This window comes from Herpailurus yagouaroundi, unplaced genomic scaffold (assembly GCF_014898765.1).
Source record: "Herpailurus yagouaroundi ecotype Mexico unplaced genomic scaffold, PumYag 28, whole genome shotgun sequence".
Lineage (NCBI taxonomy): Eukaryota > Metazoa > Chordata > Mammalia > Carnivora > Felidae > Herpailurus > Herpailurus yagouaroundi.
In genome coordinates, this window is record NW_024412376.1 from 136,032,996 (window position 1) to 136,105,084 (window position 72,089).

The window sequence follows — 72,089 nt, forward strand, 5'->3', positions numbered from 1 at the left end:
ATGGCCAACTAATCTTTGACAAAGCAGGAAAGAATACCCAATGGAATAAAGACAGTCTCTTCAGCAAGTGGTTTTGAGAAAACTGGACAGTGACATGCAGAAGAATAAACCTGGACCACTTTCTTACACCATACACAAAAATAAACTCAAAATGGATGAAAGACCTCAATGTAAGACAGGAAGCCATCAAAATTCTCGAGGAGAAATCAGGCAAAAACCTCTTTGACCTTGGCCGCAGCAACTTCTTACTCAATATGTCTCCAGAGGCAAGGAAAACCAAAGCAAAAATGAACTATAGGGACCTCGTCAAAATAAAAAGCTGCTGCACAGCAAAGGAAACAACCAGCAAAACTAAAAGGAAACCAATAGAATGGGAGAAGATATTTGCAAGCTACATATCAGATAAAGAATTAGTATCCAAAATCTATAAAGAACTTATCAAACTCAAAACCCGAAAACCAAATAATTCAGTGAAGAAATGGGCAAAAGACATGAATAGACACTTCTCCAAAGAAGACATCCAGATGGCTGACAGACACATGAAAAAACGTTCCACATCACCCATCATCAGGGAAACACAAATCAAAGCCACAATGAGATACCACCTTACACCTGTCAGAATGGCAAACATTAACAACTCAGGCAACAACAGATGTTGGCAAAGATGCAAAGAAAGAGGATCTCTTTTGCACTGCTAGTGGGAATGCAAACTGGTGCAGCCACTCTGGAAAACAGTAAGGAGGTTCCTAAAAAAATTAAAAATAGAACTACCCTATAACCCAGCAATTGCCCTACTAGGCATTTATCCAAGGGATAGAGAGGTATGCTGTTTCGAAGGGGCACATGCACCCCAATGTTTATAGCATCACTATTGACAATAGCCAAAGTATGGAAAGACCCCAAATGTCCATCGATGGATGAATGGATAAAGAAGAAGTGGTATATATACAATGGAGTATTACTTGGCAATCAAAAAGAATGAAATCTTGCCATTTGCAACTATGTGAATGGAACTACAGGGTACTATGCTAAGTGAAATTAGAGAAAGACAAATATACAACTTCACTCCTATGAGGACTTTAAGATACAAAACAGATTAACGTAAGGGAAGGGAAGCAAAAATAATACAAATACAGGGAGGGGCACAAAAAAGATAAGAGTCTCTTAAATATGGACAACAAACAGAGGGTTACTGGAGGGGTTGTGGGAGGGGGGATGAGCTAAATGTGAAAAGGGCATTAAGGAATCTACTCCTGAGCTCACTGTTAACTATATGCTTACTTGGATGTAAATTAAAAAAATAAATTAAGAAAAATTCAAAAAAGAAAGAAAGAAAGAAAGAAAAGAAAGAAAAGAAAGAAAGAAAGAAAGAAAGAAAGAAAGAAAGAAAGAAAGAAAGAAAGAAAGAAAGAAAGAAAAGAAAAAGTTAGGGGCACCTGGGTGGCTCACTTGGTTAAGCGTCCAACTTCAGCTCAGGTCACGATCTCATGGTTTGTGAGTTTGAGCCCCGCGTCAGGCTCTGCGTTGACAGCTCAGAGCCTGGAGCCTGCTTTGGATTCTGTGTCTTCCTCTCGCTCACTCTGCCTCTACCCCGCTTGTGCATGCTCTCTCCTTCTCTCTCTTTCTGTCTCCCTCAAGAATAAGTAATCATTAAAGAAAAGAAAAGAAAAAGTTAAATAATCAAAAGTTAGTGCAACCTATATTTATTTCTAAGAAACTATCATTTTAAATTGGATTACCTACAAGAAACTGCCACTTAATTCTTAAATTTTAGTGATTTCTGGTATTTAAAATGCAAATATTTAATGAGGTAGCTTATGTAGCAATTTCAGTTATAAAACATTTTAGTGAATAAATTTTGATAGTCAAAAAAGGCAAGATATTTTGACTCTTTAATTTTAACCCATGCCATTGAATCTTGGAGGATTTGACCTAGGGGATATTTGGAACTTGTCATTAGCCATTGTTCTGCTAACACTTTAAGCAGTAGGCAATATGATCAAAAGTATTTCTAAAATTTAGAATCAAATATAATGGTAGAATCATGGACAATAAAAGATTCCTGAAATATGAGTTTATATCATAGTCCTCATAATTTGCTAAATCAGAGATGACACACTGGTGGTGTGGTTTAATTTCACTTTTAAAGAAAATTGATAAAGGAATTAAACTAAACTAACTTAGTGGTGTAATATCAAGTAAATGTTTTCTTGATCAATTTCTTCTCCATTAGTAAAATTATGGTTGGAATGTTTGTTTTCATAAGTAAAAATTAGGGAACCAAAACAGGGTCAAATGAGGCATAGAAAGTCCACTATAACTTAGTGACACCCATAAGATGGGAAAGAATTAAGGGATAGGATTACTCACCCCTTTCCATCAGCATCTTTACTGAAGGTACTGCTGGACATATAACACAATTATGTCTCAGTCCAGGAATCTGTGCAGGCAATGACTCTTATCAATTTCTTTCTTCCTTAGAATGATCCTTGATGCTGTTCATAAAAATAAGTCTAATGTTTGAAGTTTTAGACCCATTTTGACTGTTCTTAGATTCAGTTTCTAAGGTCTCTTAACCCATGATTCCCATCTGCCCATCAAATCTTCATACCCAATCAGAAGATGAGACAGTTAATTTATACTCACAATATATCCAGAGCATGACTTTGTTCCCTGCCTCCTACTCTTCCACTCACCCATTGTTCCATAAAATCCTAGGTTGTGTGGGTAAGAACACATGAGATGAGTGGAAACAGATGGGGTGATGGGGGTACAAGAGGGAGTGAGAAGGGAAAAAATGATTGGGGATATCCCTACTATTTTTTCAAACCAGAAAACAAGAACAATGGAGGAAAAGTATTTGTTTGCACATATCCTTTTATTTATTTGTTTATTTATTTATTTATTTATTTATAATTCTTTTTTTTTTTTTTTTTACATTTATTTAATTTTGAGAGACAGAGCACAAGCGGGGTAGGGGCAGAGAGAGAAGGAGACAGAGAATGCAAAGCAGGATCCAGGCTCTGAGCTGTCAGCACAGAGCCCGACACGGGGCTCGAACTTCCAAACCGTGAAATCTTGACCTGAGCTGAAGTCGGATGCCTAACCGACTGAGCCACCAGGCGCTCCGCACATATTCTTTAGTCAACTTGATTTTCCCCTACTCTTCATTTATATTCTAAAACAAAGTATTTTATTTCACTGGGATTATCATAATGAAAGATCATTTTTGAAATGGGAACTGACAATGTGGATTCTGTAACTATTATCACATGTTTACAGGCATGATGATAATGAGTCACATTCCACCACTTTATACAAAGTAGTATAAAGTAGAACTGAAACTTTGGTTTATCCTTACATTTATCCTTACATTTGTACTGTTTACTGTCTGATAAACACACTGTTTTCTGAACATTAGAATCCAATTCAGTGCCTGGCACTTACAATGGGTCAACAATCATTTAAGTAAGTGAATGAATGGGCATGACGGACCTTCATCATTTTATTTTTGGTGTGTATATTGTGGGTTTATATTTATGCACACACATTGGCAAAAATGGGAAAACACCTTCAAATCTAGGTGAGAACAAGATCTTTGCTTCTTGAGATCATTTCTTTATCTTTCTTGTTTAGAAGATAGTTTGAAAGTGTCTATCAGACAGTAGTCTTCTTAATGGAAAGTGACTCAAAATGAAAACGTCTCAGTTCAAGGCCTCTTTTTTTTTACAATCGATCTTAGCCAAAAGCCTGAGAAGCAATCAAGCCCTCTTTTTTTTTTTTTTTTTTTTTTTTTTTAGTCTTACACAAAAGGAAGTGAGTATGAAGTTGCTTGCATAAACTTAAAGAACTGCAGAGATGAAACCCAAAGCAGGAAGAAACATGCCACCAATGTACTGGAGGGGAACACACTGTGTCATGTGAATAGACATGACAAAAACAGCCTTCTTTAAATTACTTTTGGCAATTGTGATCGCATTCATTTTAATCTTGCCAGAACATTTTAAGACACCAAAAGGTGAGTACATAATTATAATTTATCTTTTCTTTTTCTAATTAAAAAAAAATTATGATAGCTAACGGTTACAAGGAAAGATCCTCTCTTTGGATACACGCTGCCTGGGCTGAAGCTCTATGTCTGAAAAGTTAAGAAAATGAGATTGTAATTTTAGTTGACTTATATAGCACAGTAACCTTATTTGCAGTACTTAATTAGTGTGGCATACCGTAGTGAAATAAAAAATGAAAAGAAATATTTAAAATGTGTAGTCTAGATTTTAAACATTGAGTTTACATTCATCTCACATGATTTTGCTCTTTGAAGTAGTTTCCTTCAAAACAGTTTTAAGTATGCTTTTACACTCTAGACTTATTTCACAAAGCGAGTCATATTTGTTATGTTAAAGGTGTTTGATTTCCCTCTACCACAGCTATTTCACACAAATAACTCACTGTTGCTTTTTGAAAAATAAGAGAATTTAAAATAAGATGGGTGCAAATTTCAGCAGGTGTGTGCGTATGTATATTTGTAACTAGAGAAAAAATGGAACAAAATGTCCTCTGCGGATATTTCAGGGATTTGTGATATTATTGTTGGAACCTAGGATAAGAAAATAAATAAATGTAAATTTGAACTATTTTTATATGTCAGTAAAAGATTTAAAAAATATATAAATGTGCGTTCGGAAAATAGTTGTGCTCGCTAGCATTTAATAATAAGAAAAAGTAAAAAGAAAACACTATATTCTATCATTAAAGTTATATGAATTTGCTTAAAATCAGGGAAAAGCTTATATTTGATGACATTCTGCCATGATTACTATTGCATGTACATGATACTAAGTGGCCAGATAACAATATTTTTGCTAAACAAACACTATGTGCAATTTTGTGAATGATTGAATTTTTCAAAATTTTCTTGGTTTTCTGGCATTATGTTGCTCAGACTAAACAATCATAACATATATTTTTAATTCTTGATTCCACTTAGTGAAAATATAGAGAATAGTTAGAATTGGAATGGAGATAACTTATTTCAACTTTTAAGCCTTTTAAATAGTAAGCTGATTTGATAGTTATCTAAGGTAGGCCATGAAGATGGACCTCACATCTCCAAAAAATCAGGTTCATCTAACGAAAACCAAGTAATCAGCCTCAAAAAAGATTTCATAAACTCTTTGCTAACTGTTGGTTACTGTATTATGAGAACTGGTGATTGCCAGAGCATGTGAAAAGCTTTTCTTTCTTGGGCAGATGTCTTGACAGTAATCAACCATTAATGATTTTTGTGTTTTTACTTTCACAACTAATTACAATCAGCTCTCACTACTACCTATATTGCCTCTGCAAACTTAAAATAGCCACTTCGCTTTTCCTGGTCCAAGAACAGCACAGATATTTCCTTGGACTCTTTAGGGGGATGGATTTATTTGGGAATTTTATTTCAAAGGGACCTTCCTTGGGGCCAACAAACAAAAATGTTTGAAAACCGTCATCTTATCCTGATGTCATTTCGTGGTAGGAGGGGTTTTGCACACAGCTACCATAAATGAAAGGTTGATGATTGAGTAAAATATTTTACACATGCAATAGTGCACGTTTTATATTTTATAATGGTTTATGGATCACCAGGAACAAGGTCACATAGCTTCATTTTATCTAGCCTAATACAGATTCAACTAAAGGCAAATGATTATTTCATTTTTTTTCAGTAATTTTTAAATCACAGTTATAGTTGCCTTATGAAATGAGTTGACATGTCAACTGGCATATTTCATAAAATAAAATATCTGGTAAAAATTTTTAGATGCTCATGAAGTGCTAAAATTAACCTTGAGATTCTCCTGTATAGTCCTACTCTTCTTATCAGTTACTTGTGGGTTTTTCCCCCATTTTTTTCTTACATCCTATTCACTTTAATTTCTAAGATAAATATTATAAAATGATTTTTACTTATAAATTATTCACTGATACCACGTCGTTAACACATCAAATGAATTCAGAAGGAATCTTAATGAGGAATAATGTATTCATGAGGTTTAATAGATTTGATTTCAAAATAATAAACCCTCTGAAGGCCTAAGTTAAAAATAGAGAACTGTGTTTGATCATTTTTCATCAAGAATGTGTCTGAGTCTCTGAATAATCATTACTCAGAATATTCAATTATCATAATTACACAGTATAAGCTATCTAGTCTAACTTTATTGAAGAGGAACTTCTTCAATGGTGTTTTGGACTTTTAATGAGTTTGCATTGAGCATGCACTGGCAAGAGAAACTGTTTTAATACTTCCAGTTTATTTGAAAGACAGCTTATACTAAGATACAGTAGTTAATGTAATGATTTGCTACACTTACATTGCATGTAGATAGTGGAGATAGAAAAGGAATGGATATATTTTGATTCAGAGATGCTTGCAATTAAGAGAGCCTGGGTTGCCGCAAACAGGAGACTTCACCAACCAACTTTTATTGGACTTACAGTGTTTAAGAGAGAGAGACCTGCTTAACCCATATCAATCTCAGTGATCTTTTATTTATTTATTCCTCCGGTCATGAACAGTGCCTACCTGTGCTGGCTTCTGCAGCACATATACTGAAATTGGAATGAATAGTGTCTACCTGTACCAGGAACCCGGGGCTACAAAAACAACAGGCAACTCTTCCTTCAAGGAGTTTTCAGTTAGCGGGAGGCCTGACTGGTAAATAATTAAATACAATACTGTAATTACTGAAATAGCAATGTAAAAAGGTACAATGGAAACATAAAAGTTGCTTCCAGCCCTGTCTGGGGAGGCTGTTCCTTCCATTTTTGTTGCAAAGAGATAACTGTCAGAGCTCTAATGATCAGCTAATATTTCTCCTTACCTGCTTGCAGAAGCACTCTCTAAGAGAAGCAATTATTTTCAAATAAAATGTACTCATATAAATATCTCAGAAGTTCTTGAAGCCAGAAACTGTAGTCATACAAATGTCTTACTGATAATTCACGGCAATGCAAGACAGGAATAGCAGAGATAACAACACCTCAAACCTAATTTTATTTATAGCTATTTGACTTCCTCGCTTACTTGTAAGAGCCAAACTGACATAAACTATGTTTACCAGCTTTCATTTCCCGTGGCATTTCACACTTTCTGATGGAAATGGTAGTACAATGGACCGTGAACTGCAAGAAAACAGTGGACAAAGGAACTTAACTTACAAAGTATACAAAGTATAGGATAAACCCTGAAGTATTCAACCCTATGTACACATTACTTATGTCTATATTATAAAGAATAGTGTTATCAAGAGTAACCGCAACTAATTTGCCTGAAAGTATTCTTAGTTCTTAAAAATGGGCACTTAATTTTTCTCTCATCAACTGGCTCATTAAAAAGTTAATCAAGAAGCCCCAATAAGGTCTGGGGTATAGACTAACAACTATTAAAAACATTCTTTTTAATGTAATAAATACTTACACATGCAGGTACTATACCAAGCTCTTTTACAAGTAATAACTCATTCTGACACATTAAATACTTCATCTCATTTGTGGCAAAGCATCATTCTCAAGAGAGACTATTCTGAAAATATTCAGAAAGAAGGAATAAAACTAGATGGGTAGATTTACTTTATTGTAACATTTTATTTCTTATGGAATTTTCTGAATCTTTATGGAATGCAAATGGCTACTGATCGACACAATATGTTTACAAATATATTGTAGACATTAGATGCTGGCAAAAAAACAAAAAAATAGACACTGCTAAATAAAATGCTTTCCACTGCTTTGGCAGAATGGGTTTTATTCTGTTAGATTATATACAGCAACCCTTGCTTGGGATGCTTTCTCATTGCATTGGTAGATGCCCTTTCTGTACACCTTTTTTGTTCTTATAGAAAAACAACTTTCTTTAAAATAATAATGCGGTAATATATCTTACCCTGATACTGTTGTTTCTTTTCTCCATAGCACTCATACCCTATATAACTTGCTTATTGTGTGTACTTTTTGCTGTCTGATTTCTCCAAATAGAGCATAAGCTTGATGAAAATGAGGTTTTTGTCTGTTTAGGTCATATTTTAAGCACTTAGGACAGTACCTGCCACATTAAGAGGCACTCACCAAGTATTTGTTGATGGAGTGAATTTTCTGACTCATACTGTAAAGGAAATAAAAGTGAAACATTCTTAAAGGAAGCATTTCTTATCTGATCATCATAACCACCTTTTGATTTAGGCAGATCAGGCACTATTATCCTCCTCTTGTATTTTTGAAGCAAAATTTTACTTCCCACCTAGAACTTTTAGGTTGTGCAATGTATGAAATTTATTTCACAGAATCTTTCACTTAAAAGATATGTGTCTGGGGCGCCTGGGTGGCGCAGTCGGTTAAGCGTCCGACTTCAGCCAGGTCACGATCTCGCGGTCCGTGAGTTCGAGCCCCGCGTCAGGCTCTGGGCTGATGGCTCAGAGCCTGGAGCCTGTTTCCGATTCTGTGTCTCCCTCTCTCTCTGACCCTCCCCCATTCATGCTCTGTCTCTCTCTGTCCCAAAAATAAATAAACGTTGAAAAAAAAAATTAAAAAAAAAAAAAAAAGATATGTGTCTGTTTACCCTAGGTTATTTTCCTACCATTTTTTTTCCCATGGAGAGTTTCATAATGTGCATTTACTTCCCTATTTTGACAAGTAAAGTCAGCAATCTTTCTTATCTCCCACTGTTCCACATACTGTTACCATAAATTAAAAGTAACCCCAAACTTTGCCCCTTTTCCCCAAGAAATATTTTAAATTGTCTTTCCCAAATGTTCTATGAATAAATCCATATCCTGTCTAGACGCCCCTGTTCCTTACCTGGCTAACACCCATCAATGTATCATTCATTTGCAACATGATGTATTTTTACCCTTTCCAACTCAATATTACTAGAGAAGCCTCAATTACTGAACCCAAAATGGAAATGTAATTATTTGAACTTTTGCTATTGAAATTGATACTCTTTGAGTCTATACCAGTTGTTAAAGAGGCAGACCTGTAACCGAAGGAAAAAAAAAGTATGTTAACTAATATCTCTGTAATTAGGCAGCTAAGCCATTAGCTTTTTTTCTCTCCTGGAAGCTAATATTTTTTTTAAGTTTATTTATTTATTTTGAGAGAGAGAGAGCGAACGGGGGAAGTTTAGAGAGAGAGGAAGAGAGAGAATCCCAAGCAGGCTCTGCACTGTCAGCAGGAGCCTGATGTCTGGCCTTGAACTCAGAACTGTGAGATTATGATCTGAGCTTAAATCAAGAGTGGGACATTTAACCAACTGAACCACCCAGGCACACTAGCTAATATTTTTAAATTGCTGAATTATGATACAGAATATCCAATAATGATTAAAGCTATTTAAAATTTTTAAATGTTTGTTTATTTGTTTGTTTGTTTGTTTGTTTGTTTATTTAGAGATAGAGTGTGTGTGTGGGGGGAGGGCAGAGAGAGATGGAAACACAGAATCCAAAGAAGGCTCCAGACTCTGAGCTGTCAGCACGGAGCCCGACAGCGATCATGACCTGAGCTGAAGTCGGACGCCTGAGCCACCCAGGCAGCCCTGATTAAAACTATTTAGAAACAATTGGAGGTGTTTTGTTTAGTTTGGCTATTTTTTTTAAAGCACAATTTACATACAGTAAAATACAAAGATCTTAAGTGTTTGGTTTTATAAATTTTGACAATTGTATGTGACTATGTAACTACAACCCCATACAAAATACAGATTTCCATCACTCCCAGAAGTATTCCTTTTGCTCATTTCTGTCAAATTTTCTCCTATTCCCAAGGCAACTTTCTGACCTGTGTCACCATAGTTTAGTTTTATCCCTTCTTATACTTTATATAGACGGAATCATCACACAGTATCTATTTTTGATCTAGCTTCTTTAGCTTAGCATAATGTTTTTGAGATTCACCCATGTTATTAAGTGCATCACTAGCTCTTTTCTATTTATTGCTAAATAGTCCATTATACAAATATATTGCATTTGTCCCTTATGCCACTGGGTTGTTTCCAGTTATAAATGTGCTGCTATGAACATTTTTGTACAACTCTTTCTATCAGGTAACTAGTAGTAAAATAGCTCAATATATTTAATTTGATAAGAAACTGCCAAATGCATCTCCAAAGTGGTTGTACTAGCTATGTTTCTGGTGGTAAAAATTGCTTATTTTCTTCAGTTTGTATTTCATATACTGAACCAATAACACTTAGAATATGTATTGTCTGAAAGAATCCATGCTTCTTCCAAAGTTCCTTGACAACTCGTTAACAGAGAAATAGCCTAGGTATTGGGAAAATATGACTTGACGTAGAGTAGTTTCTGGAGCTGCTCTTGTCTGTCAAACAATGAAGATTTTACTGTACATTCTCACTTATTTTTGAAGGTCAACAGAGAGTTGAGACTTCTTTTCTTGCATTCAACCTTGAAAAATACTCTTGGCACAAAATATCTAAAAATGTGAGATAAAACATTAAATACTAAAACATTAAGAACAACAACAAAATATATAGTTGAACTACTAACAAAATAAGAAAACTCCTCAAAGGTGGAAATGATTATAAATTATGAATCCAGACTGGTAAGCAAGAGTAAACAGATTGGTCACCTGAGTGGCCTAGAGTCTGTTTCATGGGTCATACATGGTAGACAGAAGCCAGAGCTTAAGACTGGGACCCCAAAGGTGACGTGCTCTGTGAAGGAGTAAGGAATAATCTAGGGAAAACTTGTCTGGCTATGAGGAGATTTGTCTGCCTTTACCTAGGCCCTGGAGAGAGTAAGGAAAAAATTTCCCTTGAGAGTTTGTGAACACAAGTTGGCCATAGCTTGGATATTAATGATCATTGCCTATAAGATGTGAAAGGCCAAATCCAAGAATTAAGTCTTGTCTTTGTTTTTTTTTTTTCTTGTATAAATTTGACATGTGACATTGTTCCCTAGTACTTTGTTGAGGCTTTTTACATCTGTGTTCATCAGAGATATTGGCCTGTAGTACTTTTGTGTGTGTGTGTGTGTGTGTGTGTGTGTGTGTGTGTGTGGTGTCTCTATCTGGTTTTGGTATCAAGGTAATGCTGGATTCAGGATGAATTTGGATGTTTTCCTTCCATTTCTATTTTTTGGAATACTTTGAGAAGAATAGATATTAACTCTCCTTTAAAATTTTTTTTAATGTTTATTTACTTTTTTGAGAGAGAGAGAAAGAGAGAGAGAGAGAGGACAGAGAGAGAAAGAGGGAGACACAGAATCTGAAGCAGGCTCCAGCCTCTGAGCTCTCAGCCCAGAGCCTGACACAGGGCTTGAACCCACAGACTGTGAGATCATGGCCTGAGCTGAAATTGGATGCTTAACTGACTAAGCCACCCAGGCACTCCTATTAACTCTTCTTTAAATATTTGGTGGAATTTGCTTGTGAAGCCATCTTGTCCTGATCCAACTTTTTTTTTGTTGTTGGGAGTTTTTTGATTACTGATTCAATTTCTTGGCTATTCACATTTTCTATTTCTTCCTATTTCAGTTTTGGTACTTTATATGTTTGTATGAATTTATCCATTTCTTCCAGGTTGTCCAATTGGTTGGCCTATAGTTTTTCACAATATTCTCTTATAATTGTATTTCTGTGGTATTGGTTGTTATTTCTCCTCTTTCATTTATGACTTTATTTATTTGGGTCCTTTCTCTTTTCTTTTTGATAAGTCTGGCTTGAGGTTTATCAATTTTATTAATTTTTCCAAGAATCAGCCCCTGGTTTCACTGATCTGTTCTACTGTTTTTCTAGTTTCTACACCATTTATTTCTGCCTTAATCTTTATTACTTCCTTCCTTCTTCTGGTTTTGGGTTTTGTTTGTTGTTCTTTTTCTAGCTCCTTTAGGTGTAGGGTTAGGTTGTTTATTTGAGGGTTTTGTTGTTGTTGTTGTTGTTGTTGTTTTTGCTTTTTGAAGTAGGCCTGTATTGGTATAAACTTTCCTCTTATAACAGCTTTTACTGCATCCCAAAGGTTTTGGATTGCTGTGTTTTCATTTTCATTTGTTTCCATGTATTTAAAAATTTCTTCTTTGGTTGACCCATGCATTGTTTAGTAGCATGTTATTTAACCTCCATGTATTTGTGGTCTTCCCAGATTTTTTCTTGTGGTTGACCTCTAGTTTCAAAGTGTTATGGTCAGAAAAGATGCATGGTATGATTTCAATCTTTTTGTATTTGTTGAGGCCTGTTTTGTGGCCCAGTATGTGACCTATTCTGGAGAATGTCCCATGTGCACTTGGAAAGAATGTGTATTCTGCTGCTTTAGGATGAAATATTCTAAATATATCTGTTAAGTCCATCTGGTCCAATGTGTCATTCAAAGCCATTGTTTCCTTGTTGATTTTATGTTTAAATGATCTGTCCATTGATGTAAGTGGGCTATTAAAGTCCCCTAGAATTATTGTATTATTATTGATTAGTTACTTTATGTTTGTTATCAACTGTTTTATATATTTGGATGCTTACATGTTGGGTGCATAAATATTTACAACTGTTAGATCTTCTTGGTGGATTGTCCCATTTATTATGATATACTCCCCTTCTTTATCTTTGTTACAGTCTTCTTTTTATTTTTTTAAAGTTTATTTATGTATTTTGAGAGAGAGAGAGAGAAAGAGAGAGAGAGAAAGAGAGAGCATGAGCATGCGAGGGGCAGATAGAGAGAGAATTCCAAGCAGGCTATCAGTACACAGCCCAATGCAGGACTCAGTCTCACAAACTGAGAGATCATGACCTGAGCCTATCTCAAGAGTCAGGCACTTAACCAGCTGAGCCACCCAGGCACCCCTCCAGTCTTTGTTTTAAAGTGTAGTTTGCCTGATGTGAGTATTGCTACTTTGGCTTTTTTTTTTTTGACACCATTTGCATGATAAATGTTTCTCCATCCTCTACTTTCAATCTGCAGGTATCTTCAGGTATCTTAAGTCTAAACTGTGTCTCTTGGGGGCAACATATAGATAGATCTTATTTTTTTTAATCCATTCTGACACCTTATGTCTTTTTGTTGGAGCATTTAGTCATTTATATTCAAAGTAATTATTTAAAAAAAAATTTTTTTTCTATGTTTTTATTTATTTTTGGGACATAGAGAGACAGAGCATGAACGGGGGAGGGGCAGAGAGAGAGGGAGACACAGAATCGGAAACAGGCTCCAGGCTCCGAGCCATCAGCCCAGAGCCTGACGCAGGGCTCGAACTCACGGACCGCGAGATCGTGACCTGGCTGAAGTCGGACGCTCAACCGACTGCGCCACCCAGGCGCCCCTCAAAGTAATTATTAATAGATATGTACGTATTGCCATTTTATTACTTGTTTTGTTGTTGTTTCTGGAAATTTTCTCTGTCCCTTTCTAGTATTTGTCACTTTTGGTCTTTTCCTCCCAAAGAGTCCCTTTTAATATTTCTTGCAGGACTGGTGTAGTGGTCATGAACTCCTTTAGTTTTTGTTTGTCTGGGAAAATCTTTATCTCTCCTTCTTTCTGAATAATAGCCTTGCTGGAGAGAGCACTCATGGCTGCAGATTTTTTTCCATTCAGCACTTGAAATATATCATGTCACTCCCTTCTGGCTTGCCAAGTTTTTGCTGAGAAGTCTCCAGTTAGCCTTATGGGTCTTCCCTTGTAAGTTAAGGACTTCTTTTGTCTGGCTGCTTTTAAGAGTCTTTCTTTATCACTATATTTTGCAAATGTAATTATGTCTTGGTGTTGCCCTGCTTTTGTTAATTTTGATTAGAGTTCTCTGTGCCTCCTGGATCTGGATGTCTGTTTCTTTCCCCAGATTAGGGAAGTTTTCAGCTATTTTCTCAAATAAATTTTCTGCTCCCCTTTCTCTCTCTTCTTCTTTTGAGACTCCTGTAATACAAATGTTATTATGGTTGATTGAGTCACTGAATTCCCTAAGTGTATTCTCATGTTCCATAATTCTTTCTCTCTTTTGTTCACCTTCATTATTTTCCATTACTTTGTCTTCTAGGTCATTAATTCATTCCTCTGCTTCCTTCAGCCTGCTCTTCATTGCATCAAGCCTGTTTCTAATCTCTTTTGCTACATTCTTTATCTCTGATTGATTCTTTCTTCACTCTTTTATCTCTGTGGTAAGGATCTCACTAATGTCTTTTATTCTTTTCTCAAGTCCAATGAGTATATTTATGATTGTTGCTTTAAATTCTCCATCAGGCATGTTACTTATATCTGTTTCACTTAGATCTCTGGCTGTGGCCTTACCTTGTTCTTTTATTTGGCATGAATTCCTCCATCTTGGTATTTTGTCTAAGTCTCTGCCTTCTTCTCTGTGTTAGAAAAGGCAGTTATGTTTCCTTCTCCTAAAAGTAGTGGCTTTATGAGGAGGTCATGTAGTGTCAAGGGCCTGGAGCTTCAGGGAGTATCTTTGGTGTATGCTGTATGTGTCCTGCTATTTTGTTTTAGCTGCTCTATCCTTCAGGTAAGTCATTTGCAGAGGCTTTCTTTGCCTGCTCTGGGCAGTGTTTGGTCCTTGGTCTGAATGTGGCAAGTATTAACTAGGTGTTCTCTGGTCTGCTTGTGAAATGAGACCTGATACCACTTCCATCAGAACTGAGACCATGCAGAAATCTCTGGTCAGATGTGGTGTGGGCAGAGGTTTCTGCTGGTCTTCTAGGGGAGGGGACCCACAATGCAGGGACTGAGGCAAGCTTGACTGAGAAGAGTAGTCTAGTCTGAACTCAGGGGACTTGGTGTAAGCAAGTTAGGTAGCCAGTGTCAGTGCTATGCTGCCTCCTGCAAGTGGCTCTGTGTTTATGCTGAGGGGTGGGGAGGGAAATGGTGACAACAAGTTACTTTGTTACCTGAGAGGCATTTCCACGAAGCTGCCTCTCAGGTATATGCTCTGAGAAGAGCAAATAATCTCCCTGCTGTGTGCCCCAGGCTCTCTTCAGATTATTGTTTCCATGCTATCTGCCCCTGGGCTGTTTGCCTGCCTTCTCTCCCTGACCCCTCTTGACTCTATCCCGGGCTAGTCCACTGACCTTTAAAACTCAAAACTTCAATGGGGCGCCTGGGTGGCACAGTCGGTTAAGCGTCCGACTTCAGCCAGGTCAGATCTCACAGTCCGCGAGTTCGAGCCTCGCGTCAGGCTCTGGGCTGATGGCTCAGAGCCTGGAGCCTGTTTTCGATTCTGTGTCTCCCTCTCTCTCTGCCCCTCCCCCGTTCATGCTCTGTCTCTCTCTGTCCCAAAAAAATAAATAAAACGTTGAAAAAAAAAAAAACAACTTAAAACTCAAAACTTCAAGCCCCACTGGTTGTAAGATCTCAAAAAATACAACCCCTCTCATTTTCTAAGCCAATGGCTATGGGAAATGTTCTCCTTGTGTATTCCCCTGTGTGCTCCTCTCTGTCTGTCTGTCTCTCTCTCTCCCTTCTCCATTACCATGGCTCCCTCCCCTCTGCAGTATCTGTGATCCATTTCTCCCCTAAACCATAGCTCCACACTTTTTACCTTCTTCAATGTGGACTCTCCTCTCCCTTTGGTTGTGGAGTTTGTTCTGTCAGTCTTCAGGTTGATTTCTGGAGTATTAGGATGATTTGATAGTTATCTAGCTGTGTTCACGGGACAAGATGAGCCTAGGATCCTGGTCCTCCAACTCTGCCACCATCTTCCCTCTCTCATTTGATGTTTTTTAGATTTCACTTATAAATGATACCATATAGTAACTGTCTTTCTTGATCTTATTTTACTTAGGATAATGTACTCAAGTCCATCAATTTTGTCACAGATGGCAGGATATTCTCCTTTTTCATAGGTGAACAATACTACATTTGTGTATATATAACACATTTTCTTTATTCATTCACCCATTGATGGGCACTTGAGTTATTCCCATATCTTGGCTATTGTGTATAATACTGTGATAATACTGTATGGGTGTGCAGATATCTCTGTGAACTCCTGTTTTCATTTCCTTTGGGTATCTACCCAGAAGAGGAACTGCTGAATGATATGATCTATTTTTAATTTTTTGAGGATCCTCCATATTGTTTTCCATAGTGGACAGACTAATTTATACTCCAGGAGTATATAAGTATTCCTTTTTTACCACACCAAGAAATTTAATTTAAAGTGATTTTGAGATAATGTGGTATTAGATACCAAGCAGAGGTAAACAGCAATCCTTTCTGGAGGAAAACTTCTTCAAATCAGATTTCAAATAATTTACCAAACAAAATTCTAAGTAACATGAGCTATTGTCAAAAATCATAAAATACATGAAGGCTTATGGGCACCTGGCTGGCTCAGTCAGAGGAGCGTGTGACTCTTGATCTCAGGATCATGAATACAGGCCCCATGTTGGATGTAGAGATTACTAAAAATAAATAAATAAACTTTAAAAACCCCACATGAACAGACAATAATCAACAGAGACAAAAATAGCAGAATCAGATCTTTAAAGAATTCAGATATTGGGGTTATCAGATATATCATATAAAGTAAATATTTAGTTTGTTTCAATAAAAAATGGTATCAAATGAGTATGAGTAAAAAACAAGACTATTAAAAATAATCAGGCAGATTTATGAATCACTATATTCTATACCTGAAACTGAAATATCATGCAGATTGGAAAAAGAATAACTTGAAAGTCTAATTATGAAATTATAATAAGATGAAGTAGAAACACAAGGAATGGAATAAATGGATCAGACACAACTGAATAATGAATTGGAATATATATCTGAAGAAATTACTGAGAACACAACACAGAGAGCCAGAGAAAGAGCAAATATGAAATAGAGATTAAGAGACATAGAGAACAAAGGGAGAAATCTCTAATGAAGCTATCAAAGGAGAGAAGAGACAGAATGGGGAAACGACTATGTTTGAAGAGATGTGGCTGAGAATTTTACAAAAGTGAAGAAAGACATACATCCTCAGATTCAGGAAAACTAACAAATCCCTACCAAAATAAATACAAAATTCTCTAGAACATGAAAAAAAAAATCAAAAATAACCAGAGATAAAGACTGATTTTCTTCAAAGGAAAATTAGGTAGCTCATTTCTTGAAAGCAACCATGAAACTCAGAGGCAGTGGAATAAGCTATGCAAAGTACTGAGGTAAAATTAATGTCAATCTGGAACTGGTGAGATGTACATTTTCAGATGAACAAAAACAGAGAGTTTGTAAACAGCAGATCTTCAGAGAAGGAATTTATAGAGAATTAACTATAGAAGAAAAGATATAATCCTAGAAGGGAGGTCAAACATGCAAGAAATGACAGGGGAAAGATCCTCAATAATTATAACCATGTGGGTTTATCTAAATAAATCTTGAAAATGTTAACTGCATACAACAAAAATAACCACTGATTTGTGTGTCAATGAAAAAACAAGATAGAACTAATATGCTGTACAAAAACAGCATCCCTTTCAGAGGCTGTAGGTGAGAATCCATTTTCTTTTCTTTTCCAGCTTCTGGAAGGTTTCTGCATGCCTTGGTTTGTGTCTTAGCTTCCATCTTCAAAGCCAGCAATGGCCTGTTGAGTCTTTGTCACGTTGTGCTATTCGGACACACTCTTTTGCCTCTCCCTTCCACATTTGTGATTATATTAGGTCCTTGGATAATCTAGGATAATTCCCCCCAACCCCTTTTTTTAAGATAAGTGCACCAGCTATCTTCATTCCATCTTCTGCCTTAATTTCTCTTTGGCATGTAATGTAACATATTCACAGGTTCTGGGCATTAGGATGTAGACATTTTTGGCAGGTTATTATTTCTGTCTATTAAAACTGAATAACAAAAGATAGGCAGACACATTTAGTAGTGTTAGGATTGGAAAAGGACACAGTAGAAATTTAAAATGTAATAAGAGATTACTATTAATAACTTTAAGTCAATAGATTTAAAATGTTAAGGACATATTTATAGAAAAATATAACTTACCCAAGCTTACTTAGGAAGAAATGGAAAACTGAAGAGTGGTACAACAATTAAAGAAATTGAACCAATGGGTTAATATTTGCTAAAAGAAACCCTAGATTTGGGTAATTTTACATGCATGTTCTGCCAAACTTTCAAGAAATAGGTTGAATAGATAAAATAATTTTATAATAAACATTTCCAGAAGATAGAAACAGGGGAGTATTTTCCAATTTATTTTTTAAGGCTAGTATATATCTTGGTACCCAAACTTAACAATGATGGAACAAAAAAGAAAAACTTACAGGCCATTCTCATTTATAAACATTGATTAAGGGGTACCTGAGTGGCTTAGTCGGTTGAGCATCTGACTTTTGATTTTGACTCAGGTCATGATCCCAGGGTCCTGGGATTGAGACTCAGTCAGGCTCTGTGCTGATCATGGAGCCTGCTTAAGATTCTCTGTCTGTCTGTCTGTCTCTCTCCCTCTGCCCTGTCCCCCATTTGCACTCTCTCTCCTAAAAAATAATATTTTAAAACAAAACATTAAGAATCTAATTGGATAGGGGCACCTGGCTGACTCAGTCAGTAGAGTATGCAACTCTTGATCTTGGGGTTGTGAGTTCAAGCCCCATATTGGGTGTAGAGATTACTAAAATTAAATCTTAAAAAAAAGAATCTAAATTTTTTTTTCAACGTTTATTTATTTTTGGGACAGAGAGAGACAGAGCATGAACGGGCAAGGGGCAGAGAGAGGGAGACACAGAATTGGAAACAGGCTCCAGGCTCTGAGCCATCAGCCCAGAGCCCGACGCGGGGCTCGAACTCACGGACCGTGAGATCGTGACCTGGTTGAAGTCGGACGCTTAACCGACTGCGCCACCCAGGCGCCCCTTAAAAAAAAGAATCTAGAGGGGAAGATGGCCACATAGAAGGGTGCTGGGCTCACCTTGTCCTGCTGACCACTTAGATTCCACCCACATCTGCTTAAATAACCCAGAAAACCACCAGAAGACTAGCAGAATGGACTCTCCAGAGCCAAGTGTATACAAGAGGCCCATGGAAGAGGGTAGGAAGGGCAGAGAGGCGGTGCACGCTACATGGACTGGTGGGAGGGAGCCGGGGCAGTGGAGGGGCAGCCTGCCTGGCAAGGCAGAGCCCCTGAGTCTGGCTTGCAAAAGTGGAGGGGCTGGACTCCGTGAGTTCTGACAGCCAGAGGGACTTAACATCTGGAATGTTAAAAGTCAACAGCTCTGCTCTCAAAGAGCGGGGAGGGCGAGAGGAATCCAGGAGGGAGAGTTGTTGAGCCTGGGAAGACAGAGCTCAGCTTGGCAGGGGAACCAAGGTGCTGTCAAGTGCCATCTCCCTTTCCCGTCCTCAGCCTAAATCCCAAAGGGAACCAGTTCCTGTCACTGAACTTGCTTGCACCACGCAAACACCCAATGCTGTGCTTCTGTGGATCCATCCCTCCGATGGGTCTGCCTCCCTCCTGGTGCCACAGGGCCCCTCTCACAGGGGACCACCAATGGCAAAGCGAGCTGAGCCTGCCCCTCCCGCCCCTGTGCACCTTGCAGATCCACCCCGGCTAATATGCCAGATCCCATCAAAGCAGCACCACAAGCCTGGCAGTGTGGAAGCAGCCCAGACAGGGGCCACACCACTCCACAGTGAGTCCTGCCCCTGGGAGAGGGGAAGATAGGGTACACACCAGTCTGACTGTGACCCCAGCGGTGGTCTGGGGACAGACATCGGGTCTGACTGTGGCCCGTCCACCAACACAAGTTACTCCAGACAGCACAGGAGAAGCGCCCTGTAGTTCAGCCCCACTCCAGGGACTATCCAAAATGACGAAACCGAAGAACTCTCCTCAAAAGGAACTCCAAGAAGTAGTGACAGCTAATGAATTGATCAAAACCAACGTAAGCAATATAACAGAACAAGAATTTAGAATAATAGTCATAAAATTAACCACTGGGCTTGAAAAAAAGTATAGAGGACAGCAGAGAATCTATTGCTACAGAGATCAAGGGACTAATAAATAGTCATCAGGAGCTAAAAAGTGCTATAAATGAGATGCAAAATAAAATGGAGGTGACCACAGCTCGGATTGAAAGGGCATAGGAGAGAATAGGTGAATTAGAAGATAAAATTATGGAAAAAGAGGAAGCTGAGAAAAAGAGAGATAAAAAATCCAGGAGTATGAGGGGAGAATTAGAGAACTAAGTGATGCAATCAAACGGAACAATACCCGTATAATAGGAAGTCCAGAAGAGGAAGAAAGAGAGAAAGGGGCTGAAGGTGTACGTGAACAAATCATAGCTGAGAACTTCCCAGATCTGGGGAAGGAAACAGGCATTGAAATCCAAGAGGCACAGAGAACTCCCTTCAGATGTAACTTGAATCAATCTTCTGCACGACATATCTTCTGAAACTGGCAAAATACAAGGATAAAGAGAAAATTCCAAAAGCAGCTAGGGATAAACACGCTCTTACTTATAAAGGGAGACCCATAAGACTAGTGGCAGACCTATCTACTGAAACTTGGCAGGCCAGAAAGCAATGGCAGGAAATCTTAAATGTGATGAACAGAAAAATATGCAGCTGAGAATCCTTTATCCAGCAAGCTTGTCATTCAGAATAGAAGGAGAGATAAAGGTTTTCCCAAACAAACAAAAACTGAAGGAATTCATCACCATTAAACTAGCCCTACAAGCGCTCCTAAGGGGGATTCTGTGAGTGAAATGTTGCAAGGACCACAAAGTACCAGAGACATCACTACAAGGATGAAACCTACAGACATTACAATGATTGTAAACCCATATCTTTCTATAATAACACTGAATGTAAATGGACTAAATGCTCCAACCAAAAGACATAGGGTATCAGAATGGATAAATAAACAAGACCCATCTATTTGCTGTCTACAAGAGACTCATTAGAGACCTGAGGACACCTTCAGATTGAAAGTGAGGAGATAGAGAACTATCTATCAGGCTACTGGAAGTCAAAAGAAAGCTGGAGTAGCCATACTTATATCAGAAAAACTAGACTTTAAATTAAGGGTGTAACAAGAGATGAAGAAGGGCATTATATAATAATTACAGGGTCTATCCATCAGGAAGAGCTAACAATTATAAATGTCTATGCACCAAATATGGGAGCCCCCAAATACATAAGCAACCTTATTGATAAGAATGTGGTAATTTCAGGGGACTTTAATACTACACTTATAGCAATGGAAAGATCATCTAGACACAGTATCAATAAAGAAACAAGAGCCCTGAATGATACATTGGATCAGATGGACTTGACAGATATATTTAGAACTCTGCATCCCAAAACAACAGAATATGCTTTCTTCTCAAGTGCACATGGAACATTCTCCGAGATAGATCATATACTGGGTCACAAAACAGCCCTTCATAAGTATGAAAGAATTGAGATCATATCATGCACACTTTCAGACCACAATGCTTTAAACTTGAAATCAACCACAGGAAAAAGTCTGGAAAACCTCCAAAAGCACGGAGGTTAAAGAACACCCTACTAAAGAATGAATGGGTCAACCAGGCAATTAGAGAAGAAATTTAAAAATATATGGAAACATATGAAAATGAAAATACAACAATCCAAACACTTTGGGATGCAGCGAAGGCAGTCCTGAGAGGAAAATACATTGCAATCCAGGCCTATCTCAAAAAACAAGAAAAATCCCAAATACAAAATCTAATAGCACACCTAAAGGAAATAGAAGCAGAACAGCAAAGACACCCCAAACCCAGCAGATAAAGAGAAATAATAAAGATCAGAGCAGAAATAAACAATATAGAATCTAAAAAACCTGTAGAGCAGATATACGAAACCAAGAGTTGGTTTTTTGAAAAAATAAACAAAATTGATAAACCTCTAGCCAGGCTTCTCAAAAAGAAAAGGGAGATGACCCAAATAGATAAAGTCATGAATGAAAATGGAATTATTACAACCAATACCTCAGAAATACAAGCAATTATCAGGGAATACTATGAAAAATTATATGCCAACAAACTGGACAACCTAGAAGAAATGGACAAATTCCTATGCATCCACACACTTCAAAAACTCAAATAGGAAGAAATAGAAAACTTGAACAGACCCATAACCAGCAAATAAATTGAATCAGTTATAAAAAATCTCCCAACAATAAGAGTCCAGGACCAGATGGCTTCCCTGGGGAATTCTACCAGACATTTAAAGCAGAGATAATACCTATCCTTCTCAAGCTGTTCCAAAAAATAGAAAGGGAAGGAAAACTTCCAGACTCATTCTATGAAGCCAGCATTACTTTGATTCCTAAACCAGACAGAGACCCAGCAAAAAAAGAGAACTACAGGCCAATATCCCTGATGAATATGGATGCACAAATTCTCAATAAGATACTCAACAGCATTTAATAAGAGGTATTCACCATGATCAAGTTGGATTCTTTCCTGGGCTGCAGGGCTTGTTCAACATTCGCAAATCAATCAATGTGATACGTCACATTAATAAAAGAAAATGTAAGAACCACATGATCCTGTCAATCGATGCGGAAAAAGCATTTGACAAAATTCAGCATCCTTTCTTAATAAAAACCCTCGAGAAAGTCGGGATAGAAGGAACATACTTAAACATCATAAAAGCTATTTATGAAAAGCCCACAGCTAGTATCATCCTCAATGGGGAAAAACTGAGAGCTTTCCCCCTGAGATCAGGAACACGACAGGGATGTCCACTCTCACCGCTGTTGTTTAACATAGTGTTGGAAGCGCTAGCATCAGCAATCAGACAACAAAAGGAAATCAAAGGCATCAAAATTGGCAAAGATGAAGTCAAGCTTTCACTTTTTGCAGATGACATGATATTATACATGGAAAACCCGACAGACTCCACCAAAAGTCTGCTAGAATTGATACACGAATTCAGCAAAGTCACAGGATACAAAATCAATGTACAGAAATCCATTGCATTCCTATACACTAATGAAGCAACAGAAAGACAAATAAAGAAACTGATCCCATTCACAATTGCACCAAGAAGGATAAAATACCTAGGAATCAACCTAACCAAAGATGTAAAGGATCCTTATGCTGAAAACTATAGAAAGTTATGAAGCAAATTGAAGAAGATAAAAAGAAATGGAAAAACATTCCATGTTCATGGATTGGAAGAATAAATATTGTTAAAATGTCAATACTACCCAAAGCTATCTACACATTCAATGCAATCCCCATCAAAATTACACCAGCATTCTTCTCGAAGCTAGAATAAACAATCCTAAAATTCGTATGGAACCACAAAAGGCCCTGAATAGCCAAAGTAATTTTGAAGAAGAAAACCAAAGTGGGAGGCATCACAATCCCAGACTTTAGCCTCTACTACAAAGCTGTCATCATCAAGACAGCATGGTATTGGCACAAAAACAGATAAATAGACCAATGGAATAGAATAGAGACTCCAGAATTGGACCCACAAATGTATGGCCAACTAATCTTTGACAAAGCAGGAAAGAACATCCAATGGAAAAAAGACAGTCTCTTTAACAAATGGTGCTGGGAGAACTGGACAACAACATGCAGAAGAACGAAACTAGACCGCTTTCTTGCACCATTCACAAAAATAAACTCAAAATGGATAAAGGAACTGAATGTGAGACAGGAAACCATCAAACCCTAGAGGAGAAAGCAGGAAAAAACCTCTCTGACTTCAGCCTCAGCAATTTCTTACTTGACACATCCCCACAGGCAAGGGAATTAAAAGCAAAAAGGAACTATTGGGACCTCATGAAGATAGAAAGCGTCTGCACTGCAAAGGAACCAATCAACAAAACTAAAAGGCAACAAACAGAATGGGAAAAGATATTTGCAAATGACATATTAGACAAAGGGTTAGTATCCAAAATCTATAAAGAGCTCCCAAACTCCATACCCAAAAAACAAATAACCCAGTGAAGAAATGGGCAGAAAACATGAATAGACACTTCTCTAAAGAAGACATCCGGATGACCAACAGGCACATGAAAAGATGCTCAATGTCACTCCTCATCAGGGAAATACAAATCAAAACCACACTCAGATACCACCTCACGCCAGTCAGTGGCTGAAATGAACAAATCAGGAGACTATAGATGCTGGTGAGGATGTGGAGAAACGGGAAGCTTCTTGCACTGTTGGTGGGAATGCAAACTGGTGCAACCACTCTGGAAAACGGTGTGGAGGTTCCTCAAAAAGTTAAAAACAGATCTACCCTATGACCCAGCAATAGAACTGCTAGGAATTTACCCAAGGGATACAGGATATCCTTGGGTATGGATATGCTGATGCATAGGGGCACTTGTACCCCAATGTTTATAGCAGCACTTTCAACAATAGCCAAATTATGGAAAGAGCCTAAATGTCCATCAACTGATGAATGGATAAAGAAATTGTGGTTTATATACACAATGGAATACTACATGGCAATGAGAAAGAATGAAATATGGCCTTTTGTAGCAATGTGGATTGAACTGGAGAGTGTTATGTTAAGTGAAATAAGTCATACAGAGAAAGACAGATACGATATGTTTTCACTCTTATGTGGATCCTGAGAAACTTAACAGAAGACCATGGGGGAGGGGAAGGGGAAAAAAAAGGTTAGAGAGGGAGGGAGTCAAAACATAAGAGACTCTTAAAAACTGAGAACAAACTGAGGGTTGATGGGGGCTGGGAAGGAGGGGAGGGTGGGTGATGGGCATTGAGGAGGGCACCTGTTGGGATGAGCACTGGGTGTTGTATGGAAACCAAGTTGACAGTAAATTTCATATTAAAAAAATAAATAAAAATAAATAAAAAATTAAAAAAAGAATCTAATTGGATAAAAATGATCAAACATGTATAAAGGTGTGTAAAATTATCAAATTAGATATACCTGGAATACAAGATGAGTTAGCATTAGCAAACCTAATAACGTAATTCACTGTATTAACAGATTAAAGAAGAAAGAACACACAATCATCTCAAAGTTCTTGAATGAGCATTAAATTATATTCAACAGCCCTTGTAATGAAAAACCATTAGCAAACTAGGAATAGAAGAGAGCTTCCTTAAACTGATCTCCAAAAATGATTATATGAAATATTATTCTCAGTGATGAAATGTAAGTATTCTTTAAGATCAAGAACAAGCAAAGATGCCCTCTCTCGACATGTCTATTCTTCATGGTACTAGGGGTCCTGGTAGTGCAATAAGAAAAGTAAAAGAAATAAAAGTTATGAGGATTGGAAATCAATAAATAAGATTGTTTTTATTTGTAGTTGGTAAGCATATCTGCATAGAAAGTCCAAAAGATTTATACAAAATAAAAGTTAATAAGGAAGTTTATAAGTGGCAAAAAATAAAATTGATGTTCAAAAGTCAATTGTATTTCCATATGCCACTAACAAACCTAAAACACACCCTTAAACGATACTGTTGGCCCTAACAACAAAAAGTAAGGAACCCAGGAGGAAATCTAACAAAAGGTATATGGGGTATAATGTAGAGAGATCATGGAAAGATGTCAAAGAAAGCCCAGATAAATGGAGAAAGGAAGGAAGAAAAAAGCGACAGGAGGAACTCAATATCTTATCTCTCTTTTCCAATGGATTTCAGGGTTCAAGTCAGAATCACAGCTAGGTTCCTCACTGATCTTAACAAGCTGATTCTAAAATTTATTGTAAAGAGCAAAGGGCCAAGAATAGCTAAGACACTTTTAAAAGAAATGAACAAGGTGAGTGGACTTTTCCTATCAGATATAAAAGCTTTTTTATGAAGCAAAAGTAATTAAGTCAGTGTAATTTGCCAAGATAGAAAAATGGATTAATGGAACAAAATTGAGATCCCAGAAACACACTCATATATCCATGGGTACTTGATATATGTCAGAGGTGTCTTTATGGGTAGCGAGGAAAAGATAGTCTACCCAATAAATGCTAATGCAATTGATTATCACATGTGGAAAAAATTAACGTGTCTTCCTACTTCACACTGTACCCAATTCCAGATAGATTAAGAACAAAAATGTAAAGGCAAAACTTTAAAACTTTTAGAAGTTCATTTTAACTTTAAGGGAAAAGGATTTCTTAAGGCACAAAGCACAAATTGTAAAGAAACGATTGATAGATTTGCTGCATTCAAATTTAGAGCTTCTTTTATCTAAAAGATCATAAAGAAAATGAATTGATAAGGCATAATCTGTGAGAAGTTATCTTGATAAAATATTTAAAGACCTTCTTAAAATTTTAAATAGAAATTTTAAAGAACTTCCAAACAGTAATAAGAAAAAGAAAAACAACCTAACAGAAAAATATGTCAAAATAGAAAAAACAAGAAAAAACACTTTGAAACATAGTGAGATTCTAGTTAATACTCACTGAATTGGCAAAACTTGAAAGGCCTTGGCCAATATGTATTGTCAATAGGCACCTTTATACATCACACAAAAGAATATAAATTGGTACAATCACTTCATATAACAATTTGGCATTTTCTTTTTTTTTTTTTTTAATTTTTTTTTTCAACGTTTATTTATTTTTGGGACAGAGAGAGACAGAGCATGAACGGGTAAGGGGCAGAGAGAGAGGGAGACACAGAATCGGAAACAGGCTCCAGGCTCTGAGCCATCAGCCCAGAGCCTGACGCGGGGCTCGAACTCACGGACCGCGAGATCGTGACCTGGCTGAAGTCGGACGCTTAACCGACTGCGCCACCCAGGCGCCCCCAATTTGGCATTTTCTAGGAACATCAAAGATACACATACTGAAAACCCAGCAATTTTACTCAGTATGTATACTAGAGAAACTTCTGTATTTTTATACTGGCAGATATGTTCATCAACGTTCATAATAGCATTATTCAAACATAAAATGTACTGAGATAAGACTTACATATAATAAAATGCTCGAATTCTAAGTGTATAGTTCGAGGTTTCACAAATGTTCACACCAATATAACTACCACCACAATCAAGACATAACACTTTCTAAAACCCCACAAAGGTCCCTCTTTCTCCTCTGCAGAAAAACCCTTCTCCCATTGTCAATATATTTTTCCATTTCCAAAGATTTCATTTAAATAGAATAATAAACTATGTAATCATTTGTATCAGGCTTCTTTCCCTTGGCATAATGTATTTGAGTTACATTGTGTACATGTTGTTGTTTGGATCAGTATTTTCTTGCTTTATGTTGCTGAATAGTATAGTCCATTATAAAGGTATGCCAGGAATTGCTTATATATTCACTAGTTGTTGGGCTTTTGGATTGTTTCCAGTTCATGGCTATTACAAATAAAAAAGCTGCCATGAAAATTCATGTATAGGTATTTTTATTTCTCTTGTGTATATTTCTAGGTGTAGATTATTGGGTCATATACGAAGTATATATTTAACATATAAAAGATGGAAATCTGTTTTCCAAAGTGGTTGCACTATTTTATGTTCCCACTGGCAATGTATGAGGGCTATAGTTCATAGCAGCATTATTCATAACAATAAAAATAGAAAGAACCCAAATGTTTACTGTCAGAAGAATAAACAACTTGTGGTATATTCATTCAAAACTATACTACAGACAATTAAATTAACTATAGCTATATGCAGCGACATGACTAAAACATATTAAACAAAAAAGGTAAGTCATAGATGAATACATACAGTATATTCCATATATATATGTGTATACACACACACACACACACACACACACACAAACACATTTCCAAAATATGTTAAATGAAACACTGTTATTTAGGAATATGTACATCTTGGAAAGACTCTAAGATAAAGCAAAGGAGTGATAAACAAAATTCATGATTGTGGTTAACCTCTTGGAAAGGAATATGTAGGGATGAGAAGGGATAGGGTGCTTCAAAGATATTGGTAATATTAATATCCTTAATCTGCATGATAGATACATGGGTGTTTGTTTATTTTTATCATTCTTCAACTGACACGACACATTTTACATATGCTTATATATGATAAAGCTTTATCATAAAAATTAAAAAAGAAAATAAAGGTAGTTGATGTTTTTATAGCCTTACTCTCTGGCTTTCTTAAAAAAAAAAAAAAAGTTTGACTTGGGCATTTGTCCTATAGTGTAATGTATTTTTTTTTAAGTTTATGTATTCATTTTGAGAGGGGGGAGACAGAGACAGAGACAGAGAGGGCAAGCATGAGTGGGGTAGGGGCAGAGAGAGAGGGAGAGAGAATTCCAAGCAGACTGTGTGCTGACATAGCGCAGAGCCTGATGCAGGGTTTGAACCCATGAACTGTGAGATCACGACCTGAACTGAAGTCAAGAGCCAGAGGCTCAACCAACTGAGCCACCCAGGTGCCCCTGTAATGTTTTTTCCTAATTCTACTTAATATTCTATATACTTATGCTGAGAGATTGCAGTCATAGTACTGGAGTAATTCTGGAATGCATTTCTACCTCTGGGAGTGAGAATTTAGATGTCTGACTGCCAGCAATATTAACGGCAGTAGTTAAATTCATATATCCTTGTTTATGGAGATGAGAAAATAGGCCACCTGATAACAAAAATGATTGAGTACAATTTAATATTTCTTAAAATTATACCAGGGAAAGATATATCTTCTATTTATTTCCTTTCCAATTGAATTATTTAAAACTAAGGTTTAAAAACCATCATAATTACCTCATAGTCAAATATAAAGGATATAGCATTAATTCTAGAAAGCCTAGCTGGTCACTTATTGGATAAGATGATTGTAATATTCACAGCAAAAATTTCTCTATCTAGATTGTATCATAGGAACACAAATTCAAGAAATGGAAAATTTTGTAAGATGAAAAATGCCAGTAAGTAAAATGGAAACATGGCAAGAGATGTTTTTTGTGTCTTTTAATAGTATAAAAAAACTATAGGTTATAGTGTTCCATCAGATTGTACATTTCTTTCTCCTTCCTGGGACATTATTATTGAAGAAAATAGTTTTAAAAATTAGTTACAATTCAATCATAACATTGTTTATAAATATATTAACAAATATGTTAACAAAATTGTGGATTTGAGTAAAATATCATCTCCCCCCCCAAAAAAACACTTTATAGCAATGCAAGTATGAAATGTGTTTATAGCTAGAAATCACATGTGAATCATTATAGAAACAATTTCAAATGTAGAGGACTGAAAACAAGCCTCTAATTTTATTAAATAAAAATATAACCATCAGTAATGAGACACGTATGGAATTATTATTAAAATACAAATTCCACAAATAAAAAATTCTTTAATACCAATCGATAGCCTGGTTTTCTTTTAATATTGAGCCAAGATGTATGACTAGTAGTAATCACTGTAAGAATTGAAGTAATTCTTTCATCATACTCCACATTATTTGAAAACCTAAAACATTTATTTTGCCCTATGTGATTATATGAGAAATGGTAAAGAAAGTCACATAAAGGGACAATTGAGTTATTTTTTCCTACTAGCAAATGACTGTCACACTAGGAATACCTGAGAGAGAGAGGTTACCTATTCCTTACATGATCATTACTGCTAAATAGGGATTCTCAGTTTTTATATAGTGAGTTTTAATTACTTATGCGAATTATTTCACAGATAATTCTACCTTAAATGAAAGTTGAATTTTTAATTTTCACTTTGGAATATAGGTTTGAATTTTAAATAATATACATCTGCACAAATTTCAAAAGTGTTTTCATATGTACTATACCACTTGATGCTACTATAACCTGATGAGGTTAGCAGGATCTAGAGGTCTTATCTCTATTTTGCTGATAACAAAACAAGACTTACAGAGATTAAGTAAATTGTCCAAGTATCTTGCCTAATGACAGATATAGCTCTAGAGTCCTTGTCTTATTTTGAATACAATGTTCTTTCTTTTATACCATCATTTCCATATCTAATGTTTGTCTTCAGGCAAAAATAAAAATTAGGACGTCACTCTGTTAAATGTCATCTTTGGAGGTTCAGATAGGTTGAATAATGGCTACCCAAAGATATCACATGCTAATGCCTGGAACTTGTGTTACCTCATAACTTCAGGATCTTGAGATGGGGAGATTATCCTGTATTACCCAGGTGGAACCTAAATTCAATCACAATTGTCCAATATAACATGTTATAAGACAGGCAGAGGGAGATGACACAGACAGAAGAGTAGAAGACAGGACAGAGGAGAAAGCAATGTGACCAGAAACACGGAGATTGGAGTGATGTGGCCACAAGCTAAGGAATGCCAATGGCCACCAAAAATTGGAAGAGGGTGGCCAGAAACAGATTCTTCCTCAGAGCCTTCAAAGGGACAGTGGTCCTGCAGACACCCAGATTTCTGACCAATAAAACGGATGTTTGAACTTCTGGTTTCTAGAGTTGCCAGAGAATAATTTCTCTTGTTTTAAACTACCGAGGTTGTAGTGATTTATTACAGCAGCCCTTAGAAACTAATACAGACTTACTGTTCAAGATTTTCATTCCCGGTTCAATTCTGTGCAATTGACTTAAACCTCTATTTTGGGACAGATGGATTTGGAGGAAGCCAAGGTTTGTTCATTAAAACTTTCCCAGAAGAGAGACGGTTAAATGTTAAGGTTTCCAAGAATGTCTCAATTTCTCTTCCCTGAAAATTAATAGGGAATGTTGACAAATTTTTAAAGGAAATATTTAAATGAAATAGATGTTGTTAATTCATGTAAAAACATTCTTGTCACTGACAAGCTGAAATATACTGTGTCTGCCTAAGAAAAACCAGGCACTTGTTATGTATTTACTTGAATGACAAAAACTCAGGATTTCATAGTAAACACATTTTTTTTTCCTTTATAGGAAATATATTGGAGCTATCATGTCTGGAAGTGTGTTTACAACCTAATTTCAACTATTCACTCCCCTCTTTAAATTTTTCTTTTGTGACTTTTCTGAAACCAATAAGAGAAACTCAGACTATTATGGGAATCTTTCTAAATCACTCCAACTTTCAAAACTTCACCAGAATTTGCCAAGGCATCACGAATGAATTTAAAATGTGCTCCTCATGTTTGGCTTGTGAGTCCAGAAAACTCATGGATTTTATTTCTCAGGAACAAACATCAAAAGGTAAAAGTAAAGAGAAAGTGATAATAAAAATTGTCAAGGATAAACCACCTTATTCTGTTAAAAAAGTAATAAACCATTCCATTTTAAATCCAATGGTATTGGAACAATCAGCAGTGTGGCTCTTGATGAGTGGCTTGCAGGGCTTTGGGACATTACTCGTTCTTGGTTTACTTTACCAAACCAAAATATCTATTCTTAAAATACATCAAAATGCCACCATAATTTATGTAATTTGATGGTTAAAATATTATTTAGCATGCTTTCTTCAAAGGTCTTGAAGTTTTAAAAATTAAAAAAATGTCTAAGTAAACCTATAGGTTCTCACAGTAGAATCGAACTTTGATTCCTCAAGGAGTCATTGAATCCTTGATACATTTGTACCTAGTCCTACCTAACATTTATCCACTGAATATGAATTGTCTTTTCACTTGTCTAACTACCCAGTGAACCTCCTGATGCTGGAGACTTTGTCTTTGTTCACTATATTTCTAGATCTTAGCAGAATGCCTAACACTAGATGCTTAATAAATATTTGTTTAAAGAATGAAAAAATAAAAGAATAACTGTATTATGTGTAATGTTTAACTGAATCTCACATCTATTTTGAGAATGAATGTATATTATTTAATTAAATCAAATCAACTTGTATCATTGAGAAATTAAATAACTCACTTGTAGTCATAAAATACACTAGTGGCCTCAGGCCCAAGCATCAGATTTATTATTTATACCTATTCAGTGAGATTGCTGCCTGTATCTCTCCATATTGGCATTTTTTCTATTCTTTCAGAATGGGAATGAGATTTCTTGGTATTGACTTTAGATGAAGTATAAAAGAGGTACCTTTTTCTGGGTTCTTATTCAAGTAGTGCTGCAACTATTGCAGGATTCTAGGTCAAATTCACCAGAAAGCAAATTGGGAAAGTACCTTTATGGTGATAGAGAACTAAGAAGTGTTTTAAGGGTTGGTCACTCATAGATGCTACTTCTCTGCCTCCTTGAAATGTCAAACAGTGCATTGATAAATTATTCCAGTTGCTATGGTTGTGTAACATTTTACCTCAAAACTCAGTGGTTTAGAACAACAGCAGTCAATTTATTATTTTTCTTTCTTTCTTTCTTTCCTTGCATTATTTCTTTTCTTTCCCTTTCTTTCTTCACCACCACCCCCCTCCATTCCTCTTCTTCTCCTCCTTCTCCTCCTCCTTCTTCTCCTTCTTCTCCTTCTTCTCTGGCTGACCAGGGATTCAAAATGGGCATAACTAGGCATTTCTCTCTTGGAGCATTATAATCTGTCCCACAAATCATCAGGGAAATGTTTGTATTTTCCTTGAGATGCCCCAATTCTATTTCAACCCAAATGTCACCTGGTTTTCACAATCTTAAAATATGTAAGCACTTTAATCATTATTTTTAGTGCAGGGAGCTTCTCATTTCTACTTTGTAGAGGAAGTAAGGGATTTAGTTTTGAGTAGTGTGTGCTTTCTTACTACGTATTACTATGTTGCAAATAACATTTTCCTAATCTCTTCCTAGTTCTTACCATGAAAGGATCAACGGAAGTGAAGGCAAATGACTTTTATTCACCTTGTCGACATTTTAACTTCACTGTAGCTCCTATAGTTGACCACTTGGAAGAACATAACATTACATGTAATCTTAAAACCCGCACCAGAACGTCAGCAATTGTGGAAGAAGATCCAAAGGAGGAAAAGTCTATGAACCATACTTGTAGGATTATGGAATACCTGAATAATTGTACACACATTTCTCTGCACCTAGAAAAGGATGTCAAAAGTATGTATTTAAGGAAGTTAGAGGGAAAGAGAATTGGACACAAACTTAAATAAAGGTTAACACATTAACTTCACTAAAAGTTAAATAGTTGAATTTTGTTGATGAAATAGTATGACTGCAAAGAATGTTAGCCCTTTTATCTGTTTATTTTTTGCTTTTCATGGGGTCTAGCAGTACCCAGAGGCTGAGGAGGCATCTGCGGGTTGTGATTTGAGGGGCACTAGAAAGACCTCAGAGTAACTTTGGACATGCCTATTAGTTGTGCTTGATGTAACACCACCACACCTAGGTATTAAAGGGTGAAATTTATTTTTAAAGGCAAACATTCATGTACATTGTGATGGGCTGTGAAAACTTTATTTTGAATTGACTTAACATGATTTCTCCTAAAGTTGAGACTGAGGACTGGATAAAATTGGATTTTTCATGCAAAGCATGGAGATAAGCAGGGTGCAGGTTAGGTACTCTGGGTCACTGGATGGCTCTGAGGGAAAGGTAGGAGTCCAAAAGATAAAACTTAGACATATCTTACTTCCCTTTTAAGCTTATTAGCTTCCTAGGTACCCTATTCTGAATTGCCAGAATTGATCCTTTCTGCTAAGCAGTGTGCCCCACTTCACCCATAAAATCTACTTTTGAGAACATTTTATGATATAACCGTTTAATAAGTGCCTACTGTATGCCAAGCAATGTGCTAACATTAGGGACACAAAAATAGATGAATGTAAAGTGGTCAAGCAAGTAAATTCAGTGTGACAGGTGCTATGGTAGAGTAAGTTGCTGTGCTTTTTGATATTTCAGATATATGGAAGCCTTTCATATTGCCTTAGAATGCTTTAAAAGCTTTAATTTTTCAGATATAATTATTTAGAAAATATTATATATATCTTAAAGCAAACACAACTATATAATACATATGCATTTTTAAAGTAAAATATAAGGCTTCAAAGGAATTTCTCTTGTGAGTTAGTCTGCAGGGCCCTACAGCCTCTGCAGTTAGTGGGTATTTCAAGATGTGTGTATAGGGTAAGAGAGAAGATCTGAACAGAGGGGTCAGTTCCCTCGGGTTCAGGAGTGAGATTGGAAGGTAGGCTTTGGAAGGAGTGCATAACAATGATGAAATCTGAAAGATAAAGAGGTTTGCATTATAAATATTAAAAACTTATATTTCTTTCAATGTATCCATCTGATTGCTTTTTATGTTTTCTAAAACACAAAGGAAAAATAAGCACTTCCATAAGTATGATTTTAAGACAATTTTTTGTGTTAATGAAAAAAATCGATAAATGCTAGTCAAAGTGAAATCATAGTTGACAACTTTTTTGTGTCCATAACTCAGCAAGATAACAGTGGTATACAAGTATGTAGTATTGTATTCTGGAAAAACTATATCCGTTTGTCACGTGTAGAAGATTTAAAATGCATTCATATTTTACTCTGCTGTGCAGAGACTAATTTGATCTCCCTTAAAAGCCCTATCTACCAGGGGGTGAAACTAAATTTAGTCCAATCTGGTAAATTTGTCTCTTCAGACTTTTTTCAGATTCCTCTCTGTTCCCCCTTGATCCTTTCCAAGATGACTGCAGGGATGGGGGGTAGGTGACAGCATGGGATGTGGGGAGACACATTCTTCTGCATTTGCACTGGGGCTTTGGTGGGTGTACAGGCAGGCTTGGCCCCAATGTGGACATTCTGCTATTGTTATATAAAGTTGGTGAATGCGTGGTTCTTTTTTCATAGCTTGATTGGTGCCCAGTGACACCTTGGCCATTGGGCCCAACGTGGCTCTTGCTGGCACCGTAAGTCTTCCATTCCAGTTACCTGCATACTTTTACTTTGCTGAGCAAGGACTGCAAGTTTGCAGCTGAAGGGCTTGGGATGATGGGGGGGGGGGGCAGTTGCTGAGGGCTACTGTTCCAGTCAACTTTTATCTTTTCTCCATTCAGTCTCTTCTCTAAATAAATGTTGGATGACAATATAATGTACATCTGCCCATGGGGGTGGCCCCTGTGAAAGGGGTACCCATATCATGAACCTGAACCCCACAAGGGCAAACATCCAAGGGTATAAACAAGTTATATATCCTGCTTACTTGAGTAAGTACTGTGTTTTGTGTGCAAAGAGGAGGGTCCACAGGGTGGCTTGGGAAGTCAGTAGACAGCTATGTCTTGGACATGATGAGGTCACCTTCTGTTATGTCACCGATTCCCAGGTCGGTTGGCCAGTGTCTTTATGGCACCAAAGGAGATGGTGCTAAACTGTTGCTGGCTGGGGGCTATCCTTCCCATGAGCCTCATTGTCATTTGAATGAACAAGCTTTTTTTCTGTAGGCTAGGGTAGCTATCTAATTAATATGTGCACCTGATCTGATCATTGCAGTGAAACTCTGTGCAGAAAGGGGAGTCTGACTATTTATCTGCTTTGGCCTCTTCTTATATGCCTCATTCCAACCCTTTCTCTTTGTCTTTCTCTTTCTTCTCCATCTTCCTTACGCTCACTGCATCTTGGTCAATTTGAGGATATAATTTTTGGCTGCTTGGCCCAGGGTCACACCTGTTAATTACAAATGGCCCTGATACTGGGACTCTGCTTTTTGTGGTTTTAGCCTAGTGATAGCAACTACCTGGCAACTACTGCCGGCATAACCTCTAAGTGAAATTGAACCTAGAATTTTGGAGCTAAATGAACCCATGGAAGCTCCCTGGTCAAATTTCTTCATTTAATACACCCACTTAATATGTCAAGGAAGAATTCAGGAGAGCAAATGACCCTGTAACAGTGATGGTTAGATATTTAGCTTTTCAGTTAAGCTGAGAATATGTACTAGAATACAACCACACCGCCATATGGCCTCTCTCTGTTGTATCATTTTATTGTATTTTTATGGCATTTTTTTTCTTTGCAGATTTCACTTGTTCCATGAAGATCACTTGGTACGTTTTAGTTCTAGTCGTTTTTATATTTTTGCTCATCCTCACTATCCACAAAATACTTGAAAGCCACAGAAGAGTGTGGAAGTGGCAGAGTAAGTATCGAGGAGTAAATCTGTTGTCTGGCACAATTCATTTAGGGTCTCATCTATAGATTTACGTTCTTGAAAAAAAATTTTTTTAAGGCTTATTTTTGAGAGAGAGAGACAGAGTTCTAGTGGGGGAGGCGCAGAGAAAGAGGGAGACACAGAATCCGAAGCAGGCTCCAGGCCCTGAGCTGGCAGCACAGAGCCCGACGTGGGGCTCGAACTCATGAACCGCGAGATCATGACCTGAGCTGAAGTCAGACTCCTAACTGACTGAGCCACACGGGTGCCCCTAGATGTACATTCCTTTTAAAGTTCAGTTTGCCATTTATTGAGCACCCACTGCGTGTCAGTGGCAGTTCTAGGTTACCCAAGGAAAAGAAGCATACGTGAGGCACAGTGTCAGCATTCAAGAAGCTTCATGTATCTTTCTCTACTCAGACAAGAGAATAGAGGGGAGGCGAAGCTAGGCAGGAGTTCAAAAGGGCTGGAGGTGGAGCAGAGGCTCAGTGGAAGTGAATGCAGAAGAGAGGTAGAAGGGTAGGGAGTGAGGATAAAGAATTTCAGAGTTGGAGGTCTTGAGCAGAGTGGCTCTAGGTGATGAGTGTGTGAGTCATTCTTTCATAAGTAGAAGGGTGTCAGTAGATTTTTGGCTGGGCAAAGCTAAAATGTGTGATTGGAAATCAGGCAATAGGGATGATATTAAAAATATTTAATTTGGGGTGCCTGGGTGGCTCATTCAGTTAAGTAGCTGATTCTTGGTTTTGGCTCAGGTCATGATGTCATGGTTGTGAGTTCAAGCCCCACATCAGGCCCTGTGCTGGGTGTGGAGCTTGCTTGGGATTCTCTCCCCTCACCCAGGGCCCCTCCCCTACCCGTTTACACACACACACACTCTCTCTCTCTCTCTCTCTCAAAAAAAAAAAATTTAGTATGACTCAGGCATCCATCTATTAGGATGGACATTGACTGTAAACTGCTCAGGTAGCCCTAATGGTGTGAACTCACACATATATCAACCCTTTGGGTGTGTACCCATGCGTATACTGGCTCTTCTACTGTGTACCTGTGCATACACTGACACTTCCGGGGTATGTCCATGCCTTTACTGGCTGAATATCACGCCTGAGCGACAGTTTATAATATGAGTAGATGGTCTCTTAAAGACAGTCTAAAATGTATCATTATGAGAAGAGGCTTTGGAGATAGGTAGACAGAATAGAATGTTAGTACTATCACTCATCAGTTATGTGACTTTGAGCAAGGTATTTACTAGATCTAAATGTCCCCTTTTTCCCCTCTGTAAAACAAGAATAATCACCATTACCCCACAGGTAAGGATTGCGTTAAAGAGGTTCTAGAAAAAGTTTATCACAGTGTCTAGTGCATAGTAGTTCTCAATAAGGGAGAGTAGTATTGGGATGGTTGGAGTATTTCCTAAGACTCTTTTTTTTAATTCTTTTAAAGTCTATTTATATATTTTGAGGGAGAGAGAGAGAGAGAGAGAGGGAGGGAGGGAGGGAGAGAATGAGTGGAGGAAGGGAAGAGAGAGAGAGAGAAAGAATCCCAGGCAGGCTTCACGTTGTCAGTGCAGAGCCCAACACTTGAACTCACAAACCGTGAGATAATGATCTGAGCCGAAACCAACAGTCAGCTGCTTAACCAAACGAGCCACCCAGGCGCCCAACACTCTTAAATTCTTTGCCAGGCAAGGCTGTGCTGGGCATCTCAGTAGGCAGAACAAATGGTTGCCCCTAGGTTGGGGTGAAGGTACCATTAACTCTTTAGGCTATGTATTTGTTGCAGGTATTTCTGAAAGCAGTTTCATATCAAGTCTTACCATTGATACTGTAGTATATAAGGCTAATATATAATAATATCATCAACATTGTGTATTTGTAGAATAACCATTTTCAGAGCATTTTCACAAGCTTTTTTTTTACTAGCTTCTCAAAGTATGTAAACATGGTATGTACTATTATTTTCATTTATAGATGAAGAAAACCCTGAGCCTCAGAGAGATTAAATGGTTTTTCCAAAGTTATACAGCTAATAAAATATCAGAATTAATACCTAGGGTTTTCCTAGTTGTTATTGTTTTTTTTTTTCTTTTTTGAGAGAGAGAGTGCACACACACATGTGGGAGGGGGCAGAGGGAAAAGGAGAAAAAGAATCTTAAGCAGGCTTCCATGCCCAGCGTGGAACCTGATGTGGGGCTTGATCTTACGATTGTGAGATCACGACCTGGGCAAAATTGAGGGTCAGAAGCTTAACCAACTGAGCCAACCAGGCACCCCAGAGGTCTTTCTGGTTTTAAAAATATTATTTTAAATGAACATGTTATTTGCAAATAGTGCATGGTTTTGAGTTTCTTGATCTGCTTTTCCATATAATTGCATATCGGGAAAGAGAGATAGTAGTAGCTAGGTAGAGAAAATGTCTAGAAAGAAACCAATAGTGGGGAGTGAAAATCTTATGAACATCTACACAAATGATAGGCTTAGTGACTTTTGAAGGCTTGTCTTACAAATCCAAGCATGTAAAGTAATGAAAAAATATCACACCATTTAGGGCATTAAATATGCATTAAAGGGGCGCCTGGGTGGCTCAGTCCAACGTCTGGCTCTGGATTTCGGCGCAGGTCATAATCTCATGGTTCCTGAGTTCAAGCCCCACGTCGGGCTCTGCACTGATGACATGGGGCCTGTTCAGGATTCTCTCTGTTTCCTTCTCTCTCTGTGCTCTCTTTCAAAATAAATAGACATTAAAAAGTCAATATGCATTAAATATTCTGTACATATCTATGTATATATAATAATGTAAGGAATAATAACATCCTATACATGACAGCTGGTGCTTTTCCTTAGAGGAGACGGCATGATGGCATTTATGGTAGTGGGGAAACCGCTTGCTTTAGAAAGAACCTGTATTTGCTCATGGAAAAGAACTTAATAAGGAAAGCTCTTAATGTCTCGTGGCTCCCGACCCTGTTGTGAATGGCCCATTTTCCTTGGTAATCCTTTGAGTCAACATGGGGAATATATATTAAGAATGTAGTTGTTTATCACTTAAATATTTAATTTCTGTTCTTGGAATAGGTCATAAATACGAACGTACATTTGTTCTCTTAAAAGGAAAGGATTCTGAGAAACTGCGAACACTGAACGTGCGGGTCATTTCAGGTGAGTTCTATGATGTGCAGACAGAGCATGGCTTTGAAAATCCCAGTGCTTCACTCTTCCACTGTAGACCCAAGATCGAATGATCTGAGCTCATTTAGATTGGCCTTGTATCTGGAAAAAAGGAGCTGTGGGCAAATGAAATCTAGTTTAATATGTCTTACTATCAGGGGACACTCATGATCAAAACTAGCTCCTTAAATAATGGAAAGTTTGCCTAATTGGCAAGAAGAAATTCATGTGAGTAGGCAGAGGAGAGAAAGCAATAAGGAATCAGCTTCAGATTTATTTTTAAATGAGACAAGATACTATTATTCCTCAGAATTGCAAGGAGTAATTGCAGAGTGGGCATGGCTTTTGCTAGGGCTTTCACTTAGCAAAGGGTGTCATTGTGTAAAGAGAACTTCTAATAGCCCCAATTAAAAAGTCCCCTGTCCTCTCCCGAGAAACAGAAATGGAATAAGGGAACCCTAATTAGAGCGGCTAAGGGAGCTGTTAGCACAGACGCTGTGGTTCGATCTCCTAATTGTGAAGCCTCCTTCTGAATTCAAGCTGTCAAGTCATATTAAAAAGAAAGAGAGGGAGAATGTGAGATGAGCAAAGTCCTCTCCTTCATCAGGGAGACGTCCTGTCCTCGACTCTTGGAAAACCACAGAATCATGAGTGATATTTCTACAGCTCCTGGCGTATTAGCCAGTGAGCCGGCTGCCTCATACTTTGTGAGAAGTCAGATAAGGGGAAGCTTCAAGTCTGGTGTATAAACGGTTTTCAAAAATGAAAGGAAACTGAACAAAGCCTCAGGCCCCCGCTGCAACTGCATTGCAGCCACATGCAGATCTGTGCCCAGCATTTTCTGGGAGCTGTGCTCCCGAGACTTTTCTTATCTACTTAGATTAGCATGTACTTGGACCCCTAGCTTGAGGGAAACTTGGAATGAATGCACCCAAAGAACTCAATTAAAAAAAAAAATGCAGACTTTCTCTTCTCGGTGTGAGCAGTAAAATACTAACCTATGGCTAATAATAAGCAGTTAGCTTAGTGATCATTTGATGCTAACCAAATGTGGGTCAGTGTGGTTTGTGTGGTCATTGACAATTTTGTTGGATTAATGAAATTAAAATCATAAGGTTGTTTCAGATGCCAAAATTCATTTTTATAGGGAGGAAATGGCATTTCCCCTGTTCTTCCTCTTAGGCGGTTCCCAGGCCTGACATTCATATACCAGGAATGTTTTAACCCAGTTCTGCGGAGCTTGTCAGGGGCCTTAGGAATCCTGGTTCTCACTCTTTTCAAGTCATAATTTTGAGCCGTGCAGTTTTGTCTGAGAAAAAGTCAATAGTCCCCCTGCCAACTCGTATAATCAGGGGAATCACAAATTTAAAGTACTAGCTAACCACAAGACTAACCTCACAAGTTGTATTTATGAGCCTTTGATTTTCATTCACCAGAGGAAACTGTCTCAGGCATCCGTTCCCTTTAATAGCTCTCATTAAAAATCCTCTAGCTTTATGACCAGGTATATAATATTAATGCTTAGAGCAAGCCAGGGGGTGAAGGCCTTTCTAAAAAAAAAAAAAATCAAGAGTCCTTTTGAGGCTTAGCATCTTAAGGGCTGGTGGGGGAGGGGAGGAGGAGAAGCAGATTCTTTGTTATTTATAATCCTTTAGCCTAAATGCAATTTTTCCTCTCCTATTATAAGTTGCTCTTTCTGAGAGAGAAATGGAAAGGAAATAATGTCTCCCTTGAGTGCCGTTTTTAAGGCCTCTCTTTGTAATGATGGATTATAGGCAGCAGTGAGAATGCAAGGAAAAGATGTGCCAGCATGGTTCTCTGGAGAAGCAGTAACATGAGTAAAAAAAAAAAAAAACAAAAAACCAGATTATTCAAAGGGAGCAGAGACTACAGTCACATTTGGCAGAGCGGCTTGCTGTCGTGAATGCCTCTCCAGTTGCTCACGTAGTACAAAGTAAGCGTTGTTACACATGTACACACAGAGATAGATAGGCTCACACCCTCAAAAGGATGAGAGAGAAACAGAGCGTACCCAGCCCCTGGCATTGCACAGTGCCCGACCCGCTCTGGAGCAAACACTGGGAGAGTAAGCATATCTCATTGCTGTAGAAAGCGATGGCACGCAGAATCAAATCCTAAGCTTTTATGTGTCTCTAATATTTTCTTCCTGGCTTTGAGAAACGGGATGGCTTAGGTTGCCTGTCGTGACATCAATCTACTTTCCATGTTATTCAGTGGATTGTTATCTTCACACAGGTGATGACTCTCTTATTCAGCTTCGGATCCTTGTCCCTGACATAATATCTGGCACGTAGTTTGTGCACAATAAAAGCTTATTAAATCACAGAAACCCTGAGGGGAAATGAGTATGAAGTAGAAAGAGCAGATGAGCAAGAAATGAATCTTGGGGTTTGGGAAAGGTGAAGACAAAGTGAGAGTGATCAGAGGGCACATAATTCTACTTCATTAAAGAACATATAACTCATTCTGCAGCATTGCTAAGGATATCAAAGAATAATGAAATACATTGACCTTCTTGAAGAAGAAATTTTGAGAACTATGCAAAAGCAACTTTGAAATGTGTCCCTAAAACAGTGTTTAAAGGGTTGATCACTGACGGGAGACCAAAGTCAGGGGCAGGAGCAGTGGCCTAGGACCTGAATCATCAGAGGCAAACAATAGCAATCAGCTTGGCTGGGTTGCCAGAAAGGAAACATATTGGAAAACCAGTAGGTAACCCCTAGAAACAACAGATGTGTTAGGCACTCAGAGGTTGCAAAATAGACAAGAGTTAAGGGAGGCAAGGCAGCCAAAAATACAGCCAAAGTCACAGTGGGAGTGGCCTGGTGAGCATGTCTCTGATTGGATCACTATCACTGAACACTCCCTCCGAGCTTCCAGAGCTACCCTTTGACCATTTCAGCTTTGTATCAAAGCCCCAAGGAGGGTTATCTGGTTGAATGAGCGCAAGCCACAGATTGGTTCCCTGGAGCCAGGAAGCAGCAATATCTGCCCTCTGGCCTCCTGCGTCTTTGAGAGCACCCCTGAGATGTCCACATGTTGGATAGCCGATAACTAAATATCTATGACACCAGGTTTCTAGGACTAGAGCTTCTACTCACTCCTGCTGCATAGGCCAGTGAGGTGGCCTATGTCATCGAAAATGGTGAAATCTTGGGGTACCTGGGTGGCTCAGTCAGCTGAGGGTCCAATCCGGCTCAGGTCATAATCTCATGGTTCGTGGGATTGAGCCCCATGTCTGATGCTGAGCTGACAGTACAGAGCCTGCTTGGGATTCTCTCCCCCTGCCAAATAAATAAATAAACATTAAAAAAAAATATGGAGGAATCTTTAAAACTTGAAATTCTTCACCTTCAAATATTCAACCCAGATCTACTGAATACCGACTAAGGGGCATGTGTTATGCTAAGCATTGATGGGACAGGGGCACAGACCAGCAGTCTCTGCTGTCACAGAGCTGACAGCACAGCTAAGGAAATTCTACCCCTTGGTGCCTTAGGAGAAGGGAAACCCGATTCAACTATAAACATTTATCAGGCAACTTTCACAGACATCATTGTATTTCATTTCACAACAATGTCGCTTTTTTTCCTGATGAGAAAAACTGAAATTAAGAGAGTTTATGTAACTGACTTACAGGCAGTTCCTAGCAGAGTGAGGGTTCAAACTCAATTTTGTCCAGCGGGCTTTCTGGCTCACCACTTACTGACTATGGTGAACTGAGGAGTTGACTCCTGCTGGGTCAAGCCACAGATCACAACTCTCCTTGCGTTTTTATATTTAACACTGGAGACCGAGATGAAACATTTTCTCTACCCTGTATAAGGTTGTAGGAGCTTGTGTGTGACAGTGTGAGTCTCCCTCAAAGTAACATTTCAGCGTTAGTGATATGTTTTTTGCAGTTAATGTGAGTGGGTTCTTAGGGACCGTGAAGGAAAGAAAATGGAATTTTACTGTGAAAGAGAGTTACTAAATGCCAAAAGTAAGCGGATGACCCAGTAATTTGTATTACCCCCAAATAAAACGAATGGCAATGTAAAATTACAATTTGCAACATGTTTATGGCCAGCATAATAAAGACTAAGCAGCTTTCGATTTCCAGCAGAAAAGAAGATAAATTTCTCGTGCCAGATGTCCAACAACCAAGCAAAGTAACATGGAAATTTAATTTTTACTTGCTTAACTGTAGCATTTACGACTCCTAAACTACAGGTTTGGGTTCATAAAACAGTAAAGGTTGCAGCCATCTGGTGGGTTACAGAATAGATCGAATGCAGAAGATGACTCTACATGCAGGAAGAATTTCTTAAGTGTGAGGAATCTATAGGCAGAATAGGATGATTTATCTATTCATCCATTGAATGCCTTTATGTGATAGCCTTTTGTGCTAGGCCTGGAAGAACTGAAGATAAAACACATGCAGATAAACATCTCCATCTTCGCACAAACTTTCCCTGCCTGAACTAGCCACTCCCTGCAGACCTCACCTCCTCCCACTGGCCCTTCCCATCTTGGCTCAGCTAACACTTCCCCAAGGAAGTCATACTGGACCTTGTAGACCAGGGCAATTCCCTATATCACACATCCTCGTAACGCCACAAATCTCGCTTTGTGGCAATGATCACTATTGTTATTTTATATATTTGTGTTATTGTTTGATTGATGTGGCTCCCATGAGCCAGTTAGCTCCCTGAGGTCAGGGACTCGACCTGATAATATTCATCACAGCATCCCCAGCTTACACTGTAGGTACCCAATACATATTTGTTAAATAAATACAACTCTACATTGGCTATGTTGAAAGAATGGCTGCAGCTGTCTTACAAAGACCTTTCAAAACCTTTTTCCCCCTAAATTATAACTTTTAAACACTTCATCAGTTTCATTCCTTGGAGTGTGAACAAACTGGCAAGTGAGACAATGGCTCAGAGTACTGGCAGCTGTCTGTTCTCTTCAGTTGTTAATTCTAGGTAATTTTGCAGTCATGTATTTTCCCTGTCATTTGATTTTCACACTGGCCAGATTTGGAACAGCTGAGTGGTTTTAGGATCACTGTTAACAATAACAGATGGAGATTTGAACACAGTAGAGAGTTGGCTCCTTGAATAATGGAAATCTATTTTAAGCTACCATAATTGGTTCTATTAGCCCTAAAAAGCAACTAGCTATCTTGGGCTTGCACAAAAGTGCCAATGTTTTTATGTGATGAAAAGGTCAGAAGGGTGCATAGCGGTGCTGAAGTTCTGCATTCCTAGGGCAATAAGAAGAAATGAGACTGGAAGGTTTTCTCAGAGCCAGATTAGAGAACTGAATAAGAATCACCAAACCATCGGAGAACTTCCGCATCCATCTTGACTACAGTGATCTGTGAAGATTAACTTGCATTCCTTCATTTCTGGAGAAGCTCCTATAGGGAAAGCAAGTACTTTGTGGATAACAGTTTAGACATTATTGCCATTGTCTCCACGGAGTCATGGCCGAATCTCCCAAAGTACAAGGAGGGGAAGGAAGCCCCGAGGTCACCATTTCCAGGGTTAGCCATCCGTAGCCCATCCCTGCTGAGCAAAATGTGGTCCTATTAAATTCCAAGCCCTCTCAAGTGGGCTTGTAAAAATATTCTGCTTTGCACTTGGTAGTGCTTTCTATTTTTCAAAGTACATCAGAATACATCGTTATTACCTCCTTTACCCTTACCTTGAGTTTCTTCCTTTTAGCGTCAAGGCAACCACACTGGCTTTGATGAAGTCACGAGGAAGTTCAGGTGTGAGTACCCACTGCCAGCTGAGGCTGCATGCCTGCTCCACCCACAAGGCAACCCAGGTGCCTCACGTTGGTGACTTTACCTGGTCCAGAGCCTTTCTTCAGGCCTGAAGGCTCAGCCTCCTGCAGTGGTGGCTCACCAAAAAAGATCCATTATGTAATCCAGCTCACAAAACAGGTTTATAAAAGGCCAACGTATTGATTCACAATGAGTATTACAACCGAGAGAAAATACGGACCCAAACACTTCCGACAGCTAACACGTGTGCCCTCTCTCCTCAGACAAAACCATGCTGGGAGTCAAATCACGGCCAAGGCTTGCTTGGTAGGTCTTAAAGCAGATTCCTTTGCCAACACAGCTTGAAAGGCCTTCTTCCCCATTTTAGGGATAGCTTGACGGCTCAGCACTTTTAACATTTAATAGGCTTTGACCTGGGAATGATTTCTGAAGATAATGCTTCTGCTGTGGTTATGAGTTGATTTTATAAGCTAACTCTCAGAGGACAATCTTATTTTCCTTATCTCCAAGTTCCTAGGAGGCACCCCAGAATTGACTTCTTGTACAGCTCGTACCCATGCACTTTCATTAAGAAAAATGAGGCAGGGGCGCCTGGGTGGCGCAGTCGGTTAAGCGTCCGACTTCAGCCAGGTCACAATCTCGCGGTCCGTGAGTTCGAGCCCCGCGTCAGGCTCTGGGCTGATGGCTTGGAGCCTGGAGCCTGTTTCCGATTCTGTGTCTCCCTCTCTCTCTGCCCCTCCCCCATTCATGCTCTGTCTCTCTCTGTCCCCAAAATAAAAAAAAAAAAAAAAAAAATGAGGCATTGGGGCGCCTGGGTGGCTCGGTCGGTTAAGCATCCGACTTCGGCTCAGGTCATGATCTCACGGTCTGTGAGTTCGAGCCCCGCGTCGGGCTCTGTGCTGACAGCTCAGAGTCTGGAGCCTGTTTCGGATTCTGTGTCTCCCTCTCTCTCTGCTCCTCCCCTGTTCATGCTCTGTCTCTATCTGTCTCAAAAATAAATAAACGTTAAAAAAAAAAAAATGAGGCACAAAGAAGTTAGATGACATTCTTTCAGTCATTCGACACATATTTTTACCTATTATGTGTCATACTGCAAGGTTGGTTCTGGGGAATATAACTGCATGAAATACAGTCTTTGCACACAAGGAGACAGACAAATAAGCAATTACAACAAAATTGGATAAATTCACTATTGGGGAAATAGAGGTCACAGAATCATAGATGGTACAGATACCTAGTCCTGTTTACTATTCCTCGTTTTGTTTTGGTTTTAGCTATTTTGTCTTTCCAATTTCATAACCAAGGATAGCTGAACCGGTAGCTTTGGAAATATGAATATAAAAAATTGATGGGACAAATTCTCTAAGCAGCGAAGAGATCGTGGCTAGGATGAGGAAGTTTTAGAGGTACCTTCGCTGTGGGAGAAGTACCTTGTCTTTGACATGAAAATCATCAGGAACAAAGACAAGAAAACACCTTGCAAGTTTCTGTTACTCAGTGGGAATCAAATATTACTTTGGAAGGATGAATTGAAGTTACAAACCAGATGTCATAGATGTAAAGCACTTCTGAAAAGTGATAGAAATCTAAAAAAAAAAAAGAAGAAGAAGAAAAAGAAAAATATCAGAGACAATGTGGACATTGTCATGGCCAGTGTGACGAGGGTTTATTCAAGAACACAAGGCATGGAGTTTTATTTTTAATCAAAGTTTCTACCACTGGAAATCCATTTTGTTCACTAGATTCAGGAAGGCCAAAACCCATTCTGAGGTTCCTGAAAAAAGTCAAAGAAATGTTTGGTTCAGACCTTTGACAAATTCATGAATAGACTTCTGTGAAGTTTTAAGGTATTCCTGACTGCTTCTGCTGCCTTAACTAGTGTTAGTGAATTAATTTTGTTTGAAATAAACTCTATTTCCCAGTGTAGAACTAGAAAAATATCCCACCCATCTTAGCTATTCTGAAGAAGGCATCAAAATGACATGTATTCTACCTTTTTGCCTTTTTATCAATTTTTCAGAAGTTTTCCTATTAGCATATAAGTTACATGTCCTTGGGTACTAGGAGAAACAGAATATAATGTACCACTAGAGAGTTATTTGCAACTAGCTATCATTTTGACAGATAATAGCATTCTGTAGTAAATTACGGTTACACCATATTATACAACATCAGCAAACCAAATGAATCAGCAAATGATGAATAGTTTGGCTTTCTAACCAAAAGAGCTCTGTTAATTTTCTTTGGTAATTAGTTAATTTAATGAATAGTTTCTTTTGATATTTTAACTTTAAAAAGAACTGTCTCCAAATCTCAACTTCTGAATAGTATCAGATGCTTTGTCAAAGCTTGTCTAAGCAATTATCTGCATGGCAAGTTCATTCTGAAGTCTTAATGTGCATCAGAATTAATTTGGATGTCTGTAAAATTTCAGGCTCCTGGACCATTTTGAAGGGAGATTGTAATTCAGTAGATTTGGGACAGAGTTCTATTAACTGCATTTTATTTAAAAAAAAAAAAAGCTGTGAGCACAGCTTTTTTTTAAGTTTATTTATTTATTTTGATGTGGGGCTCAAACTCATGACCTGACCTGAGCTGAAACCAAGAGTCAGATGCTCAACCAACTGAGCCACCCAGGTGCCCCTAGAACCTTCATTTTATTTTATTTTATTTTATTTTATTTTATTTTATTTATTTACATTTTATTTATTTTTGAGAGAGAGAGACACACACAGCACAAGTGGGGGACGGGCAGAGAGAGAGGGAGACACAAAATCTGAAGCAGGCTCCAAGTTGTCAGCACAGAGTCCGACGCGGGTCTCAAACTCACAAACCGTGAGATCATGACCTGAGCCGAAGTTGGACGCTCAACCAACTGAGCCACCGAGGTGCCCCTAGAACCTTCATTTTATTTTATTTTTTTTCAACGTTTTTTATTTATTTTTGGGACAGAGAGAGAGCATGAACGGGGGAGGGGCAGAGAGAGAGGGAGACACAGAATCGGAAACAGGCTCCAGGCTCCGAGCCATCAGCCCAGAGCCCGACGCGGGGCTCGAACTCACAGACCGCGAGATCGTGACCTGGCTGAAGTCGGACGCTTAACCGACTGCGCCACCCAGGCGCCCCTAGAACCTTCATTTTAAATCCAGGTTCTGGTGATTTTCAGGCCAAGGTTCTGTTGATCATTTTACTAATTTTCTCTTGTGTGACAAATTACCACAAATTTAGTGGCTTAAAACAACACACCTTTATTATTTCATTTTCTGTGGGTCAGAAATGTGGGCACAGCTTTGCTGGATCTCAGGGTCTCAAGGCTAAAATCAAGATGAGAGCTGGCCTGTATTGTCATCTGGAGTCTCTACTTCTAAGCTCATTTAGGTTGTTGGCAGAAGTCATTTTTTGAGGTTGTTTTTTTTGTTTGTTTGTTTGTTTTTGTTTTTTTTTGTTTTGCTTTGCTTTGCTTTGCTTTGAGGTTGTTTACTAATGGCTCTGGCTTCTTACTGGCTGTTTACCAGAAGCTGCTTCAGGAACTAGAGGCCACCTGCAGTCTTCTGCTACCTGACCCTTTCCATAGTTCAGCATGGTGGTTTTCTTCTTTAAGCCTCACAAGAGATCCTCTCTGACCTCAGGGAAGGCCCCATCTCTTTTGTAAGGGCTTTTACTTCATTAGGTCAGCCTCACCCAGAATAGTCTCCCTTTTGAATAACTCAAAATCAACTGATTTGGAATGTTAAATACACCTGCAGAAATTTCATCTTTGCCATATAATGTAATCTACATCCCATTCATGGTCCCGCCCACACTCAAGGGAAGGGGATTAAATGGGGCATTACCCCAGGGGGTGGGAATCTCAGGGACTATCTTAGAGTTCTGCCTACCACACCCACCTCTGAGAAGCACATATTTAGAAAGACAAAAATCACAGATTCAGTGTGAGACAAATGGGGATGATAGAACTAGCCCCATAGATGTGGTTGTTCTTACTGATAATAAGGTAAAAATAAAGGATGCTAACAGGGTCAAGTGCAATGGCCCTTTGAGGAAGAGAGCAAGGAAAGGAGAATTTTGTGTCTGTCTAGGTAAAGACTGGTCTCATTTTCTCACCTTTGTCCTAACCAGTCAGGAAAGCCTTGTCACTTACCTTTTAGAAGGTTAAATACTCTATAAGAAGGAATTCTAGGGACACCTGGGTGGCTCAGTTGGTTGAACATTCAGCTCTTGATTTCAGGTATGAACCCAGGGTCATGGGATTGAGCCCCTCGTTGGGCTCTGCACCGAGTGTGGAGCCTGCTTAAGATTCTCTCTCTCCCTCTGCCCCTCTCCCCTGCTCACATGCCCTCTATCTCTCAAATTATATATATATATATATATATGTGTGTGTGTGTGTGTGTGTGTATATATATATTTTTTTTTTTTTTTTTAAAGGAGGAATTCTAACTTTGGCAGTTATTTTAGCATTGCCACAGTAATGGAAAGGTCGTTAATATCTGTTGAAATGGCTTAAAAAAGGCATCTACTCCTGTCCCTTAAAGAGTAGTTACTACTTTTTAACGTCTCTAATTAAGATCAATAATTTTCTGGAAAAATTTACAAAACCTGATACCAGAAGAAATAGAAAATCTAAACAAAATAATTATCATAGAATAAATAGAAAATTTGTCAGTTATCCCTGAAAAAGTAACAGAAGGAGCAGTTCACAGGGGAATTTTTTACTGATCTCTAAAAAATAGATATTTCCAATGGTATTTAAACTGTTATTGACCAGGGGCGCCTGGGTGGCACAGTTGGTTAAGCGTCCGACTTCAGCCAGGTCACGATCTCGCGGTCCGTGAGTTCGAGCCCCGCGTCGGGCTCTGGGCTGATGGCTCGGAGCCTGGAGCCTGTTTCCGATTCTGTGTCTCCCTCTCTCTCTGCCCCTCCCCCGTTCATGCTCTGTCTCTCTCTGTCCCAAAAATAAATAAATGTTGAAAAAAAAAATTAAAAAAAAAAAAACTATTATTGACCATAGAAAAGAAGGATGCTTCCTAATTCTATTTTGAAATAAACATAGTAATATTTATTATTATTATCATTATTATTATTATTTTAAAATGTTTTTTATTTTTTATTTTTTTAGGTTTATTTCTTTTGAGAGAGAGGGAGAGACCACACATGGGAGGGGCAGAGAGAGAATGAAAGAGAGAGAATCCCAAGCAGGCTCTGCACTGCGGGGCTTGCCACAGGGCTTGAACTCATGAACTGTGAGATCATGACCTGAGCCGAAATCAAGAGTGGGACGTTTAACCAACTGAGCCATTAAGGCATCCCAACATTAGTAATATTTAAAACTAAGAAAGATTGTGTCTAAAATGAAATCAGTGGGCAATCTTATGTATTTCTGTGCAAAAATTCTTTTTTTTTAATATGAAATTTATTGTCAAATTGGTTTCCATACAACACCCAGTGCTCATCCCAACAGGTGCCCTCCTCAATGCCCATCACCCACTTTCCCCTCCCTCCCACCCCCCCACCCACCCCCAGTTTATTATCAGTTTTTAAGAATCTCTTATGATTTGCCTCCCTCCCTCTCTTTTTTTCCCCCTTCCCCTCCCCCATGGTTTTCTGTTGAGTTGCTCAGGATCCACATAAGAATGAAAACATATGGTATCTGTCTTTCTCTGTCTGACTTATTTCACTTACATAACACTCTCCAGTTCCATCCACGTTGCTACAAAAGGCCATATTTCATCCTTTCTCATTTCTGTGCAAAAATTCTAAACAAATATTAGCAAAATAATCCAGTAGCTCAGTTTTAAAAAAATATATGTATATATACATACATAAACACTTCTACTATGATAAAGAGGAGCTTAATCCAAGAATACAGGAACAGTTCGCCATTAGGAGATATCTATTAATGTCACTCATAAAATTTGTTTGGTTATCTCCATACATCCTAAAAAATGCATTTGACACACAATAATGCCCATCCTTCATAAAACTCCCCAAAATAAAATAAATAAGTACTTCCTTAACATGATAAAATATATTTGTCTCAAAAACCCAGAATCATATTTACTAGGAGAACACTAAAAGCATGCCTAGCTAAAGTCAGAAATTTTCAAGAATGTCCAATATTTTCACTTTATCTACCACCATCCTCAAAGTACTGGCCAACACAATTAGGTAAGAGACAGAAATACCTGGTTAACGAATTGGAAAGGTAAAATGATCACTTTGTGTACCTGGAAAATTTAACAGATTTCTCTTAAAAACATTCTTTAAAAATACAATTCAATAGGGATAGGGTACAAAATTAATACCAAAAAATTGATGGCATTCATATATGTAAATACAACCAGTTAGAAGATATACTGCATTTAAAACAACCATAAAAAAATAAAATAGGAATAAAATTAATATAAAGAAACATATAAGATCTTTCTAAAGTAAACCTCAGAAAAATGCTCCTGAGAGACATAAAAATGACTTGAACAACAACAAATGGTCTATTATATTCTTGAATTGGAAGATGAATATATAAAGATGCCAATTTTTCCTAAATCATAAACAAGGTCATTTTAATATCCTGATGAAAAATAGGCTGTCAGTAACAGCCAAGAAAAAATTGACATGGAATAAGAAAGAAGAGAAGTATCTGTTTCACCACGGTACTGGTACATAAGTAGAGAAAAATATCTAATGACAAATTAGAAAGTTTAGGACTTGAGTAAATGATAAAAGGGGCACATCTAATCAGTAGGAAAGAGAAGGACTACTGAATGAAGGGTGTTGTGACAACTGAATAATCATCTAGAGAAAAAAAAATGTGCTTCATCCAGAGTTCACACTACTGCTAGGGTAAATTTCAAAAGCATCAATAATTTTTAAGTAAACATGAAACCATAAAAGTAATAGGAGAAACAACAGTAGAATCCATTTATAACCACAAAGTAGTGCTTTCGATCCATGGCACAAAATTCAGTTAAAAGACTGATAAATTTGACTACAAGAATGAACACAGTAAAAACCGTTAGGGAAAAGTTATTGGCAGTTCATCACATACGATAAGCAATTTTTCCTGGTAAATAAGGAAGTTCTAATAATTAATGGAGAAAAGACCATAAACCAGTAGGCAAATGAGTAAAGGATAAAAATGGACTGTTTACAGAAAAGGAACTACAAATGGCTCTTAAATGTATGAAAAGTTGTTTGGCCTCATTCAGAATAAATTCTTTCAAAAGACTTTTTTTATTTATTTTTTTATTTTTTTATTTTGATGTCTACTATGTGCCAATAATGTTGGCCTTCTGGGTATAGGAGACACAGCAGTGAACCAAACAAAGATCTCTGTTGAGCTTACATTCAGGTGGAAATGAAAATTAAAGCTACACTGAAATACCATTTTAATCTACCAGATTGGTAAAAATCCAGAAGTTTGACATCACCCTCTGGGGCCAGAGGCAGTAGGCGCTCTGCACTCTTATACTTTACTAAGGTAAACCAAGAGGATAATGTGCTACAACTGCTGTGATACGTAATTTGGCAATAACTATCAAAGTTACAAATGTACAAGCCCTTTGAGCCAGCAATTCTATTTCTAGGGATTTCTCCTATGGATTACTAATATAGGAGAGAAATGACATATATACAATGTTTATTGCTAGTGTGTTTACAATACCAGGTTAGACACAATCTGACAGGAAGGTGCTTTGATGATACATCCATACTATGGAATACCAGAAAGTTGTAAAAAAGAATGTGGAAGAATTTATGGGGAAAGATCTCTGAGAAAGATCATTACATATACATACATGTGTATAGTATGCTATGATTTACTTAAAGATAAAAATAACATATACACACATATGAACATATAAATCTATGTATATGTATCTATATCATCTATCTATCTACAAAAAAAAACTAAAATCTTTGGTTGCCTGTGGCAGAGGAAGGAAAGAAGGGAAAGAATTATGTATGTGATGTGGTAAAAAGTGGCTGTCTGTAGGAAATGGGGTAAAGAGGAAGACATTTTGCCTAATATCCCTCCCTAGTTTATAAAATTTTAATCATGTGACTGTATTCTTTATTCATAAAATTAAATATAAAAATCAGTCTTATTAAATTTTTTTCTAATTAAAAGTATAATTCTGACAGATGGTTTCACAGTATTTCTATTTCGGTAACCTATACCAGTGTTTAATCATCTTCATGGATAAGAAGCCTCATATTCTTTTTTTTTTTTTTTGATGCATATGAAATTTTTAAAAAATTAAAAAAAATTTCCTTTGATAAGCATAATATTCTTGATTACACTTAAATCTTCCTTTTTGTCTTCTTAAGAAGCAGCTGCTCAAACTTCTCTTTAAATTATAGGTCACCTCATTTCCATTCATGTCCAGGGCTTTGTATAAAAAGAAGAGACATCTGTGAAGCAAAAACTACATGTATTATGTAAAACTCAAGTTTCAATATAAAAACCAGAAAAGCAAGACCCCAGATCCCAGTGGAATGAAAGAAAGACCATATGCCATGGGTCTGAAATTTCACCTCCTACCTTGAAGTCAGCTGAAGATAATATTAGAAGGACTTGATGTCACATAGTCCTAGAAAAGGAGGACAGATTAGAATTCATCTGATTTGTAACTTGGCTTCTTGCTAAAATTGTCCCTGAAATCAGAGATGTCCTTGATATTCTTCTTAGGGACCTGTTTTAACAAAATGCAAAGAAGGAAATGTTTGTAGTCAGTTTCAACTAAAGTTTTTTTCTTTCTACTTGGCATTGAACGCTAAGAATGTTTTTCTCTACTTTGCTCCCCCTTTAACTATGCTGCAGGTCTTGTGCTCAGGAAGTGTGGGTGGGGAGGAGAAATGAAAGAAACAGAGTTGAGAGAAATGGGTTAAATGTGTCACAGTTGTAGACAAGAAATCTAGCAAGTGATGGAAACTACCAATATCCTTGCTAGATGGAGGGCATGGTTCTCTTAGTGCATTGGAAAATGTTGTATCTGTTTTTGCATTGCTATTGACTACATACAGACCAGAACAGCTTTCCTTCTTAAAAAATAGGGACCAAGCAGAGACTGCCCTTGACTCCAGTCAAGAAAGTGCTTCCTCCAATACCAGAACTAGAAGTTACTTCCACGATGCATCTGCAAGATCAGTATACACGGTGAGTGAAGACTGGGCTTTATTGGTGATTTGTCTTTATTCGTTATAAACATGAAAGATCCAAGGAGATGCAGTTTACCTCAAACTTCATTTCTATCTGGGTGTAGGAGACAGAAGGTGATGAACTTGCAAAAGTACTTCATATGAATTAGATGGCATGAAATAAAATCACTATTTTCTCCAAGGTCTAGGAAGGACCAATAAACTAATCTCTTAGTCTATTAAACAACATGTGCCCCTGAGATGTCAGCTCATCCCTTGGCTGTTTCCTAAGGTTGGATCATACATAATTCCAGGAGGCCAATCGTTCTTTAGTCAGAACATGAGAAAAGAGAGAATGTAAATTTATAAAGCCAGACTACCCACTGATCCTCAATTACTGAAATTAAAAACTTCCCTAAATATAGGATCTGATAATAAATCTAATATACATTGATTTTCATGTGCTTGAATCCCAAACTATGGTCAGAAGTGCCTTCGAAATGTATATACAGTAAAACCTTGGATTGTGAATAACTTGTCTGTGAGTGTTCCTCAAGACAAGCAAACATTTCTAATAAATTTTAACTTGATAAACGCTTGATAAATGAGCGATGTCTTGTAATACAAGTAGTACATGATGCTGAACATCACGTGATTACTGAGCCAATGGTTCTTGAAATTTGCTTTGATATACAAGTGCTTTGCATTATAAACATGTTTCCGGAATGAATTATGCTCGCAAACCAAGGTTTCACTGTATATTTTTTAAGTAGGCTCCACATCCAGCATGGAATCCAACGCGGACTTGAACTCACGACCCTGAGATCAAGACCTGAGCTGAGATCAAGAGTCTGACGCTAAACTGACTGAGCCACCCAGGCACCCCTCTTAGAATTATTTTTCATTTATTCAACAAATATTTATTAAGTAGCTGTTATGTTAAGGCACTATTGATAGCTGTGGTAGGGGATATAAAAATTATAACAGGGAAGAGGAAAGACACTAGTATTTATTAGTATCCTTTAATTGTCCTTGGTGGTGATAAGAATAAATGATCTAGACTTTGTTTGTTTGTTTCAGGTGTAGAATTTAGTGATTCAACACCTCCATACAACACCTGTGCTCATTATAACAAATGCACTCCTTAATCCCCATCACTTATTTTACCATCCCCAACCCACCTCCCCCTCCCTCTGGTAACCATGTTTGTTCTCTATAGTTAAGAGTCTGTTTCTCGGTTTTCCTCTCTTTTCTTTTTCCCCTGTGTTTGTTTGCTTTGTTCCTTAAATTTCACATATGAGTGAAATCATAGGGTATTTGTCTTTCTCTACTGACTTACTTTGCTTAATATAATAAGCAAATTATTACTCTCTAGGTCCATCCATGTCATTGTAAATGGCAAGATTTCATTCTCCTTATAGTTGAGTAATAGTCCAATGTATGTGTGTGTGTGTGTGTGTGTGTGTGTGCATTACTAGATCATTTATTCTTTATGACACTTTAAGTCAAGATTCTAGCAGGAAACCAATAGTATACTCAAACTGAATCATTTGAGGTGAGTTTACTAAAGGGTCTATTAAGCCGAGATGTGGGAAAACCCAAAAAGAGAGTGCAGCACCCTAAAACTAGTTAACAGTAGGACACTGCTACTATCCCTAAGACTAAAGGGGCAAGGAACCCAGAAAGATAGGTACAGGCACAGACACACACACACACACACACAATATATATATGGGGAGGGTTGCCTGATAAGGACTGTGACTTTTGGCCAAGTGACACAACAGCCTGCAATTGCCCTGAAGAGAGAATAAATATCTCAGTTTGGCTGTTCTCTCTTTCCCCGATGTGCTAGTACTTACCATTGGTCAAACCCAATCAGAGCTAGAGGACAATGGAGCTGGATTGAAGTAGTTCATATAGACTGGCCTCGAGGGTAACAGTAGGGTGGGAAAGGAGTGGAGTGCAGATCTAGAGAGGCAACCGAAGGGTTAGACTGTAAATGGCCCAAAATGTCAAACTGGAAACTGAATGCCAAGTATATACTTGTGTTCAGGACTAGAGAGAAGCAGGTCTTAGTGTTTGGGTCTTAGTGGAATCAGAGTCTGCTGTTGGCTTAGAAATTGCTAGGTAGACTTTAATGTAATCATGTGATTGCTTTAATGAAATATTATGCTTGATATCTCTCATCCTGGTCCTCGTTCTGGGATGTTCAACCTTTCATATGAAGAGATCCCCTTTCATTCATCAAATACTTTTTGAGCACCTACTGTATGCCAAGAATTCTGCTGCTCATTAGCAAAGTAACATGCAGTCAGTGGAGAAATCAGATTGAGTGCCAATAACATGATACAGGTATTCATTCATAGGGGACTCAGGGAGCATAATGGAGAGACAGCTCATTCAACGGAAATGCTGCCTAGTATATAATACATGTTCAATAAGTATTTGTTGAATGAATGATTAAGTCCCAACTTCTGTGTTTCTTTAAAAGAAACTTGCGTGAACACTTACACTTTATTTTATAGAAGAGGACAATAACCCAAACATACTGTGGTGACAGAGGCTTGAGGAGACCCTAGTTTCCTGGGTCCTAGGCTGAGACGTTTGTTACCACTAGCCACACTGTCTTCCTAGGTTTATAATGGAGGCTCCATTGTCTACCACAGGATTAGAAAGAGCTCTTAATCAGTGATATTGAGAAGATTTTTGGTGTCCTTATAAGACACAGTTTTAATAAATGGTTTAAAAATTATTCTCCACTAATTCTTTTCAGATAATAACATTCTTGCAAGAATAATATTTGTCTTTTTTTCTCTTTATCTTCAGAATATCCCTCTGAATTCCTCCGGACCATTTGGACTAAACCCTTTTGAAGAATACTCATAATTTTATTTCAGGAATGAGTTAACTAGTAAATATATGGGTCCAGCTGAGAATGCACAATGGGAACAGTAGGAATGGTCACTGGCTGATGAAAACTGGCTCAAGAGCATTCATTTGGCCCATGAGATCAAAGAAATCAGAGTTTTTTCAGGAAGCCATCATGAGTCATGGAAAACAAGCTGATGACACCCATAAAAACAGCAATGGAATGCTTCCTCTCCTTGTTTATCTATCATTACACAACTACAGTGGCCTCAAGATTTTGATATTGAAAGGAACCAAAAACCAAGGTCAAGGATGAAAATCCTTTCTCTCATTAGCCCACGTTGCAGATTCTGATTTGATGGGTTTTCCTATACAGAGGGATTGTTTCTATTTGGCAAATTACTTAAGAGGGCCTGGGTTGTTTGTTAATGTATTTGCTTGGATTTATAAATTTTGTCTCCTTTTGGCACTGAGGATGCTTTAAAAAATTCAGAGATACCCAAATCAAATGACTTTAAGTGAAATACTAAGTGAAACTTGAATATTGAAACATAATAGCAAAATGTTTCTTCTGATTCTTTCAGCATTCATATTATTTATAGCTATCACTGATGGCAAGAGTAGTTATAGTTGTTAATTACAATAAGAGTACATATAGACAATTTTTAACATTGAAAAATATAAAAATATCTTTCCAGAATTCAGGTGGAATTTAATCTCCTGGCATCATTATATGGTTAAAATTGCTTTTCTGAGAAGATTTCTAGATTTTAATGGCAGGGTCAGGTTTAATATTAAACTAACAGGAATGAATGATTCAGCATACAGAGGGTTTTTTGGTATCCTCTCCCTCTCTCCCATCCCCTCTTCTCCCCTCTTTACCTCTCCCCTCCTCTCCTCTCCTTTCTTTTTCTAGATCACAAACTGAGATTCTAATCATAGCATTTAGGTTTTGAAGATTTGGAAAATGGAATTCTACTAGTCTCACTTTTTATTGTCCCTGTAAACTTGATTAATAGGTCAAGTTCAGGTCTGGGACTATTCAGCAGGAGTTGAGGGATATCACACTCCTTGAGGGATAGATATTATATGATTTCTAATAGGCCAAATTATTGTTTCCTTGAACATTGCCTATTATGTTCAGACAAATGACTTGGAAATCAATGGGAACTTGGCTTACAAAAGGCATAAATTAAGCTTCAAATTCTGTTAAATTGTGGCAGCTTCCTGAAAGCTAATTTCACTTATTTATTGAAATAATAGACTTTAATAGATATTGTGAAGCATTCAAACATGTGGATGGCCTGGTGTCTGCCTGCAAAGAATCTATACTCTAGTAGAGGAGACAGGGTACACTACTCCTAGTTATAATGCTAGACACAAGGGTAAGATAGGGTAAGATAAATGTCATCTACAGGCTCCACGCTTCCTGCTGAGAATTCACAGGCCAGTAGAATCATTTCCAGCTGGGGGTAAGCAGGGTAGGCTTTTCAAGAAGGTGGCTTTAACAGCATTGAAGATAGTTTTTTTCTGATCTTTCTGGAGAGGTGGAATTTCCCAAGTATATACTTTCTCAGCCCTCATAACCCTTTCAATATCTGCTTTTTACAATTATTTTCATCGTTATCAATTAATGTCTACCTCCCTTTCTAGACTGATTCTGCTCACCATAATATTCCTGGAAGCTGGCATGATATTTGGCTTACGGAAAGTTCTTAGTACATATTTTTTGGATAAAGAACAATTTACTGAGTCCCTCTGTATGTCAGGCATATGCCACAGATAGTCTCACTTCTTCCTTACAATGATTCCTGGAGACAGGTGTCATTGTCCCTAAGGAACTGAGGCCTGAGAAGCTCACCAATTTGCCTGTGATCTCAGGAACAATATGTGGATTCAGTCCTAGACTGAAGTATGTAAAATATGCTTTTGTACCCAGCCACTTTTGTGGCTAGTATAGCAGGATCATGATTTGAATGGTTCTTAAGGAGGGGGGAGGAATTGACCATCAGAATCCAAACAGGGTTCCGTAAGTATGGAAGAGGAAGAAGAAGAAAACCGTCAGGTGCCTCTGTGAATGTTTCTCCTCAGTTCCAAGGAGATGTGCAGGGAGATGTGTTTAAAAATAAAACACAGGCTTGGTTTTTCCCCCAGAACAATCTCTTGAGGTGTGCTAAGGCTATTCTTGAAGCATGTCTCAGTGCCGAAACTTTCACGATGGGTCTCCACAAAGTTGTCAGGGCATCATTATCTCTCTCCAAAATTATGTCTATTTTCAGATGGACTGTAAAAATAGCACATCTATTTTCACACAGAAGAGTGGTATCAGTGTGTGATATTATAAAAGCAGGCACATCTGTAATGAAGAGCCACACAGTAGGCATTATATTTCTTTCATAACCGTATGCCAATTTCCTTTTAGGGAATTACCTTTGACCCATGGAACAATGTCTTGATAGGACTGTTAATCAAAGTTTCTTGCTAATCAGCCAATGGATGACATGTGGCCAGAGCTAGACCAATTTGACCTTCTTGATCAGGACTTTGGTTTATAGGTGCAATGATGTACGGGCAAGAAAAAAAGGACTGGAGCTTATTCATTCCAGCAGCAGAGTTGAGTCATTCCTGCTTTTAAACTCCCCAACACACCCCAAACTCCCATCAGACTGCCTTGGTTCTGAGTCTGGTTCTCTAGCCTTCCCTTTGATTCTGTGAGCTACCAATAATATCTTTGTAAAATATCCTTTTCCTGCTTAAGTTTCCAGACTTGGCTTCTGTTGCCTGCTGAATATAACATCTAACATCTATTTTATTTAGTAAAGTCATAGGATGTCTGAGCTGTAGGAAATCTTATAGATCATCTGGTTAACTCCTCCATTTTACAGCTGAGGAAAACCGAAGCTCTGGAGGCTGAGGATTTCACCCAAGTTCACATCACAGAGCTTGTCAGTGACAGAACTGAGATTAAGACAAGGGCTCGTTTGCCCAGGGAACTGGAGTCTGCTTTTTATTTTAATTCCTTTTTAGTACAAACCAGAGCCTCCTTCTCTGTCTCTCCTCTCTCTCTCTCTGAAATGCTTAATAGAAAATAGTGGGGGCGCCTGGGTGGCGCAGTCGGTTAAGCGTCCGACTTCAGCCAGGTCACGATCTCGCGGTCCGTGAGTTTGAGCCCCGCGTCGGGCTCTGGGCTGATGGCCTGGAGCCTGGAGCCTGTTTCCGATTCTGTGTCTCCCTCTCTCTCTGCCCCTCCCCCGTTCATGCTCTGTCTCTCTCTGTCCCAAAAATAAATAAAAAAACGTTGGAAAAAAAAAAAGAAAATAGTGACTTAAAAAAACCTTCACTCCTCCCCTCCCCCAACTGACAATTTGCTCTGTTTAGTTTAAACACTTGTTTCAGAGATAGTCCTTTCTGGGATTTGGCATCTGGTAATGACAGGCATCAGTTTGTATCCTTATATGGAGCCTTGATTCTTTCTAGCTGTCTTTAAATGTTTATTTTCCCCTTACATGAAAATAATGTTGGGACAGGAAGTGGTTTGCTCTAAGGAAGCGTATGGGGTGGGGTTCTCAAAGTGATTATTTTCCACTTCCAAGTCTAACTTCTAGCCATGTGCATTTGGGGAGAGACTTCCTTTACTCACACTAAAAGATATATATATCTGCTCTATTTTTTCAGTTGCTTTAGGGCAGTCATAGCTCATACAATCACTGCCAAAAGGGCCAAATGTTGGGGTAGGAGTTGGGGAGGGTATTAACAATGGTTCAGTAGTCGCCCCTTGTCTGTGGGGGACATGTTCCGAGACCCTCAGTGAATGCCTGAAACCACGGATAGTACCGAACTCTATGTACACTATGTTCTTTCTACACATATACACCTAGAGTTTAATTAATAATCTAGGCACAGTAGGAGGTTAACAATAATCCTGAGAGAACAATTATAGCAATATACTATAAGAAAAGTTATAAGAATGTGGTCCCTCTCTTGAAATAGCTTACTGTACTCACCTTTCTTCTTGTGGTGATGTGAGATGATAAAATGCCTCCTTGATGAGATGAAGGGAGATGAATGAATTAGGCCTTGTGATGCAGTTTTAGGCTACTTCTGACCTTCTGGCGATTCATCAGGAGGATCATCTGCCCTCCAGACCACCGGTAACTGAGACCGACGAGAGTGAAACCCGGATAAGTGGGAGCGACTGTAGCGCTAATTATGTGCCAGCCACTATTTTAAACACTTGGTACTTATTAGTTAATTGTTTTTCTATCATACCACTCACAGCTGCACCTTATATCCCCCCTTTTGGAGCATTTCAATGCACAATCACAAACTAAAATGTTTGTGATGTCCCTATAATTTTTTTAAAAATATAAAAAAATGATTTATTAATGGTTAAACACAGTTTCCAGGAAAATCCTTTTTTTCCTTCCCAATTATCCCTAAATACCAGTTTTGAATCAGTAGGTAAGGACTATTATCAATCACCCCAATTTACAGGTGTAAAAATTAAGGCAGAGAGGTTAAGTAACTTACTCAAGGTCACATAGCTATTAAGTGGCAGAGTTGAGATTTGAACCCAGGTGGTCTAGGTTTCAAACTCCATGCTCTTAACCCTCTGTTGCATCTTAATCTTGGACTCTCTATGTAGGGAAGGGAAGTTTCTTTTTCTTGGGAAAAAAATTATCCAATACAAATGCCTTTCATAAGCATTTCTAATGGGGGTTTTGTATCATGAATCTCTGTGTTCCAACAACGCTTGGAGGCTACAAACAATACTCTACCACAAGTATTGCTATGCAGCAATGCTTCTCGTGTCTACCCATGTATCAAAGTACCTTTGCAGAACTGGATTATTTGGTGGTTGTGAGAAGACTTGCACAGATTGAAGCTTTGGGTTCTAGATGCTCATAAAATAGGCTCAACAGGGGCACCTGGGTGGCTCGGTTGGGCGACTGACTTCGGCTCAGGTCATGATCTCACAGTTCGTGAGTTTGAGCCCCACGTTGGGTTCTGTGCTGACAGCTCAGAGCCTGGAGCCTACCTGAGATTCTGTGTCTCCCCTCTCTCTACCCCTCCCCTGCTCATCTCTGTGTCTCTCAATAATAAATAAACGTTAAAAATTTTTTTGAAAAAAAAAAGCACGAGATCTTGCCATTTCTAACAACATGGATCAATCTAGAGAGTGTAATGCTAAGAGAAATACCATATGATTTCACTCGTATGTGGAAATTTAATGAACAAAACAAATGAACAAAGAAAAAAACAGAAAAAAAGGCTCAACAAATAATTGTTTAATAGATTACTTATCGGCGTTAAAATCTTTTAACTCATCTCAAGATCCCCTGTGGTGAAAGATAGTAATTACAATGCACAAACACCTACACATGGATGAAGAAAGGCTGTGAATCGAGTCCCTGGAAAGTTTCTTTCTGCTTACTGGGTTCAAACACATTTTCCTACTTGAAATTTGCTACACAGAGACAGGATATCATCTCTATTCCCCCGCCTATTTTGGCAAACGGATGATATAGGTTTTATTTTTTAAACAATTTATCATAACAAAGTTCCATGATATCAAAACAAACCAACAGTGCTTAATAATTACATCATAGCGAGATTTTCTTTATTTTATGCTTTATTCAGAGTGAAAAATTCAGCAGGAAAAAAAGTATTTTAAAAACTTGTCTATTTTATTCTAGCTATCTAAATAACAGACTAATACTAGAAGAAAAGTTCTCCATTATTCAGTAATCGTTGCTTTTTTACAGAACAATTAGATTAACGTGAGCAAAATGATCTTTTTCAATGGCATGTTTTAGTGCAAGAAATTTCATCAGAGACAAATCACATAGGCCATATTCTAGAGACTGTGCTCATTTCGATGGGACGGATGGTGATGGGAGAGCAAAAGGGAGGTCAGAGAAGGAGGCGAGAGGACATTGTCCTGCCTCTCTTGAGGACCAATTGTATAAGCCCTGGGACCCAGGTTGACTTACCTATGCCTGAAACAAGCCAGTGTTTGAGACTCCATTTTTCCTTCCTGTTTAATTAATACCACCACAATACTTGAGCAGTGTAGAACCTCCCCCACCATCTCAGCACCAAGACTTAATTTTTATTACCAGTTTACAGTAAAATTTAATTGGAGTACCTTACACATTAAGGCTTTTGATTATTAACATATTGCTGAAGTGGAGGTCTTTTAATTATTGATCCATTTATTAATATAACAGTTACCTTATACCAGGCATAGTCCCATAGCAGAGACAGGTGACCCAGACAGTTTGGAAAGGCCTGGGCTGGGGCTTACTCCTTGAGAAATTGGTTTTATCCATCTTTGAATTCCCAGTACCAAGCTAGATGCCTGATGTGGAAATTACCTGCTAAGTGTTTGTGGACTCCTGGAATGAGTGTTATGGGAGCCCGGACAAGGAGCACCTAAATGAAGGAGGAAGACAGAAGTGAGGGAAGACTTCCTAGGGGAGGGGATGTAATCTGAGTCTTAAAAGGTAAGTTGGCCAGGGTGGAAGGAACCCATATAAAGGCACTTGAGCAATGATGTACAGAAAGGGAGGCCCTAATTCAAGATCTATGTGTCCTTCAAACACACACACACGCACACACACACGCGGGCTGACATGCAGGACACAGAAGTATGCTCTCTTTGCAAATAGCAATAACTATGCTACTCTCGGTTTCAAGGACATTGCAATAATTAATGTGTGACAGAGATGGGCTTTGTTAAGCTTGAGAATGCCAGAGTTCTTCGGGGGAAATTGACAATACTGTGATCTATTGTGATATTTTTCACACTATATAATTTGAGCTTGTAACTGCTTAACCAATTAAAGATTAAGCAGGCAGCCCTTACATGCTACTGCACAACTGAAAGAATGATTTATTACAGCAAAGGATATTGGAATAGAGGGAAGGCAGATTGCAATCAGAGGAGCATGACTGCAGGTTGCTGTTAACCGGTACTCTAAAACCAGGTTTCCCTGTTCAACCTGGAGAAAGACTGCACTTTAAATCCACCTTTTGGAGCATTCCAGTCCGTAATAACTAGCTAAAAGGTTTGGGAAGTCCCTACGGTTTATAAAAGGGGGAGGTGGGGAAGGCTTATTAATGGTTAAACACACTTCTCAGGAAAACCCTTTTTTAAAATTTCTGATTATCCCTAAATACCAGTTTTTGAATCATTGCAGTAAGAGAAGATTGAGACACTGGAAGATTTTATGGAATTTCATCCCACTTTTGCAGTTATACTATAGCCAAATTTAAAAAACAATCCAGTCAAATTTAAGAAACAAAACAGATGAACATATGGGAAGGTGGGGGAAGAGAAGAGAGGGAAACAGAAACAAGAGACTCTTAATGACAGACAGCAAACTATGGGTTGATGGGTGGGAGATGGGCCAGATGGGTGATGGGTATTAAGAAGGGCACTTGTTGGGATGAGCACTGGGTGTTGTATGTGATAAATCACTGAATTCTACTCCTGAAACCAATATTGCACCGTATGTTAACTAAAATTTAAATTAAAAAAAAATGAGAGGGAAAAAAAAGTCCAGTCAAAGATAATAAATTCCAGGGATGCCTGGGTGGCTCAGTGGGTTAAGAGGCGGACTCTTGATTTTTGGCTCAGGTCATGATGTCATGGTTTGTGAGTGTGAGCCCCATGTCGGTCTCTGTGCTGACAGTGCAGAGCCTGTTTGGAATTTTCTCTCTCTCTCAAAATAAATAAATAAACATTTCAACATAAATAAATAAATTCCATTACAGCACATTTTTAAAAATGTTTAATTTTGAGAGAGAGAGAGTGAGCATGGGGGAGGGGCAGAGAGAGAGGGGAACAGAGGATCTGAAGTAGGCTCTGCCCTGACAGCAGAGAGCCTAACGCAGGGCTCTAACCCATGAACCACGAGATCATGACGTAAGCTGAAGTCAGATGCTTAACCGACAGAGCCACTCAGGTGCCCCTAAAGCACATTTTCATTTGTGCTAATGATACTGTATTGATTTTGGAATGTGTTGTTCTATGATGTCATCAATATTGTTCAATACTTCAATCCATGAAGGTCCTTCATGGGCTCTATCTAGCCAATGCATGGTGGTAGCTGCATATGTTCAATTGTTACTACATAGAGGTGAGAGGGAGCATGGTGCTGGGGGCAGCCAGCAAGAATCTCTGTGAGTTTGATCCTTGAGTTGATGAGGAACTGATGAAGGTGCTGGAAAATGTAGGACCAGACTGTAAAGGAATGCTGAGGCCAGCCAGTGAAGCTTTTGATCAGGGGAGTAACCAGATTTGCACTCTCAGAGAGTCTGTGCTGACACCATCTTAATGGAGGGGGCCTGGGGCCTGTCCTGACATCAGGCTGGTGTTGTGGAAGAGGAGAAATCATTTTCCCTCTACCCTTCTGAGTTCTTCACTGAGACCCTAATAGTAAAAATCACATTAACAAGAGAAAGACAAACAGATGTTTAACTTGTAACCTCACGTAACATTAGAGATACCCAGGGGAAAATGAGTAACTCAGAGAAGTGGCTTAGAATTCAGGCTTATATACCATCTTAATAGGGAAAGGGGGTGGAGATGTAGGCCTCTCAGGGAAAAGTAAATGATTTTTAGGAAAGATAAGTGGGCACTGAGAAGAACAGATGAGGTATGACAGGTTGTTCCAAAGTCCATTTGGATGTGGTGTTACTTCTAGTCTTGTGTCCTGTAATAAGAGTCCATCTTCTCTGTTGAAACTCCAGGGGAAGGGATTTGTGACAACTGAGTTTCTTTTTGGGGATCTGTCTTTAGGAAGATAAGGGGGAGTTCAGAAAAACTTCTTCCTGCATTTGCTGTTTTTCAAGTGCCTACAGCTCAAAGTAATCAACATACCAAAGCAGCATGTTTTGGAGTAGCACATCCTGATCTCCTACAGTCATATACTGGGTGGCATATTCTGCTACCCTTCAATATCTATTACACTAGTTCATAGAACAGATAAGAAAAAAGTGAAACAAGACTGGGGCAATGGAGGGGTGCCTGGGTGGCTCAGTTGGTTGAATATCTGACTTTTTTTTTTAAGGTCAAGTATTTTTTTATTTTGAGGGTCTGAATGATAATTAGCTCAATTCAACCCAATTCTCTGAACGAAAGGCTGCGTCAGTAGCTCAAAACCAGAGATCCCCGTGGTAAATGGCATGAATTTGAGATCTGCACATCCAGGTGTAGTTCAAATGATGGCCAACAGGTAACCAAAAGACGAACAACAGACAGAGCCGACCAGTAAATCTGTTCTGAGCCACAGATTTTCAATGAACAAATGCCCAGGATAAGATGGCGCCGTTACTCAAAAAATTAGAGTGTGGAAAATGACCACCCTAGCAGATGGTGCACGCGCCCGCCAAACATCTGACTCTTGATTTCTGCTCAGGTCATATTCCCAGGACTATGGGATCAAGCCCTATGCTGAGCTCCACACTGAGTGTGGAGCCTGCTTAAGATTTTCTATGTCCCTCTGCCTCTCTTCCCCACTAGTGTGCATGCTCTCTCTCTAAAAAAAAAAGAAAAAAAGACAGGGGCAATGGGATGGAGGAAGATACACAAAAAAGTAAGCAATAGCACTTGGCAACTAGGTGTTGACAGTAAAGAGAAGCAGCAGCCTAGGGTGACAGCTAGGCTTCTGGCAGAAGTAACACTGCATCCAACAGAGAATGTAGGAGGAGAAGGAAAGATTATGAATTTAATTTGGACATATTCAGATTAAGTTTAGTGGGATACGAAATACTGATGTACAGATGTCTGGTAGGAAGTTGACTCTGGTTGGAATTTAGGAGTGATGTCAGGGTTCAAGGTAGAAATTTGGGTGTCATTAGCATAGAGTAGGGTGTTCGCAGAAACCATGAATATACCTACTGGATTTCTTCGCTCAAACTGATTTACATTATTTTGGATGAGAGAAGGGCAAAGTGAATTTCAAATTGAACACACACAATAGATGCTGCGGACCTAGTACAGATATATGAATGGCTGATGACTGAATGAACGAACAGTATAGGTTCATAAAAATCAATAGATGTTCTCTTTACCTCATGACTTGTTTCCATTTTAGCCCTGGAAAGAAAAAACATGATTACCTCAAAGAGACAAAAAGGCAATATTTGGATGCAAAACATGGAGGACTTTATTCCTGCTTTTAAAAATCAACAAGTCTTTCATTTTTTCAGCCAACTAATTTCAGACCATTTGACATATATTATTCTCATTAGGTATCAATGACCTAGCAATGACTGACCAACTGCTGTATTTGCAGCAAATCCAGATAGAGATGACCAGCCAAGTGACAGACTGGGTACTGTTCAGCAAGCAAATATGTTATTCTGCACATGACCTCGCTAGAGTAAATGTGAGTCTTTATAATCCTTGCCAAAGACCAAGTGGTTTTAAAAGAAAGAGAGGTATGGCATAGCAGGCATTAACTTATAACACCCATATCTTATATAAATGGTCATGCTATGGTCCCAGGGGCTGCAGAACAGATCAAGACTCCTTAATAATCAATCACAACCTCATCAAGGTAGTGTACAGGGCAGGATGGAAACGAGTCTTTCATTACCATTGATAGATTTTTACCTTGCCAGGGAAAGGTAGTTCTGATCCTTCATGAATCATTGAGGAAATGCTTCAAATGCAGAGTTGTGGCCCAAAATGGCCCAAATGTTTTCACACCTCACTACAGGCACCAAATAGTCTGGGCAATGCCAAATAAGTTACAAATCCATTTTGTAGTTCAGGAAGGTCATTAGGACTCGGATTCGTTATCTACTGAGACTTTGCTTTACTTTCCATTTATTACTCTCCTTTGAATGAAATGGAGCTGTAGGAGAGCAGAGACCTCAATTCATTCAACGCTGACACATTATTCGTGTCTACAATTTTGCCATAAATTTGGAGACAGAAATTGCAAATGCAGGGATTTAAATCCCCTTGTGCTACACTTGTCAAGAAGAGCAGATTGTAAACTGCCTCTTGCAAATATGATATGCATTTGGGCATCAAGCTAATAACTCTGAACCACAGACTCGTTCATTTGTGTGTTGTGTCCCTCCAGAAGTTTTTGAAATTGCTTCTTTGGCCATTATGTATCTCAGAGCTGTTTTGGGTTTAGTAGGAAGATTACAGAGACTATCTGGCTGAGAAAGTTTTTGGAGTCCTTCTCCAATGGGATGGAAATGACAAATTTTTCTGTTTACATCATCACAGCCTTTACAAACTACGCATTTGGGTTGGGCTTCTCTGAGGAAAGGAAAAAGAAATTTGCATGGTCATCAAATTTGTCTTAGAACCTTATAGGAATATTGATGATGAAGAAATCCAAAGCATGTAGATGCCTTCACTCACATTTCTGGCTCTTCTATTGAAAAATAATTTGTGTGTTCTATACTTGAAGTCATTGGCAGGGTCCTATCCCCTAACTCCCTGATTAGAAGCAATTTTCTTTTGCTTCTTGTTTTGATTTTTAAAAATGCTGTTACATAAGTCATCCATTAATACATTTTCATTATAAAAATATTTAATTATTACAAATAACACTGGAGTCCCCTTTAATCACTCTACAAAATTCTGAGGTTCTCCTCCACCTTATCACAACCTTTTCCACCCCGGTCACAAACATTGTTGTAGTTATACGTGTATCGTTCTAGATCTTCTTTAGGGATGTGGGTGCATGTGTTATTTTAGATAGACTTTCTACAAGTGCCATACTGTGACTTTCTTTTTACGCTGCATAATACATCTTGGAGATCTGTTAGTACAGAGGTCTATTCCATTGTGCTATGGACTGAATGTTTGTGTCCCCCAAAATTCATATGTTCAAGCCTAATCCCCAGTGTTTTGGAAATGGGGCCTTTGGGAGGTATTAGGGTGGTAAGAGGGGAACCCTCATGAATGGGACCAATGCCCTTATAAGAAGAGATGCAGAGAGCTTGTTTCCTGGCTCTCTCTCTGCTCTCTGCCATGTGAGGATACAATGAAAAGACAGCCATCTGCAAACCAGGAAGTGGGCTCTCCCATGACACTGGATCTGCTGGCACCCTGATCTTGGGCTGCCCAGCCTCCAGAACTGGAGAAATAAATGTTTGTTCTTTAAGCTAGGCAGTCTATGCTGAGTTTGTTATACTAGTCCAAAATGACTAAGGCACATTCTTTTTATTCTTTTTAACTGTTACATATTATTCCACAGCATCAGTATACCATAGTTACTTATTTAGGTGGTTTTAATTTTTTTAAGCTTGTTTATTTACTTTGAGAGAGAGAGAGAGAGTGAGAGAGAGCACACAAGTGAGCATGGGAGTGGGGGAGGAGCAGAGAGAGAGAATCCCAAGCAGACTCCAGGCTGTAAGTACAGAGCCAGATGCATGGCTTGAACTGTGAGATCATGACCTGAGCTGAAATCAAGAGTTAGATGCTCAACTGACTGAGCTACCCAGGTGTCTGGGTTTTAATTCTTTTTAAATGTTTATTTTTGAGAGAGAGAGAGAGAGAGAGAGATCATGCAAGTGGGGGCGGGGTAGAGAGCATGGGAGAGAGTATCCCAAGCAGGCTCCACACTGTTGGCATAGCCTGACATAGGTCTTGATCCCATGAACCATGAGATCATGACCTGAGCCAAACCAAGAGTCTGATGCTTAATTGACTAAGCCACCAGGGGCCCTTAAGTGGCCTTAATTTTTCATCATAGTCTATCCATGCCTGACAAAGAGTCTTGAAAAATCTCTCATAGAGTGAATTCTTCTAAGTAAAAAATGTAAATTTCATTCACTTTAATGGAAAAAATATTCATATATTTCTAAGCCTCCAAATCATATCCATTTTTCCTAAAACATCAAATACCATTAAAATGGACACAATTACTTCAATAGTTAACAGTTTATAATGTAACTCAACCAGACATTCTCTCATTAATTGCCCTATAATATGGTTGTTTCCATCCTCTCATTCAGTATTTACAGACTTTGATGTATTTGTTCATTCAATAAATAATTGCTGAGCACCTACTATGTGCCAAGCACCAGCTTTGGGTGTTGGGAATATGGTAACAAAAAAAAAATTTCTCTGTCTTATGGAATTTACATCTTAGTGCAAGAGACATATAATAGACAAGTAAGATACAAAGGATGTTAGCTAATGATACATCCTATGGAGAAAAAAACAAAGGAGGGAAAGGGAATATAAAATATTGGGAAGGCTGAAATTCGACCTGGAGAGATCTTGCTGAGAAGGTGGATTTTAAATAAAGATGTGGAACAAGTGAGGGAGGGAGCTGTGAGGCTTTCTGGAAAGTATCCTATACATCCCTGACAGAAGATGCCCTCTAGGACCAAATAATTCTTTCTGACATAAATGGCTTGGCCAGTCTTTCTGCCCTGTTGTTCATCATTTGGTTTCTTGTCCTTTATCACATTTCCTAGTTATGGATTCTTTTTCTTTTCTGCAGAGATAGCAAACCAGAGCTTTTCTACACAAGTGTCAAAAAAGGCAATCATTGGTTTCAGTGAGAAATGGATCACTCAATATGAGGTTTATCACATGAGAGAGAATGGGATGTATATAGGTTGCCCACCTTCTCTTGGAATCAGAGGCATTGGCAGGAAAAAAATGTGGTTTGTGGGACAATTTATCTCTGCCTGGAGCCACAGGATGGGAAGAAAAGAGCCCAGATGTTGGCTGAAGAGAACTCAACCCAAGGGAGAGTCCTTTTTATGACCAGATATCTGCTTGTCCATGGGCTCTGTCTAGCATTTTATATAGTGCCTGGACATAAACCTTGGCTCTTCCAATTACTAGTTGGATAACGTAGGAATTATTTAATCCCTTTGAGCTTTCTTTTTCATCTGCAAAATGGGTACGGTAATAGTAGCTATCTCATAAGACTGACATTGGGGATTACATGAGATCACAGAGGTAAAGTGTCTGGAACATAGTAAGCACTCAATAAATAAGAATGTCACCACTACTGCCATCACCACCATTTCTTGGGCTTTGTAGAGAACAACACCAAGTTTAGAGAAAAGAAGGCGTTATTTAGTACATCTTTAAAACATTTATTAGTATCTCACAGCACCTGGTACTAAAGAATCAGCTAAACAGCTGCCTAGATGAGTCGGTAATCTTCAAGGCAAGGAAAAAGAAAAGAAGTCCCAATGCTCCAGGCAGGTAGTAGAGGGTTAAGGATTTTCAGGAAGGGAAGGGTGGTGATTTACAAATGGGTTTCCCTGGCACCAGGGAAAGGGGAGGGGGGAGGAGGAAATGGAGCCATTTTAGGCATATCAAAGGCACCTGTGAGACAGGATGCTGTGTTGATGGCCAGGAAGCTGCTTGATGTAAATGTCCGTGAAGCCAGTATTGTGGCTAGCCTGGGGTGAGAATCATCCGGGGGGTGACCTTGTGTGGCTTCATTCTGTGTCTCTTTAGTCCCAGTTTGTCCTCAGTTACATGGAAACAACCAAAGCTGACAACCAAACCTTTCAGCTACAAATCCACTTCATGGTGTAAAGAGAGCTAAACATGTAAGTGTTCAGATGTCTCTAAAAATAACAGATTATGTTTCTTTTGTTTGGAGGCTGTGCATAATACTTTCAGGTGCTAGCTAGTTAGGTCAAACTGCCCTGGGTTTGAATCCTGGCTGTTTTACTAGTTGTGTAACGTTGGATGAATTATATAATGTCTCTGTGGTTCAGTGTTCTTCTCATTTGGGCAGTGGAGATTGTAAGAATATCTACCCAATAGTGGAATTATGGAGATTAAATGGGATAATGCTTATAAAACACTCGGCACAGTGTCCTGCAGATAGTAAATACATATTATTTATTATTATTGCAATCTTTTGGATGGATTGTTTTCTGATGAGGTAATTGGAAAAAGGATAGCATAAACATAGAGAAAGGGAAAGGGAAGAAGAGATATAGAAGAGATAGTCAGGACTGTAAAAGCTGATCCTGGACGAGAGGCATTTACTAACTGTCAAAAAAAAAATCCTGAGAGAGAAAAAGGAGAAAGATGGCAGGGACTCAAAGGCAGAGGCTTAGCTTTGCTTTTTGCCAAGGTTCCATCCATCTGGCCTTGGCTTCTACGCTGGCTTTTTCCTCCAAATGGCAGTTCTAGAAGCCCAGCGGTGAAACCCAGGGCAGGGAGATAGATCATCTCTGAATCACCCTAAATTCTGTACTCATTGCAGGC

At 38.4% G+C, this 72,089-nt stretch overlaps 1 protein-coding gene across 2 annotated transcripts; it reads left to right on the forward strand.

The window, feature by feature from the left end:
* The first annotated feature begins 3,853 nt into the window (after positions 1-3,853).
* On the forward strand, positions 3,854-57,571 carry TMEM156 (transmembrane protein 156). 2 transcript variants are annotated; one of them, XM_040485659.1, is made up of 7 exons: positions 3,854-4,018; positions 30,784-31,053; positions 32,590-32,850; positions 35,756-35,875; positions 38,965-39,048; positions 53,909-54,011; positions 56,819-57,571. In XM_040485659.1, the coding sequence occupies exons 1-7, from the start codon at positions 3,931-3,933 to the stop codon at positions 56,829-56,831; spliced, it is 939 nt and encodes a 312-aa protein (XP_040341593.1). In that variant the 5' UTR covers positions 3,854-3,930; the 3' UTR covers positions 56,832-57,571. The 2 variants fall into 2 exon arrangements, with proteins under 2 accessions (XP_040341593.1, XP_040341601.1); XM_040485667.1 differs by having other exon boundaries at positions 39,001-39,048.
* The last annotated feature ends 14,518 nt before the right edge of the window (positions 57,572-72,089 follow it).

Bases quoted from the DNA above. Each gene is read 5' to 3' on its own strand.
- TMEM156 (XM_040485659.1), top strand. From the start codon at position 3,931: ATGACAAAAACAGCCTTCTTTAAATTACTTTTGGCAATTGTGATCGCA. The intron at 31,054-32,589 runs GTAAAAGTAAAG...ATCTCTTCCTAG, and splicing joins TCAGGAACAAACATCAAAAG to TTCTTACCATGAAAGGATCA. The intron at 39,049-53,908 runs GTGAGTTCTATG...CTTAAAAAATAG, and splicing joins GAACGTGCGGGTCATTTCAG to GGACCAAGCAGAGACTGCCC.